Here is a 72,089-nt window from a genome sequence, read left to right as displayed (position 1 = left end):
CAAGCTTTAGCCAAGGACAGGAGACAAGGACTTCTCTCCCTCTGGGTGGCATCAAGCACCCTCAGGCCAACTTCTCATCCCAGGAGAGAGTCAGTGGAAACTCCTCTTTGGATTACACCAGGCCATTCACTTGGGAAGAGATGACCTAATAACATCTGTTTTTACAAGCCACAAGTTAAGGGAGACTGTCAGCCAAGTCTGCAGAGGCTGCTCCATTTGTGCTTAAGTGAACCCTGAGGGTGGGATTAAGCCTACACTCTTAAAACCTGTACCGGAGGGATACCTACCTCGGGAAGACTGGCAAATCAACTTCACCCCTATGTCCCCATCGAGGTTTTAAATTCCTCCTTGTCTTGGTGGACACCTGTGCCTCCTGGGTGGAGTCATGGCCTTATAGAACTGAGAGAGCTCAAAAAGTCTCCAGAGGAGAAATCCCATAATTTGGCCTGCCCTTTGGCTCTGCTTTTGTCTCTCAGATAATTCAGGGAGTAGCTAGAGCTTTGAATGTCACCTACTTTCTTCATTCAGCTTGGTATCCTCAAGCATCAGGAGAGGTAGAAGAGATGAATGGCACTCTCAGATGCGTCTTAGCTAAACTGTGCAAGAGACCAAGGGAGATTGGATTGTTTTGAGTTCCAAGGGAAGATATTAAGCTTAGCCCATTTGAGCTATTATATGGCAGACCATTCCTGACATCAGATATTCCTGTGGACCCAGAGCAACACTTAGTTACACAGTTAGTTTGCCACACAACTGGGCAGAGTTGGAACAGCTCTCTCTGAGTATGCTAGTATGTGCCCAAAGCTGAAGATAATGACTCTAGAGAAGTCTCTCCTATAAGTCCAGGGGATATGGTTATTTTAAGTCCTGGAAGGCTCAGGGAACAGATCCTTGGGGGTGAAATGGAAGGGACCCTATCAAGTTATCCTCTCTACCCCAACAGCAGTGAAACTGGAAGGTCTCCCTACCTGGACTCATCTTTCTAGAATTAAACCTGTCCCTCCCCCAGCTTCTCCTCCAAGTGACACCACATACTTTTTTTATTTTAGATTTTTCAAGGCAGTGGGGTTAAGTGGCTTGCCCAAGGCCACACAGCTAGGTAATTATTAAGTGTCTGAGGCTGGATTTGAACCCAGGTACTCCTGACTCCAAGGCCAGGGCTCTATCCACTGCGCCACCTAGCCACCCCTCAACACCACATATTCTTGTGAACCACTGGAAGACTTGAAGTACCTGTTTAGGAAGAGATCCTGAGGAGCCTTGGAGATAAGTGTCTGTAGATACTTCACACTGTATAACTAAGCATATTCTTATTCTCATCGTAACACATGTTATTACTAATTATCTTTTGTCTTTCTGCTCCTATTTCTCCTGGCTTAGGGTTAAGTCAGATTCTTCTTAACTGGAACTGAAATGCTCTGGTTAAAATTGGAAACTATTGGACAGGTGGGGCTCAAGATTGTTGGATGTTACCATCATCCAGGACAAACACGTTTGGTAACTCCTTTTGCTCTCCCCTTATCCTCAGAAAAGCCTGCATGGCATCTCACTTATCAGAGATCAGTTCCAGATCTCCCTGGTATAATTAATGCCCATCTTCTCTTAAATCTAATAGCCCAAGACCCTTGTTTCTGGGCTGGAGAAGAAATAGGAGATTCTATCTCTTGTGCAAGGGAGGTGCTCCATCTCCTGAGTGAACTTGCATTAGAAAGACTTTTATCCACCCCCAGCACTCACTAAAACATCCTCCAGGCAGTACCCTTCATACCCTTCATACCCTTCATACCCTTCATCCTTACAATGCTACTGAGCATATGCCAGGACCACTCCCAGGTACCTCTAACACAACCCTCCCACAAGTAGTCAGGATAAGGGCTCGACTGAATCAGACAACAGGGTCTCTTTGTGCCCCTGTAGGAACTATCTTCCTTTGTGAGTTGATTGATCTTAAGACCTTACACTCCTTGCAGGTTGTGCTCAGCTTTCACTCTCTCTCCCTACCAGCCTCTAAGTCAGTGTACACTTGGTCATATACTCACTCCTGTTGCTATTTACAATAACAGAAGAAATAGGCATCCCCGTGCCAAACATGGGCTTTGGGAAAATAGCCTTTGGTCTCTCTATCCACGGGAATTGAGCATCTGCTCCCCTGGTATGACCATTTAAAACATGAGGTCATACTTTCTAATCTAACATTTGCCATCTCACAAATTGCTAATGAGACATCCCAGGCCCTCTCTGATATTCAAAAGTCTCTTAACTCTTTAGCCAATGTGCTCTTAATTATTTCCTTGCATCTTCAGGTGTTATTTGTACTCTAGCCAACACATCTTGCGGCATGTATATTAACAATTAATGTATATTAACAATTCCTATAAGTTGGAACTACATACCAAGAAAATACTGTAAGAGGCATCTTGGATGCAAGATCTCCATTCCACCTTGAGCTTTTCTTCTGGATCTTCCTGGAGCTCCTGGTTACTCTCCTTGCGGAGTCCCTTGATTGTTCCACTTTTAATAATTGTTCTAATGCTTCTTTTTGGCCTATGCCTACTAAAACTCCTTGTCAAATTCGTCTCCTCTAGGATTCAAGCAACAGGCCTACAGTTAGCGACCTCAGTCAAACATCAGCCTCTGCAGTTAGTGACCATCTCAGTCTGATCCTGATTGCCTACATCCCTTGGATGCTACTTCAATCAAGTTTCATCTGCAGAATGTTCCCTCTCCAAATGGGCCCCTAATAGGTTAGGTTAGGTAGGGAGACTGCTACCCTTCTCAGCTTTGAAGAAGTTCCAGAAGATGGACCTTCATCCCAATTCCCCAGAAGAATCTGGGTCCCTAATAATTTGAGGGAGGAATAGGATTCAGAGAAACCTGGGCATGAGAGTTGATGAGATCAGTTGGAAATAAACTTGGTAAAACTTTTGTTTGCATTGTAAAGGGAATCTTCCTCTTCCTTCCACACCTGAGGGCCTGACCTTCACTCTAATTTGGATTGCATTGTTTTCTGGTGGGGCAGCCAGGGAGCACGGGCCCTGGAAGACCACCCAAAAGAGACCCCTCCTCAAAAGGCAAAATCTCCAATGAGGGACTTGGGTCACTCCCAGGTCACCATCCCCTCCCATGGGTTCTGGGAGAGAATTTAAGGAGATTGAAGGAGGGACTCATACTCTTTTGCCTTCCAGTCTCCTGCTGAATCCTGGCCAGCTAGCTTGGCCAATTCAATCAACCACAGTCTTCTCTTTAAACTCTTTTTTTTTTAAATGGTTTTTTCTAAGGTTTTTGCAAGGCAAATAGGGTTAAGTGACTTGTCCAAGGCCATACAGCTAGGTAATTATTAAGTGTCAGGCAGGATGCGAACTCAGGTACTCCTGGACTCCAGGGCCAGTGCTCTATCTACTGTGCCACCTAGCCACCTTCTCTTTAAACTCTTTTTAACTTTTCTATTACTTTTCTTAAAATGCTGTAACTTCCTTTAATAAAGCTCTAATTTCTTTCTAAAACCTGCAATCCTGAGTCTGAGTTGTGATTCATTGCGGGGCAGAATTGAACCCAAGAAACAAATCAGCAGCAACACTTCAAAAGGAATAGAGGAATTTAGGGGCAACTAGATATCACAGTAGATAAAGCAATAACCCTGGAGTCAGGAGGACTTGAGTTCAAATTTGACCTTAGACACTTAATAATTTACCTAGCTGTGTGACCTTGGGCAAGTCATTTGACCCTGCTGCTTTAACAAAGAAGTAGGGGAATGTGGAAGAAGTGTGGATTTGGGGGGGGCACTGATGGTTTTGACCTCTTTTTTTTTTTTTGCTAGGCAATGGGGTTAAGTGGCTTGCCCAAGGCCACACAGCTAGGCAATTATTAAGTGTCTGAGACTGGATTTGAACCCAGGTACTCCTGACTCCAGGGCCAGTGCTTTATCCACTACGCCACCTAGCCACCCCTGGCACTGATGGTTTTTAGAGATGTCTATGGCAATACAGTCTGAAACCTCCAAGGAGCAGCTGGTGATTCAAGACTTGTTTTATCCTTCATTCTCAAAGAAGACCATGACCTCAGGGAGGTAATACCATGACATGCCCATGAATTGAATTTGAGTTGGGGTGGGGGGGTATGTGCTAAGCACCAGCCTCACTTTCTCCTCCAGAGCCATCTGGGTCTAGTGACCAGATATGAATCAGGATGCCTGGAGATGGCCCTGGATGGGAATCAGGATTAAGTGCACATGTAAGACCTACTCAATTTGAGCAATCAATGACAAAACAGAAAGTTACCCCAACAGGCAATCAGTTAACCTTTCAAGATTTGATTAAACAGAGGGGCAGCTAGAGCTCTGATCCTGGAGTCGGGAAGACCTGAGTTCAAGTGTGTCCTCAGACACTTACTAGCTTTGTGACCTTGGGCAAGTCACCTCAAAAAAAATTGATTAAACATTAAGTTCTAGGACTAGATTGGAAGTATACACACCCACACATAAAAAAGTACATAAACTTCCCCACAAGATAAGTGCTATTCTCCATAAAGATAAGAAAGTGAAAGTACAACCCAGGGAGATAAAAGACTAGCATAATTTAGGAACCAATCAGGAGACTTCTGTGATCTTCCTCTTCCCGGGCTGTCCTTGAATGATTCCCAAAGGCTTCAGAAGCAAGATGTGGCCTGGGAGGAAAGTCCCACATGTTTTTAGATAAGGACTGAAGGAGGCCTTTACCAGGAAGGGGAGGAATCAGCTGGGACCGGATTCCCACACACCTGGCCCTAGGGGGTGGGAGACTGCTACATCAAAGGATTAAGACAAATTGGCAGGCAGATCTGACCCTACTGTGGGTGGTACCGTCACACTAGGCAGTGCTTCCCTGATCCATCCTGGGCATTGGGATAGCCAGGGATAGTTAAACATTGAACCAAGAGCTTGGTAGTGACTGGGCAAGACGAAGCTACTTGCAAGATGGATTTCTGGAACCTGACACCATCTAGGAAACATAGCTTGTTAATTCTTATCCTCCCAGCCCCATTCCACCCCTCTTCTAGACCCCAGGATGGTGGGGAGACTCCAGGATCCTCTTTCCTTCCCTGAGATTCATGCCAGGCTTGCAGCTACATTCCTAGTATAAAGTTAGCATTGTTCAGAGTTTTCTCACTGACTGGTGGCACACCATGAGTTGCCCAGTCCTAACTTCTTCTCCCTATTTCTCTCCATCTTTCTAGTGCCATGTTTCAAAGATGCTTGTTTAGGACTCTTAGGTCTTATGAATAGAAAGAACCTAAGATGATAAAATGTGGGATATCAGAGATGAAGGGGACCTTGGAACAGAGACTGTTAAACCTAGCAAGGACTTTATAACAAAGACATTAAAATCTTAAATGATTTAAGAGATCTTAAAACAAAGTATGTTAGAGATAGAAGAAACTTTAAGATTCATTAATGCTAGAGAAGGGACCCTGCTACATAGAATGTTAGAGCTAAAAGGGCCTTAAAACATTTATCTTAAAGTTGAAAGAGCCTTTAGAACATAGAACATCAGCTGGAAATGGTGTTCCACATTCATCTTAGAACAGAGAACGTTAGAGCTAGGAGGACTTTTAGAACCAAAAATGTCAGAGCTGGGAGGGGTCTTAGGCCAGAGAATAATAGAATTTGGAGGGTCCTAAGAACAGAGAATGTCAAAGTTAGGAGGGTCCTTAGAACACAAAATGTTAAAATTCAAATGGACCTTAGAGATTATTTTCTAGCCTGACTTTCTTATGTCATCAGACACCTTGAAATGAAGGGTATTCCAGACTTGCTAATTGCTCCCCTTCCCACCCCAGCCCAGCACTGAGTTGCTTGTGGTCCTACTTTTTTGACTTTAGCTAGATGAGGTAATTGGTTAAATCCGGTGTCTGAACTCCTCTTCCCAGTGTTGTTCACAGTAATTAGCAGGTGTGGACAGGGGCCTCTTTACTTCCTGTTCTGGGACCCTTCAGCTGGGTCTCTGAAGCCTCCTAGTTGTAATGTTAAAAAACTCAACACATTTAAAAAGAGACAGTCACAGAGATAGAGAGACAGAGACAGACTGAGACAGAGACTTGGGGGGCAGCTAGGTGGCATAGTGGATAATGCATAGGCCTTGGAGTCAGGAGTACCTGGGTTCAAATCCAGTCTCAGACACTTAATAATTACCTAGATGTGTGGCCTTGGGCCAGCCACTTAACTTCATTTGCCTTGCCAAAAACCTAAAAAAAAAAAGGAAAAAAAAGAGACAGAGACTAGGGAAATAAAACTAAAAAGAGCAATAATCTGCCAGTACTGACTCCCAACCCGTTTCTGACTAGGGAGGCTATATCCCAGACCATGATTTCCATTGTCTAGAATTTTCTGAACAATTTACTGAAGGTTCACTGCAAGTGAAAGGGTGAAAAATTCCATATTTTTCAGATCTGACACCAACAAAGAAGATGTTAAAAAAAAAAAGTCAGAGATGTAGAGGGAACCAGCTCTACACCCACACATAACAGAAACCAAATCAATAGCAAACCAGGAATCAGAGAAAGTATCTGTAGGAGAATATACACTAGACAATATAGAATTAAGGAGCTCTCCCTTTGGGAGTAAGATAACTCAACTAAACCAAGAGAGGGGGTCTTGGGTCTCACACAAGGGGCAATTCCTCCAAGACTGTTATATGACAAATTGGGGATGGGTCTTGCTGGAAAGTGTTGGCTGCTCTCATGTCAGCTTCTTCCCAGACTTCTTCCTTCAACAGCCTGAAGTGAGACTGACATTATCCATTTTCTCTCTTGAAGCTGGAAGCCAAAAACACCCAAAGTGATTGAAGAGCCCAAAGAGGCTGAAGAGACTGGAGCTTTCTTCTCTCCCTCTCTTGTCAACTCAACCCCACCCTATACATATGTGCAAGGAAGGAATCCAGTCAACCTGATTCATGTCTGGCCACTGGACCAGATATGACTGAATCATAGTGTCTGGGACATAGTAAGTATCTAATAAATACTTTTTGGTTTGACTGAACTCCTTATTTCAGTTTCTTCCTATTGGTAGCAAATGCCTCTAGAAATGAGTGGCCCAAGAGTCTCTTCTTGGAAGAGGAAAAGTTAAACATGCAAGACTTATGTGCTCAAAGGAGATTTTTTTTAAAAAAAGATTTTTTTTTTAACCTGGCTAGAAAGAGGAATGGGGGTGGGGGCAGCTAGGTGGTGCAGTGGATAGAGCACCAGCCCTGGAATCAGGAGTACCTGAGTTCAAATCTGGCCTCAGACACTTAATAATTCCCTAGCTGTGTGGCTTTGGGCAAGCCACTTAACCCCATCACCTTGCAAAAAAAACAAAACAAAACCTAAAAGAATGAAAATAAAAAAACAAAGAGGAATGAGAAAACTGGGAGGGGAGGAGGAGAAGAGAAGGGGGGGGAACCTCCAAATATTCCCTCAGACTGTTTCAGTTCTCCAGACTGGGTTAATATGGCAATTCCAAAGATGGTTTTCCTTTTAGTTTAGGAAAAACACCATTTCCAAAGTGTGTTAGAGAATTTCTCTTCTTTCCAATGGTACCAAGATGGTGGTTGATGGGGAACAAGGTATTATCTCCTACCTTGGTTTCCACATTTGTCCTCTCAGATCTTCAGGTGTGATGGAGATGAGAAGATAAGACTGGAATGCTCCCTGATTAACTCAGGTTAGCTAAAAAACAGGAGTGTGCAAGATCTAAACTATAATGTCTAGTGCTAGGAAACTGTGGATCAGAAACAGGATTTGAACCTAAGTCTTCCTGGCTTTAAAGCTAGCAAGTAGCAGTAGCTAGCCCTGACATAGCACTCTAAAGTTTGCAAAGCAACTTTCCACCTTTGATTCTCACAATCCTTTGAGGCTTTACTGATTAATTCAACTTTATATAAAAGTATATAGAGGAAAAAAGACTGGATTTGTGATTTCACCAATATGGGAAACTATCAGAAAAGGCAAGGCTATTGTTATCCCCATTTTACATGGGAGGAAAATGAGGCAAACAGATTTGTCAGGGTCATATCGCAAATATATGAATCAGGTCTTCCTGGGAATTTGTGCCTATCCATTTCTCATTAAATGTGCACATATATGTTCTATAACAAGTAATATTATTAAACTATTTCTATTCTTCAGCATGAGGAAGGAGAGTACTTGATGTCACAAAATTCTGAGAAATAGTGCCATATCCTCATGCACATGGTAAGAAGGGGGGTTGCCTATCTGACTAAAATATAAAGTACTTTTGGGGAAGTATCTTGTGTTATACTAATTTTGTAATCCCTCGACAACTTTGAACAGTGCTAAGAACATAGTAGGTAATTAATGAATTCTTACTGCCTATGAGGTCATGGCAAGGATCACTACCAGGACAGGAGGACCCTTGCAATATGGATTTTATCCAGAGCATATAGCACCATCTAGTGTCACCCTTTATTAGTTAAGAAAAGTTGGTGTTTCCATGGATCCGGTGATTTCTCAGTTGTTTGTTTTCTCTCCACTGGCCCATATTAAAATGGGTAGAGAGGTGGCACAGTAGATAGAGTACCAGTCCTGGAATTAGAAGGATCTGATTTCAAATCTGATCTCTGTCACTTGCCACTTACTTGCTGTGTGACCCTGGGTAAAGTCACTGAACCCTAATTACCTCTCATGCAGGGCCATCTCCAATCGTCCTGATTCATAATCTGGCCACTGGACCAGATGACTCTGGAGGAGAAAGTAAGGCTGGGGACTTAGCATGACCCTCCTCATTCAAATCCAATTCATCTGCTTGTCATGACATTATCTCCCTGATGTCATAGTCTTCCTTGAGAACAAAGGACAGGCATCATCATCACATATTATAATACCTCCATGTTGTCTCATCCTGTGTCCTTTACAAACAAGCTTTGTTATTTTTTTAAAATTTTTTTTATTTTTACTGTATATTCATTTCTGATATTTCCTCCTACCCTTCCCTAACTAGTAGATCATCCTTTATAAGAGTAATTAAGAAGAGAGGGAGTTTGGGGCGGGGTAAGGAAAGCAGTTCAGCTAAAGTAACCAATAAGTCAAACAAATCTGATAATTTGTACAGTAGTCTACATTCATAAACCTCCACCTTTACAATGAAGGGAGACAGGTACACTTTCTCAACACTTTTCCAGGGAAAAGTTTGGTCATTATCATTTATAGTATTCAGTTTGGGGATATTTTGTTCCTTTCAATTATGCTATCATTTATATTCATCAAATATATTATTTTCCTGGTTCTGCTAACTTCACATTACATCAGTTTATATAATCTCTTCTATGTTTATCTAACTTCATTTTCATCATCTCTTGTACAATAATAATGTCCCATTACATTCATGTACTTCAACTTGTTCAGCCATTCCCTAGTTAATTTATACATATTCTTTCATAAATCCTTTACAGAGGACACTCCCAGTGATGGAGGTCTTTCTCTAGATCTTTTAATCTTCCATGGACATCAGTATAATATTTGAATTATGATCTATTACACTCATCCTGTGACTGATCTCTCTTTGATCGTACATGCTCATGATGGTATCCTTTATGCTGTTTTTGGGGTCATTTGCCATTTTGATTCTCCAAAGATCTTGTTATTCAATGATTGACAGTTGTAGAACAACAAGAGAATGTAGGCTGACCTCAGATTTTGTGTGACCTGAGATTACTAAAAGCACTATGCAAAATCCCAAATACAATTTAGCCTGTTCTCTTTATTTTCAGTTCTCAGTCCAAGACATTGACTATCTTGAGTGACAAGACAAATCTGGTGGACAGTGGAAAGAACAATGGATTTAGAGTCAGAATCCTGGATTTACTTGCTGTCAATGTCATTCAATACCTGCTTATTTTCTATAACATGAGGGGATAGAACTGGACAAGATCCCTTTCTGTTCTAAATCTGTGATCAGATGATTATTGAATTAACACTTTGTTATGACAGTCCTCTGGCACAAGGAAATTCCTGTCAAGAGGTTCCCCTAGTGATAGTGATTCTTCCTATGACTGGGCTCAGAGTGTTGGTAGCCAATAGGTAAAGTCCTTGTCTGGGCTCCCAGTTTATATTTAAGACCTGTGGGCCAGCCAAATACATCACCCCTTAATGAATTCAGATGCTGAGAATAACATGTAAAAAACAATGGGAGTCAGTTCAATATAGAGCTTTATTGGCAAGTAATGGGGAAGAGGGGAAAAAGGAAAAGATCAACAGCTCAGATATATATGCATTAAAATAGAGTGCTTCCTTGGAAAGTACAGAGACAAGCCCATACTGTGAAAAGGTGTGTTCCAAAGTGCCCCTTTGAGAATGGGATGCTTATTAAACTGATTTTATTGGCTACCTGGAGCTGGCTGCTTTGCTTGTTAGGATTCAGTGTACAGAGAGGATTTACACAGGTGCAGGGAGAAAATACTGTAACTCTTGTAAAGATATTTTTGAATGCATAACTGCATTAACCTTAAAAATATTATTGCCACATGTATAACCACGATCATATTGCTTGTCTTCTCAATGAAGAGAGTGGAGAAGGAGGGGGAGAACTTGAAAATCAATAATAATGTTGAAAATTGTCCTTACATATAACTGGATAAAAATAAAATACTGAATTTAAAAATGTCCAAAATGTTGTTGTCTGTATTTTTCTGTGAGTAGATTCTAAAAGCTACAGCTTTTCTTAAAGGGAGAGTATCCTGATGAACTCAAGACCTGAAGGCATAATCTTATATGTTGCAGTATTGTCTGTTTAGATAGAAATGTTAATGGATATAGGTTGTCCATCTTATTTTATTTAATAACCTGGATAATAGACATTTTTCATCCACTTGTTTATCCCTGTGTGGATGGTCCAGCCAAATTGTTAAGTGATTAGAGATCACAAAGGTTCAGAAATGTTCTGGAGCTTGATGTAACAAACTAAGATTTTCAAAAGATATGTACTAGGGGTGGCTAGATGGTACAATGGATAGAGCACTGGCCCTGGAGTCAGAAGTACCTGAGTTCAAATCCAGCCTCAGACACTTAATAATTACATAGCTAGCTGTGTGGCCTTGGGTAAGCCACTTAACCCTATCGCCTTGCAAAAACTAAAAAAAAAAACAAACAACCCCAAAAAACAAAAGATATGTACTGAAGATGTAAGAAAGGATAGGTGATGGAGAAAGAGTGCAAAAGGAAAGAATAATTCTATAAGAATTATTGCAATTGGGAGGCTAGGTGGCGTAGTGGATAAAGCACAGGCCCTAGAGTCAAGGGTACCTGGGTTCAAATCCAGTCTCAGACACTTAATAATTACCTAGCTGTGTGGCCTTGGGCAAGCCACTTAACCCCGTTTGCCTTGCAAAAACCTAAAAAAAAAAATTATTGCAATTATTCATATCCACTTGGTTAAATTACCAATGGAGCAGAAACCAGTAGAGATGGCAGAATAGGAGAAATTAGTACAGCCCAGCTCTTTCCTTTACCTATTCTAACAAAGATCTAGAAAGAGTGCCAAATGAAATAGTGATTGGAAAATCTAAGAAAAAAAGCAGTCATTTTTCAAGACCAAGATTCTTGAATAAAGTACCCCTTCTCCTAATACTGAGCATTTTCTTTGGCTATCCCCTGTGCCTGGAATTCTTTTCCACCTCCTGGTTTCCTTGGCATCCTACAAATCCCAACTAAAATTCCATATTTTACAGGAAACCAATCCTGAATTCCAAGCTGAATATTGTAGCCAGTCTACCTGGTAGGAAGGCCCTAAGAAGCCATAATGCTTGGACTCAAACCAAAAGATCTTGAACCTCGTATTTGGGACTTTATAGGAACCCCCCACCTCTAGATTAAGGTGTGGGGGGGAATTATGCCTTACAAATGTTAGAGGAAATAAGTTTGTATATGTGATGAAGTCTATTGTTCATTTGTTATTCAGTAGTCTTCAGTCATGTTCATTTGGGGTATTCTTAGGAAAGATACTGGTGTGCCATTTCCTGCTCCAGATCATTTAACAGATGAGAAAACTGAAGCAAACAGGGCTAAATGATTTGCCCAGGGTCACACTGCTAGCAAGTGTCTGAGACCAAATTTGAACTTAGATCTTCCTGATGCCAGGCTTGGCACTCTTATCTGTTGCTCCACCTAGCTGCCTAAGTGAGGGGACTCCACCCCTACACTCCAGAGAACATCTTTGGGAGGGGATGGAGCCAATGGCAGAGAAACTAAAGACTCTAAATTCCCTTGAGGGTACTAAAGAACCCTGGGGAGGTGTGAAGATGTAAAATACTTAGTCTTTAGACAGTGAAAGCCAGGGGAGTCTATGACCCAGTATTGTTTGTTTGGTTTTTTAATTTATTTTTTTAAGGCAATGGGGTTAAGAGTGCTCTGTCTAAGGTCACATAACTAGGCAATTTTTATTGTGTCTGAACTCAGGTTCTTCTGACTCCAGGTATTCTATCCACTGAGCTACCTAGCTGCCCCTAATCCAGTATTGTCTGTCCAAATATAAATGCTAACGGACAGAGGTTGTCCACCCAATTGTATGTCATAATCTGGTCAGTAGACATTTTTCATCCACTTATTTTTTTCTGTGTGAATGGTCAATCCAGATTCTTGAGTGGTTATAGATCTCAGAGGCTCAGAAATGTTTTGGAGCTTGATGTAACCAGTACAATGTAAGCTGAAAACAGGAGCATTTTGAGGACAACATCATGTGTCATAAGGTCCTCTTGAATTTGAATTTTACATTGGATATCATTGCAGTAGTGAACACCTTTGGGGAACACATATTTGTTTGGGGAGCATATCTCTTTCTTTTATATGTTGTGTGACACCATGTGTTTCTCTTTTTAAATTTTTTAATTGATATTTTATTTTATTTTTCCAATTACCATGTTATGAAAGCTTTTTTTTTTTTTTTTTTTAGTTTTTGCAAGGCAATGGGGTTAAGTGGCTTGCCCAAGGCCACACGGCTAGGTAATTAGTAAGTGTCTGAGACTGGATTTGAACCCAGGTACTCCTGACTCCAAGGCCGGTGTTCTATCCACTGCGCCACCTAGCCGCCCCTATGAAAGCTTTTCAACATTCATTCACTTGCATATTTATGTTACCACCCTTCCTTCCCATCCCCCTTCCCTCTTTGGCAAACAGTCTGATGATGTACATGGAAAAAGGATAAAAATCCCACATGTACAAAAAAATATTTATAGCAGCTCTTTTTGTAGCAGTAAAGAATTGGGAATTGAGGGGATGTCCATCAATTAGAGAATGGCTGAAGAAAACGTGGTATATATATGTGATGGAACACTATTGTTCTATTAGAAATCATGAGGGATATGATTCAGAAAAGCCTGGAAAAACTTGCATGAATTGAAGCTGAGTGAAATAAGAAAAATCAGAAGAACATTATACCTACAACAACATGGGGTGATGATCAATCATGATGGACTTGCTCACTCCTTCAGTGCAATAATCAGGGACAATTTTAGGAGATCTGTGATGAAGAATACTATCTGTATCCAGAGAAGGAGCTGTGGAGTTTAAATGAAGACCAAAGCTTTATTATCTTCAATTTTTAGAAGTTGTATGTATTATGTTATTTTGCTTTCTCTAATGTTTTCTTTCCTCTGGATCTGATTCTTCTTTCACAAAACACATTCAATTTCCATCCTAGATGCAAACGTAAGGCCTATATCAGATTGCCTTCTATTGGGGGAGGAGGAGGGAAGGGAGAGAGTGAGAAAAATATTGTAAAACTCAAAACCTTGCAAAAAAAAAGATTGGTAGAAAAATTGTATATGTACATATAAACATTTAACATGTTTACATATTAGTCATTTTGTGTATGAGGAATTAGAAATAAGGGAATAGAAAGAAAACCAGAGAATAGGAAGTAAAAACATGACAAAGTTTTTAAAACTCAACAGGGTAGCCATTCAGAATCTGTGAGTTTTTTGTTTGTTTCTTTTCTCCCTCTGGATGTGAATGGTGTTTTCCATAGCAGGTCTCCCAGGAACTGAATCCATCATAGTTGATAACTCACAATGTTGTTGTTAAAATGTAAAATGTTCTCTTGCTTCTACTCCCTTTGTTCAGCGTTAGTCTTTTCTTCCCCTACCCTTCTCCAAGGGGGGGGGAGTAAGAGGTGGAGGCTAGAGTTCACTCTGTTCTCCTCAGAGAGAAGAGTTATCAGGCTAGAATTATATCTCTCTGTTCCCTTATTGTTAGTTTAAAAGATGCTAAAGATCACCTGGCAGGAGAAGATATCAGACACTGAGGTCCTTACTCAAGCTAAACGGTCAAGTATTCAAATGTTACTATAGAGAGCACAACTACAATGGGCTGACCACATTGTTAGAATGCCCAAAAGACTATTTTATGGAGAAATCACACAAGGACAAGCATTCACAAGGAGGTCAGAAGATGTGATATAGAGACACACTGAAGGTCTCTCTTAACAAGTTTAGAATTGATTGTTCAGTATAGGAGACACTGGCACAGGACGGCCCAGCCTGGCATGCCCTCATCAGAGAGGGTACTGTGCTCTATAAGCAAGGCAAAACTGAACCAGCTCAAAGGAAACATGAAATATGTAAGCACCCCAAATACAGTAAGCACCCCAAGTGTTTCACATGGACTATTTGTGATAAACCTGTGATAGAGGATTCCCAGCTCATATTGGTCTGATCAGGCACAGTCAGATACATGGTAAATTATCTCTTAACATAGGTGATGTCATTTTGGTCTCTGATAGGAAGCACAAGAACCAACCAGCCAGTTTAAAAGATGTGATTTTTTTTAGGTTCAACTAAATTCTGAGCACTGTTTCATTAAAGGGGAAAAGAGAACTCCCTCCCCCTCCAACCCAAGCTTTATATCCATGGCTTGACTGCCTGCTCCTCTCATGTTGTCTTCTTCCCAGAGTCTTTTCCTTCAAGCAACTTGAAGGTGGGTTGGCCTCCTCTATCTTCTCTCTCAAAGCTGGAAGCTGAGAGAATTCAAAGCAACTGCAGGGCTGAAGAAACTAGCTCCACTCTGTACTCATGCATAACAATGCATTTATCTTCATCAATGAGAAAAGAGTCTCATATCCCTGGTCTATGAGACTGGAGCTACACCTACTTATAATCTGAGGGTCATTGAAAAAGATTCTCAAAAAAAATTTTAAATGATAATCCTTTTTAAAAAAATGAAAAAGATTCTCTCTGATATATCTTTCAAGAAATCTTAAATGATTTTGATGGATGGTTGGAAGACATCTCATCGTATGAAATCCTTTGAGATAGTATTTTATTCTACCTAATCAAATGCTTTTGGAACAAAAAAAACAATGTGATCTTGGCTTCTCTTTATCTTTTAGTCACTTGGGTAATGGTACATATGTGGACTATAGCTTGCCCAAGTCTGTCTTTTCCCTACTAATATCCTTAATTGATTTGCTTTTAATACATATGAAAATAATCTTCATTCCATTTTCATATAGTGAGAAAGTAGCAATACATGAGCTCTCTCAAGGTCTCTCTAACCATATAAGAATACTCTCAGTCTCTCTTTTTTTAACTTAAAGATTTTATTTATTTTGAGTTTTACAATTTTTTCCTCAATCTTACTTCCCTCCCCCCACCCCCACAAAAGGCAATTTGCCAGTCTTTACATTGTTTCCATGGTATACATTGATCCAAATTGAATGTGATGAGAGAGAAATCATATCCTTAAGGAAGAAAGATAAAGTATAAGAGTTAGCAAGATCAGACAATAAGATATCAGTTTTTTTCCTAAATCAAAGGTAATAGTCTTTGATCTCAAAGCCTCTCTTAAGAACTCTAGAATTGCTTTCATAACATGGGAGACTGGCAAAGGATTGCTCAGCATAATGTGACCACATCAAAGAAGGTGCTGTGCTCTAAGGTCCTTACATGGACTCCCTTTGAAGGATTCAAAGGAAATCATAGACAAAAGTTGCATGATGATATGCTGGCATGGAGGTGTTGTGATCTGCATTCTTCATATACATATATATATATATATATATATATATATATACATGTAAATTTTATTTATTTTGTTAAATATTTTCCAATTACACCAAATAAAATTTTTAACATTTATTTTTTAAATTTTATTTACTTAAGGCAATGGGGCTAAGTGACTTGTCCAAGGTCACACAGCTAGGCAATTATTAAGTGTTTGAGGCCATATATAAATTCAGGTCCTCCTGACTCCAGGATCGGTACTCTATCCACTGTGCCACCTAGTTGCCCCAACATTCATTTTTAAAATTTTGCTTTCCAAATTTTCTCCTCCCATACCTCCCATACCTCCCCTCCTCTTTGAGAAGACAATTGGGTTTCAATTATACCCATAAGGTCATATAAAACATGATTCCATATTAGCCATGATACAGAAGAGAATACAAACAAAATAAAAAATAGCAATAAAGAAGTTTAAAAAAATATGCTTCAATCTGCATTCAGAGCTCCTCAGCTCTCTTTCTGAAAGTGGATAACATTTTTCATCTTGAGCCCTCTGGAATTATGTGATCTACATTCTAAAAGAGAACATCCATTTTGCTAAGATTACAGATTCATCAAACTTAAAGTAAGGAAAATCTTCCTAACAATTAGAGCTGCTTCCAAATAGCTGCCTTGGGTTGTAGCAGGTTCCTTTTCCTCCCTCCATCCCCCCACTAGAATTTTTCAAGCAAAAGCTGGAAGACTAGTTGTGCTCTATAATGGTAGAGAAAATTCTTGTTCGGACACAGATCTCAATCTAGAGACAATCTCTACATTTCCTTTCCATTTCTGAGATTACACACCCATGAAATACTAAATGACCAAGAGGAAGACCTCATACATATAGCACAAATACTCTATTAACTGAAAGATAAAAGAGTTAGAAATTGCACAATAGCATAAAGTATTTAATTAATTTCAGCAAACATTAATTAAGCCCATCCTGTGGGCAAATCGAGGAGCTAGGTTGTGGGAATAAATGACAAAAATGAGAAAGTTTCCAGCCATTTCTAAACCATGCTAAGAAAATATTTAAGATTGGCTCTGTTGAATGCCTCCTTTTCAAGAAGCCTTCCCTTGGTAATGGAGTTTCCTTTCCAATCTATGTATTATCATTATCTGGACTGGTAGTTTATCTCACCTGTTGGACTCTGAACACTCAATAGAAAAAGGAGATTCAACTTGAAACCAAAACAGAAATGTAACTAGTAACACACACACACACACACACACACACACACACACACACTCACTCCAAGTATATATACACATGTATAAAGATACACACAGAGAGACACACATAGATTCACAGACACACATGTGTATGTATATGATGATGTCTGTACTTTGTTCTTTTTTTCTAACATTTTTAACTTGCCTTTAAAACTCTTGCTTCACTTCTTTTTTTTTGTTTTTGTTTTTTTATTTTTCTTTAAGGCATTGGGGTTAAGTGACTTGCCCAAGGTCACATAGCTAGTTATTAGGTGTCTGAGGTCACATTTGAACTCAGGTCCTCTTGACTTCAGGGCCAGAGTTCTATCCACTTGCCATCTAGCTGCCCCTGTCCTTTGTTCTTTTTGCTAGGCAATGGGGTTAAGTGGCTTGCCCAAGGCCACACAACTAGGTAATTATTAAGTGTCTGAGGCCAGATTTGAACTCAGGTACTCCTGACTCCAGGGCCGGTGCTCTATCCACTGCACCACCTAGCTGCCCCTGTCCTTTGTTCTTGAAGAAGACCATGACAAGCACATGAATTAGATTTGAGTGAGGTGGGGCCGAGCTAAGTCACCAACCTCACTTTCTCCTCCAGAGCCACCTGGGTCCAGTGACTAGACATGAATTGGATGACTGGAGATTGTCCTGGATGTGAGGCAATCAGATCTAAGTGACTTAGTCAAGGTCACAAAGTAAGTCTCAAGAGTCTGAGGTTGTATTTGAACTCAGGTCCTTCTGACTCCAGGGCTAGTACTCTATCCATTCCATTATCTAACACACACACACACACACACACACACACACACACACACATGTATACTCACTCACTCACTCACTCACTCCAGGAGAGTACTTTTGGTGTCCTCAAGATGGGATATGTTGGAGTCAGTTCCTATTTGCTCTGATGGTTATATTTTTCAGTGTGAGCATTTACACCTCAGAAACTGCAGACCAAGTTTTACTGTTATGTTGATTAGCTAGACTTGAGAAAGTAATGCTGAAAATGTTGCTAATGCAGATTAAATTTTAAAATGTGTAGTGATTTTTTCCTGCAGAACTCTTTGTTAAACATTTTCCTACTCAAAATTTCATACCCCTACCCCAAAAACTGGAAATAATATGGCAAAAACTGGAAAATAATATGGCAAAACTAGGCATAGATTCATATCTCATACCCTATACCAAAATAAGGTCAAAATGGGTACAGGATTTAGACATAAAGAATGATATCAAGGGGCAGCTAGGTGGTGCAATGGATAGAGCACCGGCCCTGGAGTCAGGAGTACCTGAGTCCAAATCTGGCCTCAGACACTTAATAGTTACCTAGCTGTGAGGCCTTGGACAAGCCACTTAACCCCATTTGCCTTGCAAAAAAAAAAAACCTAAAAAAAAAGAATGATATCATAGATAAATTAATAGACACAAAAAAAATACTCTATCTGATCTATGGAAAAGGGATAAATTTATGACCAAACAAGAATTATATAAACTGCAAAATGAATGATTTTGACTATATTAAATGAAAAATGTTTTGCACTAATAAAATCAATGCTGCCAAAATTAGAAGAAAAGCAGAAAGCTGGAAAACCACAGCCAGGAGTTCTGATAAAGATCTCATTTCTAAAATATATAGAGAATTGCATCAAATTTATAAGATCACAAGTCATTCCCCAATTGATAAACAGTCAAAGGATATGAACAGACAGCTTTCAAATTAAGAAATTAAAGCTATATATAATCAGATGGAAAAATGCTCCAAATCACTACTAATTAGAGAAATGCAAATTAAAACAACAATGAGGTATCATGTCACACCTATCTCAGACATTTAAGATTAGCCCTTTTGAGGAAAAAGGGAAGATGATCAGTGTTGGAGAGGTTGTGGGAGAATTGGGTCATTGATACATTGCTGGTAGCGTTGTGAATGGATCCATGCTTTCTGGAGAGCAATATGGAACTATGCCCATAGAGCAATAAAACTGTTTATATTCTCTGACCCAGTAATTTCAATTCTAGAACTATGAAGAAATTGTAAAAAAAAAAAAATGGGAAAAGTCCTACATATTCCAAAATATTCATAGCAGCTCTTTTTGTAGTGGCAAAACATTGGAAATTGAGGAGATGCCCATCAATTAGGGAATGGCTGAACAAGTTATGGTACATGAATACTATGGAATATTATTGTTCTATAAGAAACCATAAGCATAGAATGACTTATGGGGATCTGATGCTGAGCAAAGGGAGTAGAGTCAAGAGAACAATGTACACATCAACAACATTATGAGATGAACAACCTTGATGGAAGCAACTCCTCTTGTCAGTTCAGAGAGCTAGGACAACTGTATTAGGCTGATTATGGACTATATTATCCCCAACCAGAAGAAGAAAAACAAAACAAAATGAAACACATAGAAAAAAAAACAAGCCTTCCGAATCTGATAAATACTTTATAAAAATTATCTCTTATGTATCTCTTTTCTTTAGTCCCAGTTTCTCATGTCAAAATTTACTAATTTGTAAAAATGTTTAACAAAATATGTTTGTAAAATGCTAACCTGACTAATTCCTACTGAGGAGATGGGGATGGGAAGGGAGGGTCGAGAGAAATTTTGCAACTTGGAAATATGCATGTACAAATGGATGAAAATAAAAAAATAATTTTAAAAAATAACCTATGGCAAAGGTACATTTACTTCATTCTAGTTATAACCCTAAAAAAGGAAGACCTTGGTTCAATCTAATTTAACACAATAAATATTTAAGTGAAAAAGGGGGTGTATGACCTTGATGGAGTGCTACAGAATAAAAGAACATACACACACACATACAAACACACACACACACACACACACACACACACACACACACACACACACGTCTTCTTGCTCTCTCTTTTGCCCCAGGTTTGAGGATACTCTAGGGGGTATCCTCTGAAATATTCTTTGTTTTGTTTTGTTTTGTTTTTAATTTTTACTAGGCAATGGTGTTAGGTGGCTTGCCCAAGGCCGCACAGTTAGGTAATTATTAAATGTCTGAGGTCACATTTGAACTCAGGTACTCCTGACTCCAGGGCTGGTGCTCTATCCACTGCACCACCTAGCCGCCCCCTGAAATATTCTTAAAAAAAAAAAAACCAATGAAAACTTCTCTCAATCATTAGGTTTTGAGCCACTATTGCCAAGGGCTGGCTTCCTTTCTTAGTCAGTCCCAATCTCATAGGATTCAACAATGTATTGCTTATGGTCCTATGATTGATTAAGCTCTTTGGAGAAACAATAGAAACTGGAGTTTTCTTCAGAAAAGTATTCTGAGATGTCTGAGGGAAAACCAATATCTGTGAATTGGACTCTAGCTGGGAATTGTCCTAACCAACTAGTAGCCAGACCTGTTCTCTTTTCACCATCTCTAAGGGGCGCTACCTCTCTCCCATTTCTAACTGTCTTCGGGCCACTTATGTCTCTTACATTCTTATGGCAGTGAGGTTGTACAGCGGATAGAGCTCTAGGTCTGGAGTCAGGAAGACCTGAGCTCAAATCTCACCTCAGAGACCTTGGTAGCTAAATGATTCTGGGTAAGTCAATTAAACTCTGCTTGTCCCTGTTTTTTCATCTGTAATATAGGGCTAATAACAGTACCTACCTCCCAGGATTGTTGTGAAGATTGATAAAAGTGCTTAGCATAGAGCCTAGAACATTAGACATTATATAAATGCTTATTTCTTTTATCTACTTTCCACTTTCTCTAGTTCATAGCCTGCCTAAGAAATGTGTCTGTCCAATAGGTACAGTATAGTAACTCATGGGGTCTTATGGCACATTCACCAAGTTCAAAAGGCCCTGACCCATGAATAGGAACTTTATGCTTTTAGATGACCAGGAAATCACATAATCCTAAAATAAACCAAAGTCATGAATTGAGGAATAAATCTTTCACTGAGATAACCAGGTAGCAAACCTGCCACTTTGGAAAATGTCCCATGAGTGCAGAGCACAATGGATTTTTCCCAACCAGGAGACCCATGAAAGGTTCTTTATACTTTTAGGAAATTAGGGAGAAAAAAAGACATATGCAGCAGCAAGACCTGGTCATGAGATCCCAGTGGCCCTTGGCAATTCAGGCAAAGAAAACCACTTTGTTCCTGGCTGTTTTACCCTTCATGTCATGAATCCCAACAGAAGGGGGCAAGGACAGAGAAGTTCAGACAAGAAGCTGAGAGCCAACTTGATATTCATTATTTTTGGTAAGGTTGAGTTCCAATTTTTCTCCCTCCCTTCCTTCCCCCTTCCCTTGACAATGAGTAAAGTGGTATAGGTTATACTTGTAAGAAAATGTTAAATATATTTCCATATTATTTGTGTTATGAAAGAAGAATCAGAACAAAAGAGAAAAAAAACATGAGAGGAAAAAAAAGCATAAAACATAAATTGGAAATAGCATGCTTGGTCTGTTCCTTCTCTGGATGTGAATGGTATTTTCCATCACAAGTCCTTTAAGAGTCATCTTTGATCATCTTACTGCAGAGAAGAGCTCATCTGTCCTAGCTGATCATCACACAGTGTTTGCCGCTAATGTGTATAATGTTCTTTGGTTATGCTCACTTCACTCAGCATCAGTTTATGCAAGCCTGAGCCAACTTAACCCGAGTTCCTTTATAAGATAAAATCTCTGAGTGGGGGGGGCTTAAGGTGTGGTTCAGCTCAACTTCATCCAGAATAAATGTCTTGGAGGGGAGAAGAACTAAGATGGTTTTGGAAAGGTGGGGACTCACCTGAGCTCTCCCCCAAACTCCTCCAAATTCCCTTAAATAAGGACTCTAGAGCAGTAGAATCCACATGTGGAGGAATCAGTTTTCCAGGCCAAGACAACTTAGAAGGTCAACAGGAAAGGTCTGCTGCAGCAGGGGCAGCAGGGGTACTTCTATGCCTCTCAGCCTGTAGACGGTAAGGGCATCAGATAATGAGTTAGAAGTAGATTTACAGGGTGAAGTTTAATCATTTGTTCTCAAAGAAGACCACAACAGCAGGGAGGTGATGCCATGACAAGCACATGAATTGAATGTAAGTGGACGGCCTATGCAAAGTCACCAGCCTTACCTCCTTCTCCAGAACCAATTGAGACCAGTGGCCAGATATGGATCAGGAGGATTGGAGATGGCCTTGGATGGGAGGCAATAAGGGCTAAATGACTTGCCCAGGGTCACAAAGTTAAGAAAAGTCAGGTGTCTTGAGGGTAGATTTGAACTCAGACCCTCCTGACTACAGGACCAGTGCTCTATCCCCCTAGCTGTCCTGAAGTTAGCTAAATGGAAGCAGCTAAAAGGCACAGTGGATGGAGCACTGGTCCTGAAGTCAGGAGAATCTGAGTTCAAATCCAGTCTCAGATACTTAAGAGCTTTGTGTCTTTGGAAAAGTCATTTAACCTTAATTGCCTCAGAAAAAGTCAAAATTCTATATCCAAAACCTCAAAGAAAAATATGAGTTGGGCTCAGGCCACTGAAGAGCTCAAAAATAATTTTAAAATCAGAAAGACAATGAAAGGAAAAATTGGGAAGAGAAATTAGATTGATGCAAGAGAAAAGAGTCAACAGTTTGGTAAAGGAGGCACAAAAAATACTGAATAGTCACCGTCCTTGTTAGTATAGTGGTGAGTATCTCCACCTGTCACACAGGAGACTGGGTTGACTCCCCAACAGGGAGGCGAAAGTGAACTTTTAGGGTGGCTAGTTGGCACAGTGCATATAGCACCGGCCCTGGAATCAGTAGTACTTGAGTTCAAATCCAGAATCAGACACTTAATAATTACCTAGCTGTGTGGCCTTGGGCAAGTCACTTAACCCCATTTGCCTAGCAAAAACCTAAAAAAAAAAATACCGAAGAAAATGATACCTTAAAAAAACAAACAAACAAAAATTCAATCAGAATTCCTTGAAAAGCAGAATTGGTCAAATATGCCAAAATATACACAAAAATTCACTGAAGAAAAAAGTCCTTAAAAAGTACAACTGGTCAAATGGAAAAAGAGATTCAAAAGCTCATTGAAGAAAATAGTTTCATAAAAATTAGAATTGAGCAAGTAGACACTAATGACTTTATAAGACATCAACAAACAATCAAACAAAATCAAAAGAATGAAAAAGAAGAAGAAAATGTGAACTATTTGATTGGAAAAACAATTGACATGGAAAAAAGATCCAGATAATTTTAGGATTATTGATCTATGTGAAAGTCATGAACAAAAAAGAGCTTAGACATCATCTATATTATCATTTTGATAAGAAATTATCATCTTGATAAGAAATTATCAAGGAAAATTGCCCTGATATTCAATAACCTCCTGAAAAAGATCTCAAAATGAAAACTCCCAAGAATATTATGGCCAAATTCCAGGCCTCCCCGATCAAGGAAAAAATACTGCAAGCAGCCAAAAAGAAGCAAATCAAGTATTGTGGAACCACAATTAGGATAACACAAGATTTTGCAGCTTCTATATTAAAGGATTGGAGAGCTTTGAATATGATATTTCAGCGGACAAAAGAACTAGAATTATAACCAAGAATCATCTAACCACCAAAACTGAGCTTAATTCTTCAGGGGGGAAAAAATAGACATTCATTGAAAGGGAGGACTTTCAAGCACTCATGCTGAAAAGATTTTAGCTAAATAGAAAATTTGAGTTTCAAATTCAAGAAGCAAATGAAACGTAAAAAAGGTAAACAGGAAAAAAAAAGAAATTATAAAAGATTAAATAGGGTTAAAATGTTTATATTCCTGCAAGGGAAAATGACACTTAAAATTCCTAAAAGCTTTTTTCATAATTATGGTAATTAGAAGAAATATAAATAGACAGAAAGCAGAAATGTGAGTTGAAGTGTGAAGTGTAATGTAAGATTATCTTAAAAAATGAAATTAATGATTGAGAAAGAAGAATGAGGGGGCAGCTAGGTGGCACAGTGGATAGAGCACCGGCCCTGGAGTCAGGAGTACTTGAGTTCAAATCCAACCTCAGACACTTAATAATTGCCTAGCTATGTGGCCTTGGGCAAGCCACTTAACCCCATTGCCTTGCAAAAAAAAAAAAACAACTAAAAGAAAAAATAGAAAGAAGAATGCTGGGAAAAGGGGAAAGGTAGAAGTAGAATGGGATAAATTATCTGACATTAAAGAGGCCTGAAAGAGATTTTACCATATAGAGGATAATAGGAAAGCACATGAAGGGAGCACATGAACCTTATTCTCAATGGAAGTGGCTCAAAGAGAGAATAATATCACACTCACTTGGGGGTAAAAATATTACTTAGCATAAAAGAAAGTAGGAAGGGAAGAGGTTAAAAGAAAGTAGGAGGGGAGATGATAAAACAGAGGGAAGTTTGGGGGAGGTAATTTCAAAAGCAAAACACTTTTGAAAATGGACAGAGTATAGCGAGAGAAAGAGTAGGATAAACAAGGGGAAAATAGGATCAAGGGAACATTTTTCTCTGATTTTCTGATAAAGACTTCATTTCTTAAGCATAGAAAAATGGAGTCAAATTTATAGAAATAAGAGCCATCCCTCAATTGATAAATGGCCAAAGGCTACTAACAAGCAGTTTTCAGTCAAAGTAATCAAAGCTATCTATAGTCATATATAAAAAAAGAGAGAAATGCAAATTTAAACAACTCTGAGTTACTACTTCACACTTATCAGATTGGCTAATAAGACAGAAGAGGAAAATGAAAAATGTTAGAGGGGATGTAAGACAATTAAAACACTAATGTACTGTTAGTGAAGCTGTATATTGATTCAACACTTTTGGAGAGCAATTTGGTACTATGCCCAAAGGGTTATACTTATTTTTTTAGGTTTTTTTCCCAAGGCAAATGGGGTTAAGTGACTTGCCCAAGGCCACACAGCTAGGTAATTATTAAGTGTCTGAGGCTGGATTTGAACTCAGGTACTACTGACTCCAGGGCCTGTGCTTTATCCACTGCGCCACCTAGCTGCCCCAGGGCTATACTTTTTGACCAAGTAATACTACTTCTAGGTCTATATCCCAAAGAGATAAAAAAACAAAAAGGAAAAGGACATATGTGTAAAATATACATACATATATATATATATATATATATATATACAATACACACACACACACACAGTTGTGGCAAAGAATTGGAGATTGAGGGGATGCCCATCAATTGGGGAATAGCTGAACAAGTTGTTATATATATATATATATATATATATATATATATATATATATATATATATATATATATGATTATGATAGAATAGTATTATGTTTTTAGAAATGATGAGCAGGATGCTCTCAGAAAAACATGGGAAGACTTATATCAACTGATGAAAAGTGAAATGAACCAGGAGAACATTATACCCAGAAATAGAAAGAATGTATAATGATCTACCATGAGTAACTTAGTTATTCTCAGCAATACAGTGATCTAAAACAATTCTGTAGGGCTTATGATTAAAGGTATTATCCATCTCAAGAGAAAGAACTGATAAAACCTGAATGCAGATCAAAGATACTTTTTCTTTACTTTCCTATTTTTCTTGAGACTTATTGTCTTTTTTCTTTCACAGAATAATGTGCTATGCATGACTAAACATGTAATTGGGGAAAATAAAATATTAAATAAGATATTTTTAAAAGAGTAAGTATCTATGCCCAAAGAGCAATCAAACTGAATACCCCTTGTTGCAGCAATACTGCTACACTAGGTCTGTATCCTAAAGAGATCATAAAAAAGTTAAAAAGACCCACATGCACAAAAATATTTATAGCAGCTCTTTTCATGGTGGCAAAGAATTGGAAATTGAGGGGAAGCCTATCAACTGGAGAATAGCTAAACAAACTGTGGTACATGAATGTGATGGAGTACTACTCTGTAAGAAACCATAAATAGATAGACTTCAGAAAAACCTGGAAAGACTTGTGTGAACTGATGCAACATTGTGTGGTGATCAATTATGATGGACTTGCTTCTTTTCAGCATTACAATGATCAAAGACAAATCTAAAGGACTTGAACTGAAAAATGCCATCCATAGCCAGAGAAGGAACAATGCAGTCTGAATGTAGGCCAAAGTATACTATTTTTAATTTTTTAAATTTATTTTCCTCCTTTTGTTCTCAATCTTTTTCCACAAAATGACTAATATGGAAATGTGCTTAACACACTTGTACATGTATTTCTTATATCAGATTACTTGCTGTCAAAGGAGGGGGGGAGGGAAAGGAAGGAGGGAGAAAAAAACCTTTCAGAAAAATGAATGTTGAAAATTCTCTTTGCATGTAGCTGGAAAAATAAATAAATAGATTGAAGAAAAACAAAAGCATAAGTATCTTAAAAGTGGGAATAAAAATCATTACTGAAATTCTGACATTACTAGAATCACCAAGGTAAGTAACTTTGGATATTTACAATTTTCTGTCAAACCAGGTGATACAAGGTCACCAGGAAGCTGAATCAAGGGAGGCACAGTTTGAGTTTTGTCCCACTTCCACTCAATCAAGTCCTGGCTTTGTCCCCTTTAAGGAGAAGTTGGAGCAGGGACTCTAACCTAGAGCTCACACCTCCAATCCGGCCCTCTCCTCCCACCAACTGCTCATCCAACCTTTGATTAAAGATTTCCATTAAAAAGATAATGAGTAACCCATACCACACTATACTACCTAAAGCAGTACATTCTATTTTTTAATAACCCTAATTGATTTTAGATAAAAAGGTCTAAATTTAGCCCAAATTTACACAAGAAATTAGGGGAAAAGTCAACCTTCCCTTGGTACTTCCCTCAGCCTACGTTTTTCTCAATGACTCTCCTTAGACTCTCCCTTCTGTTCCTTTCTCCAATTCTGAGACAGCTTCTCTCTTTTATACAAATTGCTTTGAATATGACCCAGTTTTTTTAACCTAACAGATTTAATTAATTTTAGGAAGTATACAGGCCCTGTTCATACTCTGTCCCCTAACTTCCCTTGTTGAAGCCTATCCACATATGCTAGAATATTATCTGCTGTTTTATGACCCAAATATTACCAGAAAAATAAATTCTGCCTCAATAACAAAGTATTACGTAGAGATAGATATGCTTAAGGTTAGACAGAGAACCCACCTTCTGTCTAGGTATCTGGAATGTTCCTAGTTGTCCTAGATAAAGATAGAGAACAAAGAAATAGTAGTGTCGTGAGAACCTAGAGAGAAGACATCATCAAGGAGGAGAAGGGTAATCAACAGTATTAAAAATTGTTGAAATATCAAAAAAAAAGAATTGAGAGAATGCCATTGTTTTTGGCAATTAAAAGATCATTGGTAAATTGAAGAGAGCAATTTTGTTTAAAATTTGAGGTCTGAAAGCCAGATTATATAGAATTAAGGGAGTAAGAGGAAAGAAAGTGGACACACCTATGAGAGAAATGGGATGATAGCTTTGGGTAGATCAATTGAATTTGGGGGGGAAGATAAGGAAGACATGGACATGTCCTTACCTAGTTGGTTCATTGGAGCCAAATGGGGTAATTTTGACTACATCTTTTCACTTATATAAAGCTTAAATTTGTCTATAAACCTCTACCCATTACTTCTTGGTTCTGGAACCAAGTAGAAAAAAATCTGTGCCTTCTTCTTTGATGAGGAGTTGACATTTATAGATAGTTTTAAGGTTTGTAAAATGTTTTATATATATAAGCAGGTAGCACTCATGTTTCCCCCAAATTTCCTCCTTTCCAAGCTAAATAAATATCCCTAAGTTCTTTCAATTGAATATATTGTAAGGAGACATGGGGTGATGACAGAGTGAGTGTTAATGAGTGGCATTCTCTGTTGAACTTGTAAGATGTTGTCCCTTTGAGGCATCTGATGGGTACTTCATCATTTGTTGGGAGGACAAGAGATAACTTTTAAGTGGGTTTCAGGGATTGGAGATGTCCTTAGTATAAGTGACTAGGATATTTGAAATGACTTTTGTTGGAGGAATTTTGGTAGCCTATGAAAAAGACAAACTGTTCTTGTCCTTTATCAATTAATCCTTTTCCACCTTTTTCCTATTCAGAGGAAAAATCAATAGATTGAATCCATGTTCTAGAGTGGTGGTAGTGGTGGTGGGGAAGTCAATACACAAAATATTCTAACTATTTCTCTATCTGTGATGATGACTGAAGCTATAGGCAGAAGTCAAGTCAGTTAGATTTGTTTCCCTAGAGATTTCTCACTTCTCTCTCCTAAGAATGGACATTCTCAGTTCAAGAGATGGCAATAGCTGGAAGAACTTTCAAAAATACAAGACTGAGGGGTGGTTAGGTGGTGCAGTGGATAGAGCACTGGCCCTGGAATCAGAAGTACCTGAGTTCAAATCTGACCTCAGACACTTAATAATTACCTAGCTGTGAGGCCTTGGGCAAGCCATTTAACTCCATTTGCCTTGCAAAAAATTCTAAAAAAAAAAATACAAGACTGGAGAAGACCTATGCTTGCTCAAGGGCCAACAAGAAATAGCATTCTATGGGAATGAATCAACTCACATTTCAGTACCCTTGCTAATTGCCAAAATTCTACCATGAAAATATTTGCAGTAGATATATAATATCTAATGCAGAGGATGGAAAATAAGATGAATCAAGGACACCCTAAGACCTCCACATTAAAGCAATATGAGCTCTGATTGTCAGTGACTAAAATACAAAAGTGGGAATAATTGAGACTGGTGAGAAATATATTAGAAAACTTAGAATAAAGAATAAGAGAGGTTTAATAATTATAGATTATCTAGAAGGTTCATACATTTTATCATGAATACTTTCTTAGAGAAAGCTTGGGTGGGCACCTTGCATGGTGAATGCTGAATAACTTCACATAAAAACAAAAGTGATCATATTTTTAGAGAGGAAATCACTCATTATTGCTATAGGTCACTTTGTTAAATCAACTTGTTAGAGCAAAAATCATTGTTCGTACAAAGCTAAAAGAAAGAATAAAAATTGAGATAAAAGATATGGGGTACAATGGAAATAAGTGAGTTCTGAAATATTCACAGTGCTTGATACATAGTAGGCCCTTAATGCTTGTTAATAGATAATCAACCAAATTATTGTTATTAAAAACAGGATATGGTGGGGGCAGCTAGGTGGCGTAGTGGATAAAACACCGGCCTTGGAGTCAGGAGTACCTGGGTTCAAATCCGGTCTCAGACACTTAATAATTACTTAGCTGTGTGGCCTTGGGCAAGCCACTTAACCCCATTTGCCTTACAAAAAAAAAAAAACCCTAAAAAAAATGGGATATGGATGGAAGAATGATTATAGACACAGACTCCTATAATTTCATAAATATATTTAACAGATATAAATCAAATGCCATAAAAAAGAGATTATAAAAAAAGAGTACAGAACATTGTAGTCAGCAAACACTCGACTGACTTGCCAAGAAGAGAGAAAGGTCAGCCAAGGGCAAGGCTGAATGAGACTATAAAGTTTTTTGTAAAATTTTACTGAGAAGGATGAGAGAAGATTATGAACAGTCTCGTCTCATAAAACTAAGAGAAGCAACAGCAGGTAAAACCAGTTTAAAGAAAACTTGGCTAGAGACTCAATGAAGTCATCATTCCGGAAGCAATGAAGAATGAAAATGGAAGGATGATGACATACAAATGAAAGATGTGGTGATACTATGGTATATGGACAGAGTTGTCAGAGGACCTGGATTCAAATACTGCCTCTGACATTACCTGTGTGACAACTAGTGTCTGACTGAGGTTGGATTTGAACTCAGGTCTTCCTGTCTTCAGGGTTGGTGCTCTAGGCATTATGATATCACCTAGTTGCATTCCTAGTGTCTTCATCTGTAAAATGAGGTGGTTGGACTAGTCTCTGGGGTCCCTTCCAGCTATAATCTTTGGGAGAGGAGAAGATCTGCAAAAATTTTTGCAACAAACTTTTACCACCAAGACCAGGCAGAAGCATCAGTTTCAGATGTCCTCATAAAATTTTTTTTTTAAAAGGCACAAATGAGAACAAAAATGTAAAAAGTATCAGGAAAAGACCAACTATAGAGAGGAGAAATCCATGATGAGGAAACTGAGAGAAGCTGTGCATAGAGAGCTGAGCTTGGAGTCAGGAAAATGGAAGTTTAAATGTTGGCCAAGGGCTGCTTAACATCTGCCTCAGTTTCCTCAACTGTAAAATGCAAATAGCATATGCCTTTTAGAGTTGCTGTGGACATCAAATAAGAAATACCAGTACAGTGCCTAACACATTTTTTAAAATTAATTTTTCCCCTTCCTATCAGAAGGAAGGGAAAATACTAAAGGTATGGGGAAATATTTGATTTTATTATTACAAAAAAAAATTAGTGAGAAAACATCAAATGTAAATCTCTATCTTACATTCTCATCTATGTTAAATTTTTATGAGACTCATCCTCACATATGTGGAGAACATTCTCAATGAGGGGACTGTTCAGGAACAGGCAGGCTTTCACCCATAGCAATTCATAGTACATTTTTACCATTACACAATTGGCTAAGAGATGTAGCATGAACAAGGTCTTACTGTCCTTTTTGTCTGCTGAATATAAAACATTTGATTCAGTAGAGCAAAGCACTGTCTTGAAACCTTTCTTCCAAAAAGAAATCTCTTTTTCAAACATCAAAATTATTCAGGATTCTTTAAAAGAATCTTTAAAAGAGAATTGGCTTGCCTTGTTCCATGGCCAAAGAATAAGATAGGAAAGCAAAGATATCTCCCAAAGGGGGTTTTCTTGCCACTGACCTAGAGAAGATTCAGCACAGAGTTCAAGGAGTAGAGGGTTCCTCATAAATGAAATATGACAGATGTTCCTATGTGGCATTGGTAAGAGCAGGTTGCATCAAGCCCTAGAACACTGAGTTTTGGTTACTCAGAATTACCATCTATACAGGAAAAACCAAGTGGATATAGGATGCATATTGTCTGAATTATTAGTGTAGGATATGATGTGTAGGATATGAACCTTGCTAATTATTTTTTTTAGATTTTTTATAAGGCAAACAGGGTTAAGTGGCTTGCCCAAGGCCACATAGCTAGGTAGTTATTAAGTGTCTGAGGCCGGATTTGAACTCAGACACTCCTGACTCCAGGGCCCATGCTTTATCCCCCACGCCACCTAGCCGCCCCTTGAACCTTGCTAATTATTACATATTAGACAGATAGTACAACTAGAAATTGAGTTGGACCCAGAATTTAACAGGAAGTAAGTAGGCTGGATTGGTATAAAGAAATTCCAAAGCTCCTTAAATGATCCAAACTTCTTTTAGGAATAAAGGTCCATCTTTTTGATACCAGTAATTTTCCATTGTTATTTTTCTATGAGTCATGGAAGACTACAGTTGCTAAAGAATTATAAATAGGAAGCCAGGGAGTTGGAGATTTAGGATGGAGAGCATTCTACTCAGGTGATTGTAAGAGTCTAGATATGAGATGATGCATTGGATCTGTACTGGGCTAGTTGAGAAAAGGGGACACACAAAGAGATATCACAAAAGTAAGATTGACAGGCTTTCACATGATAGGATATGGGAGATGAGAGAGTAAAGAACCCAGGATAACCCCTGGATTATAGGCCTGGGAGGTAGTAATAAAGAAATTTTACAAAGGATAAGGGTTTAGAGGAAGGATAATGATTTCCCTTTTGGATATTCTAAGTTTAAAATTTCTAAAGGACATTCAGCTTGACATGTCCAATAGGCAGTTGGAGATGCAAGACTAGAGTTCAGCAGAGAGGTTAGGATTGGATATATAGATCTAGTGAGAATCATTAATATAGAAATCTATGGGAGCTTAAAGAGACCAGCATGGAGACCTGTGAGACATGAGCACAATATGGATAAAGATCCAGCAAAGAGGAAGGAATCAGATAGGAGGAAAATCAGGAGAGGAGAAAGTCTAGAGAGAAAAGAATAGTAGGAGAATATGGTGATTAACAGTAACAAAGGCTATAGAGAGATCAAGAAGAATGAGGACTAGGGGGTGGTTAGGTGGTGCAGTGGATAAAGCATGGGCCCTGGAGTCAGGAGTGTCTGAGTTCAAATCCAACCTCAGACACTTAATAATTACCTAGTTGTGTGGCCTTGGGCAAGCTGCTTAACCCCATTGCCTTGCAAAGCAACCTAAAAAAAAAAACAGGAAGAAGAATGAGGGCTGAGAAAAGGCCATTGGATTTGCTACAGAAGCCAAACTGTAGAGAGTTAGGAAGAGAGCAAGAAGAGAGGAAATGGAGCTCCTATGTAGCCCCTGGACTCAGATGGCTCTGGAGAAAGTAAAACTGATGAATTTGCAAAAGACATCCCTCCCTGCCCCACCCCAATCAAATTCCCTTGCATGTTATTGCATCGCCTCCCTGATGTCTTCTGCTAGAATGAGGGATGAACAAGAATTAACTGATTTGATCTGCAAGACATACAAATAAGAATTGGAGTATAGGATGACATCAAGATGCACAATCTGAAAATAAAATGGGTTGTCATTATTTAATAAATTTTTAGGAGGGATAACTGTTGGATAGTCCCAGTGTTCTACTGGAATTCTCATGTCAAGAAATAACCAGAAATCCCCCAGCATATGTGGTTTATGGACAAGAATATGGGCAAGAAAGACACAGGATGCAATGACACCTCACAAACCTCTTTTGGGGGAGGGCAGCTGAGCCCCGGCCCCACTCCTGGCCAGGACCGTGTGAAGGAAGCTCAGACACCGGCCTTCCTCCACCACTTTGGCAGTGTCCCTGTTGCAGATAACTTTTTATTCACTGAATATTATGTTTTTTCATGGACCAAAATTTTTTTTTGTACTGTCCCCTTAAAGATGTCACCCAGTTTTAATAAAAGCATCTTCTGAAGAAAAAAAAAAGAATGACACAGGATGGACGGCCTTGATGAGTTGCAGTGGAGCGGATGTCCGTGTCATTAAGATCACAGACACATTTGAATAAATTTTAGATGTGCGTGTTAGGATCCAATTCTGCCATCCCACACCCTGGACCGAGACAATGTGAGCTCAGAGACTTGCGGACCCTATCATGATTGCCCTCTTTTGTATCTCTAGGTCCTACCCCAGGGTAAATTTAATGTTACTTGCCATTCCCTCAAGGAGCCTAGTAGGGTCAGAATTTCTGTGAAGTCTTTACATTCCCTTTACATTCCACGTCCTAAGTCCTCCCACCCAGAGATTTTTTATCTTGTAAAGGAATCAATTTTAGGCTGGATCACAGTTTCTAATGACCTTCCCTTGGGCTTCATGTCAGGAAGGGCGCCTTGCTATCTCACACTACCCTTCCCTGCCCTTTCCAAAGGGCTCCCTGGGTTGGGACTGTGCTCTGCCCTAATGGGACTGTAAGCTCAATTCAAAGGTTTTCTTTCTCAGCTCGTGAGGAAATGAGTCTTCCAGCCTATGGCTGCCCTTCCCAAACAAGGCACCTGTCCAAGGTAAGGGTCTTGGAAGACCATGCTTAGCCCTCATGGGTGAGCTTAATCGACCATGCGCATTTATTGTGGAATAGACAGAGAACACGTGCTTTACAAAAGGTTTGGGTCAATTCATGTTAGATCAGTCCAAAACGCATTGATCAAGTGCTTGCTGTGTACCAGGCGCTGGAGAATGAAGGCGAAGTTAGCAAGTTCCTGCCCTCGAGGAGTTGCCAGTCAACGGGGAAGGCCTCAGGGTGTACATCCGTAAGTAAAGGTCAAAGGTACACAGGAAGCCGGGAGGCAGGGTCAAGCCCGGCCGCGGACGGTCCCGGGCCGGCTTCCGTAGGTAGGGTAATGAGGGGGGAGGGGAACGCGGCTCCCGCAGACACGCCCCCAGCCTCGTGGCCCGGAAGACTCGAAAACTACGAGGCGCGCCGCTTCTCTCATTTATTTAAAAAGCGTTAGGGCGGAGGTGAGCCAAAGGAGGGCTCGGTTAGGCGGCGCGCCTGGCCAACCTCTTCCCGCACTACTCGTGCGGGATGGTCACGACCTTCCCCTACGGGTCGGCAGAGGGGCCTTTCGGCTAAGAGCGAAGTCGCGAGGGCGTACGGTCACGTGCTCCTAACAGGAAAAAAAAACTTCGACAGTCCCGTTGAAGCGAAGGGGAAAGAGAAAGGGGGCGTGGCTCCCGAAGTTCGCCCTTCCCATTGGTCGCGAGCGTCTCCTCTTTTACTGGCTCCCTCGCGCGTCGCCGAGCGGGGCCGGAAGCGCCGACCGGAAGAGTGCGTGCCCATCGGGCAGGCCCGGAAGCGGTGGGGCGGGGCGGTCCTTCCGCGCGCGCGCGCGCCCCGGAGCTCGGGTTTCCTCTCCCCAGTCCCGCCTTCCGTCGGCGTCGGCGTCGACAGTGGCGGCGCGGTGCACTGTGGGATAGGGAGCGATCGCCGTGCGAGGCAGCAAGATGGACGCGGGATTCTTCCGCGTAAGTCGGAGGTGCCGGGGACTGGGCCGAGCCGGGCCGGGCCGGGAGGGGAAGGTCGGCGGAGCTTGGCCGGGATGGCCCCGGGCCGGGGCCCAGAGCGCGGGCGAGGCGAGGCGAGGCGGCGGGGGCCGGGCGGAGCGGAGGCGGGCCTGCGGCGTCCCGCCAGCCGCGCCAGGGGCCCGGGCCGCCCCTGCGCACTGCCCGCTCCCCCTCCCCGGCTCGGCCCCGGCACGGCCCCGGGCGGCGGCGGGGGGGGGGGGAAATGGCGTCGGGGGCGCGCGCCCCGGCCCTGCCCCCCTCGCCGGCCGGGCGCGGGAGCGGGCGCGGGAGCAGGCCGCGGGCCCCGGGGCGGCAGCGTGCTCGGGGGGCGCCGGCCGCGGCTCCCGCCTTCCCCGGGCTGCGCCTCTCCGGGCCGGGGAGGAAGCGGGCAGACCCCGCAGGCGGCCACGCTCGACGGAGTGCGGGTCCCCGGAGGCCGCGGCGGCCGGGCGCTGCGCGGAGTCTGCGAGGGGTCCCGGGAGGCCTCGGGGCGGATGGGCCCGTCCAAGGTCACCGGGGTGCGGTGCCCCGGGGCTCCGTCCGAGCCGCGCCCGCAGGGGCGGGAAGACGTCCGGAGTGGCGTGACCTGACAGCTCCCGGCCTGCCTGCCTCAGTTTCTTCATCAAGAAAATGCCCACCTCAGAGCCAGGGAAACGGCCCTTGGAAAAAAGCGTAGAGAGTCTAGAAAAGCTCGTTCCCGGCTATATTTCTCATAGTCCCCTGAAGGCACAATTTTGAGTTCTTCTTAAAGAAACCAACCAGTTGAACCGCATCATAGATTGGCTTTGCTGAATTTGCCCGTAGCTTGACTTAAATCAGTAGCGTAGAGTTCACAGAAAGTTTCTGGAAGTCTTTTTCTAAACTTTACAGTATTTTAAATAGCTTTTCCTTCTGAAATGGACTTAAATGATATCCAAAATACATTGGATTAAACATTAATCCGAAATGCTAGATTTCGACAATTTTGCCACTTCGTGGTGTGCCTTTATATTTTAAAGAAATGTGGCGAATAAGTTGTAATAGTTGGAGAAATCAGAGTGACTTTTGTGCTCTAACTTATGGGAAATTCAACAAATGATGAGAAATGTTCAGCAGTCAGTGGTATCAAGCTAATAGTTTGAGAGTAAGCAGAAAAACAAATTAACTTTTACTTTTGGTTTTTTAAAAGTAGTCCAGCAGGAAAAAAAAGGCAAAATGTTTGATGCTAAAGTTAAAAATGCTGTTTGTTTCAGGTATTGGTGAGAGCCTGGAAAAGGTGGAGTAGTAACCTATTACTTTATACTATTCCCCCAACTACAAAAGCTAGCTCTGCATGTGAACCCTAAACTGTTAAATTATTTAAGTCCTTTGAAGCACTTTGACAAATATTACATGTGTCACAGTAATTAACTGATATCTGAATATTTTTATTAAAGTTGTTTGTGTATTATTTGGTTTTATATATATATACGGCAGTCTTCTGTGTCATCATCTAGAACTGCATGTTAGGTTTGAATTTCAGTTTTTTAGTTTTACTCTAAGGAAATAATAGTCTGCTTCATGAAGGTCAGGTGTCTGCTCTGAACTTTATCTTCTAACCTGTTAATGTCTGATCATAGTGGACTAAATGATTGGTGCATACAGCAGAGATTGATGCTCAGTTAGGGATACATTTGTTCCATTTTCCAAGCAATTAGCTGAAAATGAGAATATTAATTATGCTATAGTACTTTTCAGAAGTCCAGTGTTTGGGATTGTAGAACTTGATTCTAGTTATAGATTTTTAAAATAATTTTTTTCCTTGTTAATGAGTGAAAGATTAAAAGCAAGAAACAGAATAGTTTTTAGTTCTGGGTTTTTAAAATTACTCTTTGTACTTCCCATTGGAATGTCCTGTGTGTTTTATAGTTTGCCAATGCTATCCCATAGTCACTTGGCAAGCATAGTAATGGAATCTTCAGAAGATGAAACCATGCAAGGGTACATTGTGCACCTGCAAATATCTGTTTATGCACTGACCCTTGGAGTAGAAAGACTGAGCCAAACATTTATCGTTAGGGTGGTAATCCCATTTTTGTATTCTAGTTAAGATGTGTTCTTTTCTTACAGGGAACAAGTGCAGAACAGGACAATCGTTTCAGCAATAAACAGAAGAAGCTACTGAAGCAGTTGAAGTTTGCAGAATGTCTAGAAAAAAAGGTAGGCTTGTTGATCAATTCCTTGACCTGTATATGTAGTTCATAGGAAAGCAGTATAAAATGAATACTGAGGAAAGAATGCATATAGAAACTAACTACATCTGCCAACTGTCCTTGATACAAACTAGTAATAACTCATATTTTATAGATGAGGAAAAGCATTCCATGGCTATTAAATTTTGGTGCCAGCACTATTAGGAACATAGAATTTAGGGTGGGAAGAACTTTAGATAATATCTAGGCCTGAGATTTTTCACCTTTTGTATCATAGACACCTTTGATAGTCTGGAAGAGCTTGTGCACCTCTTCTCAGAATCATGTTTTTAATTCATTGAAGAAAATACTAAATTTTAATTGGATTTTAGTGAAAATGATAGGTCATCCAAGTTTACATTCTCCCCTCCACCTAAAATCTTTCCATAGACTTCAAATAAGGACTTTTCCAAACTTGTCTAATGCTCATTTTGTAGATAAGAAAATCGAGGATGAAAGAAGTAATTTATTTAAAGTCACAGATACGGTCCTTGTAAGTCACCTAGCCAAAGTTTCAGATTCAGGTAGTGCACATTTCACAACACTGTCACCTCAGTTGTCACTGACATAGCATCATATCCTTCCTAAAGAAGCAAAAGGTCATTCCAAACCAGATCGCCCCTCTTGTGTGAGGTATCTTTGTGAATGGTCATCTTAATACTTGTTGGCTTTCCTCAACAGGTAGACATGGGCAAAGTAAATTTGGAGGTGATAAAACCTTGGATTACAAAACGAGTAACAGAAATTCTTGGATTTGAGGATGATGTAGTAATTGAATTCATATTCAACCAGCTGGAAGTGAAGGTAATGATAATAGAAGTGGCTGTTGTTTATGAATGTGTATAATTTTGTGAAATCTATGGAAACTGTGAATTTCTCTATGGCATACAAGTGATACGATTAAGGCTTTGTTACAATGTTTGTTGTGAAAAGAAATTCACTTTGTAAACAGCTGTTAAGGCTGGAAGTTTAGTGAAGGTGCATAGTTTTGAAAAATACACAGGTGAAAAAAATCAAACTTACTGTTTGTAATTTTGCTGTTACATGTTAAGTTACTTTGACAGCAATTTTCTAATGATGATGTGATTTATGATTTAAAAGGCCTGAACCAAAATGGAAGTTATTCCTTGCGTCTGAAGTATAGCACCATCACCTTATTAGGTCACAGCAGAGTGAGTGTCCCAATGTCGCTCTGACCCAACTCCCTTGATGATGCAGTGTGTGCTGGAGGTGAGTTGTGTAAAGTGGCCGAACAACAAAAACAAAGCACAGAGGAAAGAGCAATTGGGTAAAGCTTTACACTGCTCTTTGAGGTTATTCTAATGTAGACAGAGTTTGATGTGAAGCATGAGGGGCAATTCTGCATTGGTTGGATGCTGTTTTTAATTGAAAAAAATTGAGAGCCATATCTGTGGGTCTCTTGTATAGCTGCATGTCAGCTAGGCCTTGATAGATTAAATCCTGGTTTATGTTTTCATTGATGTTAGAGTATAAGTTTAGCTTCAGACTGAAATAAATTGGCAGCATTGCTAGATTCTCTCCCCCCCCCCCCAGTGCAATTTGTTCTCTATATACATCCAAGCTAATCTAAGATGGTGATTTTTTTTTAATTGTTAAAGATAGTTTGCCACTAATGCCACTGCAACCTAAGGGACAGTAAGATGTACCATATGTTCTGTTGGCAAACATATTTTCATGTGAATGTACTTTAAAATAATTCTTTTTCCAAAGAGTTCACCCTTGTGCTTTGACAGAACAGTTGGCATTCAACTGATGAGGTATTTGTTTTTTAAATAATTCAGAAGTTATGTTTTGTTATAAATATTTCATTTGTAAAATACTTCCTTTTAGAAGCTTATACACTTTACATAGGGAAAAATCCAAGAACTTGGGAAAACATTGTATTAAAAAGTAGTTGATTAGAAATAAATTTTATTTGACAAAAATGCTTTGCTGATTTTTATACTAGTGCATTAAAGCCTAAAATACCTGGGGTAATTCCCTTTTTACTGAGCATGAGATTAACGTTTAGAACTTTTTAAAAAAAACAATCTTTTCTTTTTTTGTGGTTGTGTACTCATTATTGCTTGTTCGTCTTTTGCAATTTAGATAAATGATATAACATTAAACTCAAGGTGGTTGAGTTGCAGTAGGGAGTCGGAAGCAAGCCAAGGGAACATCTTTCTCTACAGGGGACTTGGCGATTCCAAACCCCCCCCAAGGTTCCAAGAAGAAACTGAAGACACCTGGGATCTGTACTTGCTTTGTGCTATTGAGCTGTGCTTGTTATACGGACCTTGTTGCTTGACCAACACATTGAGCGTTTAAGAGCCCTCTTGACCTCTTAGCCCTTTGTGGACAGTACAGAATGGGATCAAGACATTATTACAATAGTTTTCTTGTATAGTAGAAGTCAGACTTTCAGTCTAGTCTTGGAGAGACAGTAAGAAAATGCATGCATATTTGTTAACTTTCATAAGAGAACATAAGGTACTTTGCAGAAAGCCACTTATCAGTTAGAAAAGTGTACTGTTTCTGCACATTTTCCAGATTACATTAAAGTACATTTTTCCAAGCAAAGGGAACCAAGAAAATATTTTCTCTAGGAATTAATGAAAGAAATTGTAGCAGTTGGTTGTTGATGATGGTTGTATTAATAAATTCAAGGCCCAAGAACAGCTACACAGTCCAAAAAAATCCACAAAGGATTAACAGGCTGCTCTGAAGTTTTTGGTAAAGAGAGCAAGAGAGAAATTGGTTATGTGTGCTAGAGTTTTATAATACTGGAAGATCAGTAGGGAAAATTTATTTTAAAATAGTTTTGAGTGGATATGTATCTTAGCCCCTATTGTAGATTTGTTTTTAAACTAGTTTTAGTAAGTTTTAAGGGTTTTTCCAAGTAACCTGTTTTTCTTCCTGTCGTATCTCTTTCCAGAATCCAGATTCCAAAATGATGCAGATTAATCTGACTGGGTTCTTGAATGGAAAAAATGCTAGAGAATTTATGGGAGAGTTGTGGCCCCTGTTGTTAAGCGCACAGGAAAACATTGCTGGAATCCCTTCTGCTTTCTTGGAATTGAAGAAGGAAGAAATAAAGCAAAGACAGGTGACCACTCCGGATTTTTATAATATTACTGGCTGATCTTGTCGAGATCAGTAGATTCTTTGTGTCTGAAATCCTGTTTGTGAACATTCAGTTTTGGTCAGTAGTTCCCAACCTGTTTAAATTTGTCTGACCCTCACATGATAGTCATAACAGCAATATCCCTTGGTTGAAAACCTACATGATGCAAAAGCTACTCTGAAATCAGTCACACTGTTCATTAGATTGCTTTTCTATAATATATTTTAAAAATATTGCTGTATCTTTGTGTGAGAACAGTTCAGTTTACAGAAGGTATATTTGTTACTACACCATTTCTTGAATGAACCCCTTGTAATAACTGTCATCCATACTTGGGGTTTTTCCCCTTTAGTATATGATGTGAACATAGTTGAGTCATTTTAGATTATAGTAGTATTGTAATCAGCAGTGAGTACATGCTTTATATATTAACTGTATTTTAGTAAAGCATTAATTGGCAGCACCTCATGTTCTTATGGAGGGAATGATAGGAATAGTTCAATGCATTCAGACCTGGTTAACTGTCTAGAGCCAAAGAGCAGTTATCAAGTCAGTACCAACTCAGGGCATTCTGAAGTGGCTTACCCTCAGGATCTTTGTGGTCTAAGGTGTTGGTTGTAGTAGGCCAGCTTCTGGTGACTTCATCTGTAATTGGTGTCAGAATCCCCAGAAAGATCTTAAATGTACCTCTGATAGTTGAGTTTGAATACATTTTTAAAATTCACCTTTACAAGTACAGGGTAGGGGTGGAAAATGAGGCTAGGTAGTTCATTTAAACAATCTGGAAATCTTAATAAAACTCTGAATTTTCATTTTGATTGAATCATATAGTGTGATATGGATAGAACTAGGAACAATGAGTGGATGTTAGAGAGGAAGTAGATTTAAGCTTGCTAAAGGGGGGAAATAATAACAGAATAGGCTTACTCTGAGGCAGCTAGATGGCGCAGTGGAAAGAGCTCGGCACTGGAGTCAGGAGTACCTGAGTTCAAATTTGGTCTCAGATACTTAATAATTACCTAGCTCTGTGGCCTTGGGCAAGTCACTTAACTCCATTGCAGAAACCTTAAAAATAAATAAATATAGGCTTACTCAGAAGATGTTTCCTTTCACTAAAATCTCTAAGCAAAAGTAGGATATCACTGCTGTAGGAGCAATGAAGTATATCAGTGGGTAGAGCACAAGACTTGGATTCAGGGAAACCTTACAAAGATTTGAATCCAATTTTTGGACACAGGTGACAACTCTGTACAAATCCCTTGATCTCTCTTACAGGGTGGTTGTGAAGTTCCAGTGAGGTAACATGTGAAATCTTTGGCAAACTTAAAGTGCTATATAAATGCTGGTTCTTAGCAGAGGGGATCCTTGTTTAGGTACTGATCAGAGGAGCTCCTTCTGTAGATGAAAGAAGTGACTGAAGCCAGGTGTTAGTGCCAGTCTGCCACTCAGTACAGGCTGAACCATGACAGGTCATGGAAAAAGTTCCAAATAGTATTAGTTATTACCTTCTGTTTGAAGATCAGATTAGGTGATGAATTTAAAATCATTTTTAAATGGAATAATACTGTGTAAATCTGTGTTATGGTCTAGAAAATTTTCTGGTTCCCTACATGTCATGGAGTCCTAGATCTTGAGCTGGAAAGACTTTAGAGGTTGTCTAGTCCCACTCGTTCTTTGAAGATGTGGGCACTAGGACTCCAGAAAGGGGTCACACAGCTCACCTGAGTTAGTATTCCTGACTCCCAAATTTAGTGTTATATCCCAATAAACTTCAGAATCACAAAAATCATGGGCTATGGATATGGATGTCTCTGTAGGGACCATGTAGTCCAGCATGCTCATTAATGATCACGTAAAATCTTTTGCCTAAACCAACTTTGAAGAATAGAGCTACGATTCTCTAGCTCATTTCAAAAGTGAAGGAGTAGTCTGTACATTTCATTTGTCTTATAAGCTTTAAGCTTTCATCAAACCCATTGTAACCATTCAGGGTAATATAAAGCTAATAAGTCAAATTTCTAAAATTGTTTAGGTTTATAAAAGGCCTTTCTCATAACTCTGTGAGATAGAGTGCAAATTTTTTTTTGCTGTTTTTACATACCAACTAGAAAATTATAGAGCAAATGTAAAATTAAAAGATCAATTGCTTTTATAAATAAGAAATAGAATAATAGGCATAGGAATATTTTTACTTTTTAGGTATGGTGTTAAGTGATTGTAAAATTAGGTGCTTGTTAATCAAAATGTTCAAATCTGAATGTAACCTGAATTGTTTAAAAGATTGAACAAGAAAAACTGGCATCTATGAAGAAACAAGATGAAGACAAAGATAAGAGGGATAAAGAAGAAAAGGAGAGCAGCAGAGAAAAAAGGGAGCGATCCAGAAGCCCTAGAAGGTACTTGTAATTTGAGGACTGTCCTTATTCTATTTGTTATAAGCAATGTTAGTCAATTTGGTTTGTTTGTGATTTTCTAATAAGATATTCTGTCCTAATCTCTTTGCCTTACAAAATTTAAATTCTGTTTTGAAAAACGTAAATTCCTTCTTCATTGTTTAAAAAAAACAACAGTTTTCTGATTCATTCTTCTCTGTCTCATTGTTTTGTCATTCTCTTTTCATCAGAAACCTATTCCCATTATCTTTAGGATTCTTTTATGTCACATATCCTATATTTTTGTACTGAAATCAAACTTTAGCTACTTATAGTTCTTTTCAAATTGATTTCTTGGCAGGGTCACATTTTTATTCAGGTCTGTGTTTCTACTGTATTGAAAAAGATGAGAATATGTGTAGACTTTTCCTTCTGAGGGTTCTCATTTCCTTCCTGACCCTTTGTAGTTGATAAAAGTAAGAAGGTAGATGCTAAGTACCTAATCCCTTTCATTTAAGATTTAATACTGAAACCTATTTATAGTGAAGAAAAGCTTCCCAATAAGCAGCTGCTAATTTAAAGGCACCAGATCAGCATTGACTTCACAAATAAAGTACCCTTTTCTTCCTTCGGAGTGAATGAAAAAAGCCTCCCTAATGAGAACTGTCTTTAAAATCAAGACTTTATCGCTCTAAAATTGAGATCGTTCATTATTTATCTTCATTTTGGTGATAAATTTTGATCCTAGAACTTGTTAGCACTCATTAGGAATACAGTTACTCAGTAAACATTGTCTAATATGCACCAGACACAGCTGAATTCTGAGGGTACAAAAAAAGTAGAGCTAATACCTGCTCTCAAGGAAGTTGTAGTCAAATGATTGTGGGTTACTCAAACTTCACTTTTTCCCCTGAAATTTAATTATTTGAGGTTTTCTTTATGAAAGGTTTTTGTCTCCTGAAAAATAATGTGGAGTAAATATCTACATTCCCCTATAGCAGACATGTTCAATAATTAAATTTCTTGTTCCTTTTTGGTATTCTTGCATCCCTCAACCTGTTGGGAAGAAACAGAATGTAATTTCTGTGATATTCCTTAATTAAGAGCAGTTGGCACACTTTTATTAAACAAAAAATTCTTTCATTGTCCATTTTTGAACAAAGAAATAACCTGAAATAAAAACTGCTTTCATCCTAGACGCAAATCCAGATCTCCTTCCCCTAGAAGACGAGCCTCTCCTGTCAGGCGGGAGAGAAAGCGAAGCCATTCTCGATCTCCTCGTCACCGAACCAAAAGCCGAAGCCCCTCACCTGTTCTAGAAAAGAAAGAAGAGATCCCAGAACTTCCAGAACCTTCAGTGAAGGCCAAGGAACCTTCAATACAAGAGGCAACCTCTACTAGGCAAGTACTTTAGAAAGCTTCAGTTGGATTTTTATGAAGTTCCATTGTATGTGCCTATTGGTCACATTATCACAGGAAGCAGTTGATGAATTGTAAAGCTAGGAAGGAATTTCAGTTGTACAAATCCTTTCTTGGAGGACTTTTTTGGTTTTTGCAAGGCAATGGAGTTAAGTAACTTACCTGAGATCACACATGTAGGTAATTGTTAAATGTCTGAGTCCTGATTTGAACTCAGGCCCTCCTGATTCCAGGGCCAGTGGTCTATTCACTGCACCATCTGGCTGACCCTCTTGGAGGACTTTAACGCATTGTTTTACGTATTTTAAGTTGAAAAAATATTGAAGCATCTTGTTTCTATGCAGTGATATTCTGAAAGCTCCCAAACCTGAACCTATACCAGAACCGAAGGAACCTTCACCAGAAAAAAATTCAAAAAAGGAAAAGGAAAAGGAGAAAACCCGTCCGAGGTCTCGATCACGATCCAAATCGAGGTCACGAACACGTTCCCGGTCCCCTTCTCATACTCGGCCTAGACGACGCCATAGAACACGATCAAGGTGAATGAATATTCATGAGCTCAATCATCTGTTAAATTTTCAAATTAAAACTATAATAACTTATGTCCACCCTAGAGGTTGAAATAATTGGCTTTGAGAATTAAGGCTATTTTTCTAAAGGAAATGTAACATAATTTTAAAGTGCTACTTATAACCTCCATAGGTCATATTCACCTAGAAGACGACCAAGTCCAAGAAGGCGACCGTCTCCTCGCAGGAGAACCCCACCAAGACGAATGCCTCCTCCTCCAAGGCACAGAAGAAGTCGATCTCCTGTGAGACGGTGAGTGACTTCGTTGGGAAATACTTGAGGGACTTCAGCAGTTTTAGAGAATTTGTTCAGTTTACATGGGATCAGCCAGTTAGCTTATAAAGTTATTTTGTTAAATCATATTCTTAACGTGAGGGCCAGAGGCTGTACACTTAAGACAGAGGAGTGTATCTCAAGCAAATTGTAAACTGCTGATCTTCAGAAAGGATGTGGTGGCCCAAGTTAGCAAGTAGGCATCTGAATTTCATGAGTTGACCCGACTATTTTCTGAGCTGTTTTACTAGGATCAGAAATAACAAAGTACGTTCAGTGAAAGCTGTTTTCAATTATCACGTACAACTGTAATTCTCTTGTTTCTGACAAGTAGCTGTTTGCAAGACTGACCAGATATTTTAAAAGAATAAAAAGTAATATTGATAATACTTGAATCATCATGAAATTACAAGAAAGGAGAGAGATTAGATTTCTTCATTTCAGCAATTTGGAAATGTTAGCGAGAGTAATATAGAGTTGTATGACTGACCTCAGCTGCTCTACTAGTAATTGAGTTCCTCTGGGTAGAGTTCTAGACTTGCAGAACTTGGGGTCCTGGCCTGCTCAGTTGACAAGTTTCTTCACTTCTTTGGGCCTCAATTTCCTCATCTGAAAAATAGGGAATAAGAAGGCCTGTAGCAGTACCTCACTGGGGAGATTTTAAATCTCAAATGAAAATATGCTTGTAAACAACTTTGCAAAACTAAAACATCACTGTGTGAATTGAGCTGTCATTATTACAGTTTTAATAAGGAAGCTAGGTGACGCAGTGATGGCTCATCTACCTGAATTCAAATTTGGCCTCAGACACTAGCTGTATCATCCTGGGTAAGTTATTTAACCCTGTTTACCTTCGTTTCTGTATCTGTAAAAGGAGCTGGAGAAGGAAGTGGCCACCCTTCAGCATCTCTGCCAAGAAAATCCAAATTGGGGTCACAAGGAATCAAATACAACAGAGATGCTTAAAACAATATTACAGTTTAATTGCTTGTTGAAAGGGCAGTTCTGATACATGCCAGACTACCCTGAAAACTAAAACTGATGCCTTTTTCTGTTTTCTTAGTGTCAGTTTTTTATAGTAAAGATGAATTACAACTTAAAAAAAAACCCTTAGCACTTAATCATGTCAAACCTTGTTATTTGTAGATATAGCCAATTAATGGTTTTAGTTATGCACAGGTTTTAAGGAGAGTGAGGAAGGTTTTAAGAACACCCAAAGTTCAAAAATATTCTCTTCTGGGTTGAATTGGTAAAATAATTGGCTTTATAATTATTACCAGCTTTTCATAGCTGATAAGACTATTTACCCTAGAAAGGAACCTGAAAGTTTTCCTAGGCCAGTGTCCTTATTTTATAGAAAAAGACTTGAGGCCTAGGGATGTGAAATGAATTTTGCCGTTGTGTGATTTCAGTCATGTTTGGCCCCATTTGGGATTTTCTTGGCAATGATACTTACTGGTTTGCCATTTCCTTCTCCAGTTTCTTTTATAGATGTGAAAACTGAGGCAAAGAGACACAACTAGTATGTATCTGAGGCTGCATTTGAACTCAAAAGAGATTGGTTTTTCTAACTCCAGGACTGGCCCTCTATCCACTGTACCACCTAGCTGCCCCTATCTGATGTCAGAACAGTTTGGTAACAGCTAGAAATAGATCCAGGCCCCCAGCCCAGACCAGGGTGTTTCATATACTCTGGACCAGCACTCTTTCCAGTACGCCATTGATCAATGTAGCTGTGCATTTCTGCAATGCATAAACACCATTGAAGAATTTTCTAAAATTCCTTATCAGGTGAGAGAGATAGCTTGGGGTTTTCTAATTGGAGAATCCATGGAAACAGCTACTTCTCATTTTAGAGTTTTGCAAACAGCGTGTTTCTTTGTTGTGCTTTCTGAGCCAATTTTCAAAATAGTTTGCACGTTGTGTAAGATTCCCTTTCAACCAATATTTCCCTTACACTTAAGGTAGGGTTTCTTTTTTTCAGGTTCTCAAGAATTCTGCCGTCAAAGGTGGATTCTGCAGGTACACATAATTGCAACAGAACTTAACAGATTTTGTCACAGAATTCAAGAGGGCCCCTGGCTTAGAAGTTTATGTAGCTAAAAGGAATTTTCAATTATTTTTCCTAGATGAGATAAATCGATCAGATTGTTTTAACTGTCCTAACTTTCAGAGACCATCAACATTTCAATACCACTCATGCACACCTGTTTTTTAAATGCAACCTTAAAGGTTCAGGAAAATCAAATGTTCTTCATATGGACAACTTTGCTTTTAAATCATGTCTGCCAATCCCAAAACACTGACATTCCAAGGGACACAGAAATGTTACATCGTAGTGGATTCTATGAGTCTCATAATTTTTAATTAAGTAAAAACTGTTGTCTTTGTCAGAAGATTCTTTTTCCTGTTAATACTCTAAGAAATAGCTGTTTCCTGACTTAAGTTATGTAGAGTTTGCTTTAATTAAAAATATTCTTCATGTGCTTGGCTACATAAACTCAAAAATTGGAAAATTAAAAATTGCCTATTTTTGCAAAATATACTTTGAAGAGCTGGTACTTTAATCATTGTGGTTAAAAATTGGTGAATGTCCCTTGATCCACAGAAGGCGGCGCTCTTCAGCATCTCTCTCTGGCAGTAGTTCCTCATCATCTTCATCCCGGTCCCGATCACCTCCAAAGAAGCCACCCAAAAGAATTTCCAGTCCCCCTAGAAAAACTCGTAGACTTTCTCCATCTTCAAGCCCTCCACGGCGAAGGCATCGGCCGTCTCCGCCAGCAAGCCCACCACCAAAAACCCGTCGGTCACCTACACCCCAGCAATCAAATCGTACGAGAAAAAGTCGTGGCTCTGTTTCTCCAGGGAGAACCTCAGGTAAAGGTAAAACCAGACTCTTGCACGCATTCTTTTTCTCTGTTTACCAAGAATTGTTTGTTGCTAGTGGAGGACGCTTGGGTGGAATGTGTTTGTTGACTAATGCTCATCATTTTTGTTTGAAATAACCTTTCTCTTCTTTTAGCATTTTAAAAAAATTGAAGTTAAGGCTGCAGTTTTAGTTCTGAGGCATTCTAGTATAAATAGGTAGGGAAGTAATGTTACCAAGAGAGGTGTATTTGAACTTTGATTTTTCGAAGTTCAGATCATAAAGCTTGCATTTGGGAGGGGAAGCAATTCAATTGCTGCTGGATCAACTACCATTTCTTGAGAAGCTCTTTTTTGATATTCTTAACTTTTGAGGATTTTGTTTTTACTTTTATTCTGTCTTGAACATACCAGTCCCTAGAGGAAGAACATGGTGTACTCTGAAAGGTTTTTTAAAATTTCCCTTTAAATGTAGACTAGTCGTTTCGTAGTTCATTGCGATTTTAGTTTTAAGGAATTTATATTTGATCATGCCATGTAAGCTTGGAATATAGGTTAGGTGGATGTTTGAAATTCCTTCTATTATATTAGTATGCTGTCTGAAAGACCCTTTCAGGCTGTCAGGTGTGTCTAATACTGAAATTTAGTTAGAAAAGTGATTGGTAGGCAAGGAATCCTTTAAGACCCCTTCAACAACTGGAATTTACATATCAATATAATCTTGCCTGCATTTATGTTGGAATCATTTTAAAAACTGATAATATTGGTAGATCTCCCTCTGATGATCAAATATCCACCTTGTGACTCTACTTCCTTAAATGGAGACCCCCGTTGCTACAGCATGCAGAAGGTAATCATTGTAATATTGTTATAGTTCACATGAAGTAACTATTTGGTGTATATTTTATTTGTATGCAAATTAGGGGAAGAAAGAGGTGGAGGTGGCAGATAATTCTTTGAAAAAGAGTGGTACCTAAAAAGAACAAACCTTATTCTGTGTAAATTTATCTCTGTTGTAGTAGCTTTTTGAATGTACTCTGAAACTAATGTTTGGGTGGATTTTTTTTTTTATCAATGGAACATTTTTTTGGTACAGTTTTCTTTTTAGCTGTTGGTTTATGAATTGCAGCAGTAACCAAACAATAAGGGAAAACATTCATACACTGAAGGGAGACCTGCATGGGAGATGGTGTTTGAAGCATTCTGGTGGTGTGACTATCTGTCCAAAGACTACATAATTTTTAGAGGCAAAGTGGGCTGGTCTTTTACTAAGTCATCAACATAGGAAGGGTGTGATACTTAATGGGATGTAGAACTCATCAGTTGTTAATGGATGTTACCAAAAATGGTTTGACCCTAAATAGATGGAGAGATATATGCCAAAAACAAGTTGTCTGGATAGAATCTCAGAAGGATATTGATGAGGGCAGGTATAGGTAGGTGTTCCACTGGATAGAGCACCAGAGTCAGGAGGAATTGAGTTCAAATCTGGCCTCAAAACATTTAAAATCATCTACCTGTATGACCTTGGGCAAGTCACTTAACCCCATTGCCTTCAGTAAATAAAAAAAAATTTTTAATCCTCTTTCATAGGATTTTATTTGAGGTAGCAATCAATCTTAACTAGTCCTCCAGGGATTGATTTATGGCTCTTTTGACAATGGTAAATTGCCCTGGTAAGAGATTAAGTGAAGGAGGGTGAAAAAAAAAACCACTTTTATTTACTCCTCAGAATTCAGCAGGGGTAGGCGGGAGGAGGGAAGATAGGGTATTTTGGGAAAATTATAGGTTAACTATCCTCTTGGGACACTATGCACATTCTGTCAGAGTAAGTTTCTTTCTGTTCAGATTGTTTCTGTGGTATAAGGAACAAGAAAAATAAAAGAGAAAAGGTACTGTTGGTGATGCCACCCATGCTTTGGTTTGTTTAAAATACATGCCTCAACAGGTTCTTTGTTGTCCTGTTTCCTTCAGTGCCTTTCAAGGCAACGATAGATGTATTACATCAAGTCCTCCTAAAATAAGGACTTAATGGGATTATGTAATACACAACATTTTTCTGTTGTCTGTATTGTTTTTACACGTTAAATTCATATATTCTGTCAGAAAAATACTTGCCTCTTCATGATCGTAATTATTTCTGGTGAACAACTAATAATAAAAAAAAATAGCAATGATACTGTGACTCAACTCAAAACACTGAATGAGGAAGTAACATTGAGTTAGAAAATTTGGTAATACAAATATATGTAAATGTATTTGTAACTGGCAGCATGGTGTGAGACAGGAAAATCTGGGTCCAAGCTTTTCCTGTCTCACACCATGCTGCCAGTGGCACCTGGCACATTGTCTGTGATCCTGGGCAAGATACTTCTCTTGCACATCACCCAGGCAGCTCACTGAGCCTTGAATGGAGAGCAGTGTTCATCAGGAGCTCTCTTTCCCACTGAAATAGGTCCAATAAAAATTGGTTAACTAAACTTAAATTTCTAGTTAATAAACTTCAATTTCCAGTTTTTTCATAGGATACAAAAGATAGACTTTCCTGATTTTCTCTCAATTTCAAAAAATTCCAAAGAAAGGAAAGGTTTTTTCCTATGTCTAACAGAAGGAATTAGAATAATTAAAACTGATTATAAATCAACAAGCATTTATTAAGTCCCTACACTGGTGCCAGGCACTGTGCCAAGCCCAGAGGTGCTTGGCACATTCCTCTCAAGCTGCTTCAATTCAGAGGAGACAAACTCCAAATAACTTGATGCATAAGAAGTGTGTACAGAGGAAGTGGCAGGTGATCTCCAGGGAAAGAACTATAGGGGTAAGAGAAGAGACTGGGAAAAGCTGCCAACATTAGGTTGAATTTGAAGATTATCAAGGAAGGGAGAGTATTCTAGGCTCTGGGAGCACTGGCAGAGCTGTGGAGGCAGGAGATGCAACATCTAAGGTACAGTAAGTAGGCCAGGTAGCCAAGAATGGAGGGAGATAGGAATGTCTTTATATTGAATCTAGGAACCCTGCTTTTTCTGAATGGGGAGTCGGATGACACAGACTTTGACTTTGGTGAGGTCACTTGAACTGGATGGGGGAGTGACTTGAGGCAAGGAGATAAAGCAGAAGTCTATGAGGACTTACCTCAGGGTAGCAGTTTCAGAGGAGAAAAGGAAATTAAAGAGAAATGTGAAGGTAGAAATGAGAAAATTTGGCCATAGATTGGATATGCAGGATGAACTGAGATTGAAGAATCAGAATTAACACAGGTGATACAGGCCTAGCTGCTTTGAAGAATGGTGCTGCGCATCAGCAATAGAAAGGAAGAAAGTAGTGGATTTGGATGTACTCATTTTGAGGTACACAGTTCATCCTGTAGGATTTAGCTCAGATAAGACACTGGGGCTGGATATGTAGATTTGGGAATAATGCATTAGAGATGATAACTTACCAATTATTAGCAAATCCGTTTTTAGAGGTTTGACTTTCTTTAAAATTGCTATTATTAAATATATATTTATTAAATAGCCCCAAAGTTTATCATATATAGCTATGGGTAGTCTGATCTATAAATCCTTAATGTTGACTGATTAGAGAAGTTGAGGGAACTTCTCTTTTTTCTTAGTTGTCACCTGCTCCTCTGTTGTTCCTCCAGTAGTTACTGTGAGAAGATGGCAGAACTGAGGCTCTTATCTCTCAGATCCCTGCCCCCATTCTTAAAAGTAGGGGATATTCTCCATGAAAATGAATTTGTGACTTGAAACCTGGTCTTTTTTAATTCTGTTGAGTATACTTCCCAAAAAGTGCATGTCTTTGGTTCTCATGGAACAGATGGAAGGAATGTGGAGTCCGTGGAAGTTGAGGATATTGTTGAATAAGGTGATGCTTGTTCCCTACAAGATTACAGAACTGGTTCTCAAAATGTGTGATTCTTGAGTTGGCTGAGGTCCTTTTTAGACCAGTATAGATGCACACAAGAATTCACCTGCCTGCTTAGTTGTTTTAAAATGTATATGAAATGAAACAGTGACAGGTGATAAGAATAAATGCAAGAGCATGACACAGTAACATCAAAATGATGTTAGGAAAGCTAGAGCTGAGGTTGGAAAAGGGGGGTGGTGGAGTAAAGAGAGGATACTCAGACTGCCAATCGCTTGAGTGATGACAATCAGCTTGTTTCTTATCTTGTGTTTTCACTGTGCTGAGAATTTGGCCAACAGAGTGAACAGAACTGAAGTGGCTTGTGGGAATTAGTTTCTGAGATAAGTAAGAAGATAGAGTACTTAGCACTTTGCTTGGACTATTCTATGTTACCAGAAGAAGAATGAGTGTGAATGCTTGAGAAATTGTCAACATTTGAAAGATCTTGGACCTGTGAGATTGACTTGTGTTCCTAACAAAATTTTAAAACTTAAAGAAATGGCAAGTAAAATTGTAAAAAAGGAGGTTAGTGATAGAAAATGCTTCATCTAGAATAGGCTATCCCAGATTAACCTTATTTTACTAAATTGGTAGATGAGAATGGTAGGGATGCACAGCTATTTTTGTATTAAACCATTTCTTACTCTTCTCTTTAATTTTTTTTTGTCTTATTCTTTTCTTACTGGAAAGTTGGGTGATGTAGCCTAAGTGATAGTAAAATCAAATGGATTCAGACAAACTGAACCAGAGTGTAGTTGTTTGATATCAGTTTGGAAGAAGGAGGTCTCCAAAGAGTGTCCTTGGGGGGCAGCTAGGTGGCTCAGTGGATAGAGCACCGGCCCTGGAGTCAGGAGTACCTGAGTTCAAATCCGGCCTTAGACACTCAATAATTACCTAGCTGTGTGGCCTTGGGCAAGTCACTTAACCCCATTGCCTTGCAAAAACTTTTTAAAAAGCGTCCTTGGAGATCTATACTTGTGGATATTTCAATTAATAATTTGTATAAAGGCATAAATGGCCTTTTCAAATTTACATAGGCTACAATTCTAATGTGTAATAGTGTTTGGATTCAGAAAGTTGTTTGACAAGATAGAACATTGAACAAATCCAGTAAGATAGGGAAATACTGGGTTCAAAAAGTCAGCCTCACAAATTCAAAATGAGAGTTGCCATCTTTAGTTAGCAGCTTGTATAAAGATGTGAGTATGGTTTTTGATAGACTCTGGGAGTTGGAGCAGCTAGGTGGCGCAGTGGATAGAGCACTGGCCCTAGAGTCAGGAGTACATGAGTTCAAATCGGACCTCAGATGCTTAATAATTATCTAGCTATGTGGCCTTGGGCAAGCCACTTAACCCCATTTGCCTTGAAAAAACCTAAAAAAAAAATGTCAGAGTCAGCATCAGATTATGGCAAAGCTAAGAAATCTAATGAGAATTTGGAGTACATCAAAAGGTCCCACTGTCTTGTGTCATGGTCAGACCATCTGGAATACATATTGTGTCTCATTTTTGTTCCTACATATCTGAGAGTGTCCAGAAGAAGGCAATTGATATTTGAAAGGACCCCAAAAGGTCTGTACTATTTAAGGATTGATTGTAGAAACTGAGATTTTTGAACAGGAGGAGAATCACAGAATTGGGTGGAAACTTAGTGGGATAGCCACTGTACAAAAGGTCTTTTACCTTGGAGAAGGAGGGTGGGCCTGGTTCTGTATAATATAGGAGGTAAGAACTAGGAAGTTGCAAAGAAATCTTTGGAGATATAGAAGGAAAAATCTAAGTATCCATCAGCAGAATAAGCTGCCTCAGGAGGTGGTATGGAGAGCAAGGAAGCAATGTTGAAGTAAAACTAATAATAACTGCTCATTTGGGGAAGTATTTTTTGAAATTGTGGTTTCTTTTTGCCCTTTCAGTATGAGAATGACAGCTTTACCCAGACTTCTTTTGTTTTAGCTCAGGTAGAATTCACCTTAAGCTAATTGAATTATAGGGTTTAGAACCCAAGAGTCCAACCCTTTACTTTTCTGCCAATTGCTTGAGCCTCAGAAAGATTAATTGACTGCAGAAGAATGATCCTCTGGAGAGTTTTTCCTGATTTCTTGCTTAAGTCTTGGGTGTTTTAAAGTCATCTTCTTTGTCCTAATCCTAAACTACTAGTTGATGATGATAGATCATTGTTCTTCAGACAATTCTATTTTTATTAATTTTCCATCAGTTCTTTTTGACTTAACCATCTTTGTTACTTGTCCTCTGAAAACACAGAACATGCTCCTAATGAGTCCTTCCACATCTTTTAAGTTTTAGAACCCCAAAATGACACCGTCCTATGGTCATTTTAATGGGATGATGGTTCACTTTCTAATTTAGTCTCCAGTCAGTCAGTCCATAGACTTAAAGCACTGACAACCCATTTTAGGCTTTTCACCAGAGAGACACTTGAGTATTTTGTTCCTGTTTTTAGGGAGGGCTTCCAGAGCTCTCAGTTGTACCCACAACCCTTTAAGACCACTAAGAAGCTAACACTTCCCATTAACCTATTGGAAGAACAGATCTGTAGAAAAGAATACGTGCTTCTCTGTTAGCCTGACCAGATCCCATCCTGTCTGAATTTCTTTAACCTATTGCTCTGTGTGTTTCAGGCAACCGGATGGAACTTATATCTGAATAGTAATTTTTTACAAAGTATATTATAAACTTCTAGGACCTTCAGCTAATTAACATCTATAAAGGACTTATTTAGATCTTGTCTAGTCATTTGACTGAAGGAAACTTGAGACCCCACCTCATACAGGTGCAGAATAAAAAAGCCATGATTCATAGCTGAGTTCACTGAACAGCACAGAGATTCTGTGCTTTCTTCACACTGTTGTATATATGTAGCCTCTAGGTTGCCTCTATTGTGTTGTCTAGTGCTGTTCAGCACCTTTTCATGAGAACACCATTTGCTTTGTTTCCCCTCTTCTCTAGCAACAAAACATAAAGGTACCGAGAAAAGAGAGTCACCTTCACCAGCACCAAAACCTCGGAAAGTAGAATTATCTGAATCGGGTAAGTTTTGTTCACATTGTATTTTAACCTCCTCAGGGATGATAAGTGACCCTCAACAGTGGACTGTAGGATTGCAGGTTTGAAGGTGGAAGACTGCCCCCACAAAGTCTGCATGACCTACATAAGTCATGCCCAAATCTGTAAGATTGGGGGGGGTCATAATTATGTTGACTTCAGGCCAAGGTGATTGGAGTTGTCACATGAGAAGTTTGGATGTAAGATATATGATAAACATGAAGCACTAGGTATGTAAGAGGAGCTATGGGAGATGCTCATAACTAAGTTCTGTTTAACGAGGACATGAAATCCTATGTTATCTCAAAGTCCTGGCAAATCTTAGTGACCTCAGTGAGGGAAGCCCACCTCACCTTAGATGCATATATTTTTTTTTTGGTATCTCTCAAGGGTTAAATACTTCTAAACACACACGTATCTTTCAGAAGAAGACAAAGGTGGCAAAATGGCAGCGGCTGATTCCGTGCAACAGAGGCGGCAGTACCGGAGACAAAACCAGCAGTCTTCTTCTGGTATAGACACTAGGGGTTCTCTTAATTGGGTTATAAAGGGAGGGCTCCTGAAGAGATATCTCCCTCCTTTGGAGCAGGACTTCCTTCAAGACAGACTGCTCAGCACAGTTCTTTACTATATGAGGCTTTAAGAAATGACATAGGCTATCGTTATTGGGTAGCTTCAACATTGGGTGGCATGTTTGTTCAGTTGAGTTGATCTGAAAGGAGAAAGCAGATTTCTAAATTCAGTTTTACTATTAGCTCATGGTATGTTTTAGGGTTAGGGCAAATCCCTCAATTTGCCACTTCTCACATATAGTTTTAGAAAAGTAACTTCTTAAACATTAGGCCTTTTGAAAGTCTATGGGCCATGAAAGAGACTATTTAGAAATTGAAAGTGATGTTTTCAAAATAGACATTTTAAAATGCCTGTTGTTTGCATAATACTAAGCTATGCTTCAGGGAGATCCAAAAATAAGAAAGATGACAGTTCTTAACCTCAGATTCACAGGTTTTGAGGATTTTCTTTACAAATGTGCAAATGACTATCAAAAATAGATGAAACAAATATATAACAGATACAAAGGGTCATACTATATACATTTAAGCTGTTAAAATGCTGATGCTTATTGGAATATCATTGTGCATTTTTGTAGTTTTTATTAGGAGGCTATATTGTAATGGCTTTGTGTTTCAGTGATGAAGAAAATCTGAACTTGTATCTGCTTACAGGTCACAGAGCTTTTAAGAAATACCATCTGTTTATAGAGGCTATAATGGGATAGGGTAGGACTGCTGTGATATGAGAGCAGAGGCCAGTACAGGGTAACTATTTTAAAGATAGATGATAATTTATCAGTTTTAGATTATCATGGATAACAGAATTAGTTTATTCACATACTGCTGTAACTCAACTCTAGTTCCACTTTCCCCAAACTGCCTTTCTTCAAGATTAAAATATTACAATTGAATTCCCAGAAGCAAAGAGAACCTGAGATTATTTAGATTTAGAGTTGCTTATTAGAACAATCAATCGGGGCGGCTAGGTGGCGTAGTGGATAAAGCACCGGCCTTGGAGTCAGGAGTACCTGGGTTCAAATCCAGTCTCAGACACTTAATAATTACCTAGCTGTGTGGCCTTGGGCAAGCCACTTAACCCCATTTGCCCTGCAAAAAGCTTTAAAAAAAAAATCACCTCCCAGATAAATCTGTAGCGTTTTTTAATTCATAGATAATGCTGTTGAAATAATATTTTTTTTCTACTTTTGTATTTGGTTTCAAAATCAGTGAACATTTCTTGATCATCTACATATTTCAAAGGGAATGTTCATACTAGGTGTTACTATGGTTAATTGTGCTATTGGGTTTAATTCTAGCAGCTTGTCCATGTTGTCACCCTGCTTTCAAGAGAAGATGGGAATTGTATTTTTAAACAGCTCATTCATCTGGTGGGTTGGATAAGAATCAAATGCCAGCCTGGCTACAGTTGGCCATTGCACAGGAGTGTAAAATGTTAACTCAATTTTCCATGGCCAATTGTGTGATTGTAGACTCTGGCTCCTCCTCCTCTTCAGAAGACGAGCGACCGAAGAGATCAAACGTGAAAAATGGAGAAGTGGGAAGGCGTCGGCGACATTCGGCCTCCCGGAGTGCCTCCCCATCACCACGGAAACGCCAGAAAGAGTCCTCTCCTCGGTAAGGTTTCCCCCCCAAGTCTTAGGTGCCATGCTACAAATGACTGTCAAGAGTTACTTTACTTTCTAGACCAAGCCCTTCTCAAAGAATAATGTTGCTTAATACTTCTGGCAGGGAATCTTTGATTGGTTGTATATCAAGATTTGAGTTTAATTTGTTAATTGTTAATGTGTGGCATGAAATGAATGTGAACTGTATGCGCATGCTTTGTCATGTATGCATGGCTCTAAGAAACTTGCAGGATAGCATACAGCCCAAGCAGTTCTTTTTGGCAGGTTTCAGTTTTGTCTCCTTCAGTGTCACATATTGCATCAAAGTAAATGTGGTTCAATAAGTTTTTGACATTTGTTTTTCTCTGCTGCTGTCAGGATGCAGATGGGAAAGAGATGGCAATCGCCAATGATTAAAAGGTTGGTTAGAAATTACTTTGTAAATTAGGGTTAAGTGTCAAAGCTTTTGTGATTTAGTTACCTCCCTTCCAGGTAACTTTCCTGCAGTCTGAATCAGGGCTGGTGACAATATGGAGACACTCCTTGATTTTTCTCAGAACCTCATTTAAGGGATTGAGAAAACTCAAAACAGATTGCTGACTTAAAGCTATATTCAAATCATGGTTTTGGTTTCTTCTCATCTTAGTTTTGGATATTATTTACAGTATTACATCAGGAGCAAATATTTACAGCTGCTCCACAAAAGATTTTTTTAGAGGATTCAGAACATCAAAGCTGGACAGGGCTTTGATTGCAATCATCTAGAAGAATCCTCACTATACTATTATACTAGTAAGGTAACTTTACTAGGGTCCACTGCACATTCATGATAGTTTGTACTTAAACTTGGATTTTTTCCTATCACAAATTCAATTTTTTTTTTCCATACACCACAGTTCTTCTTTTGAGAAAGGAGGCTCCTGAAGGAAAATAAGTTTAAACTGATACTTGAGACAAGTTGTGACATAGTAATATTATATTATCTTGTGTGACAACTTAAGTTCTTCATGCTCTATGATAAATGTTTGTGTATATAATAAAAATGCACATATATCTACACAAACCTGACCTCTTTCCTCAAAAACTCTTAACCTCAAAAAATTTATAAAAACATATATATACATAATATAATAGAATGTATTTTAATTGTTTATGATAGTAATGAACATTTAAAATAATATCCATTTACTAAGTACTTCCCTGGGCTCCTAATTCAGCCAGTTTTTGGATTTATATGGGATTAAACTAACCCTGGAGAAAAAATGTGAACCTAAAATAAATGAAAGTTTTGGGCTCAGACCTCACAAAACCTGTTAGAATTTAATTGAACCTATTTCTTCTATTCAGACAAAAATTGTTTAATATTTTCAAGTGCCCACGGGTGCTCTACTACCAGACCATTTCAGTGGTGATATTTTGAAGTGTTTGGTCTTATCCAAACCATGAGTTTGGATATCACAGTCCCAACCAAGGATGGATGAGTTCAAATATGCCCCTGCTCAGCCATGCATTGACTCAATCAAGGCTTCATTTGGAAAAATCATAATCTTTAAAAATACAGTGTTTAACGCTAGATAAAAGATATTTGACTTCACTTTGCCAGAATTAACCCATTATTCTGGCCTTCCTCTGGGGAATCCCAGCTGTAATATAAATTCTGTGACTCTGACCCAACCCTACTGAAATCCTTGACTTGGCAGTCATGTTTGACAACTGTGAGTTTGAAGGCAGAATTTGTTTGGTGTTCTTTTCTTTCCAGGAAAAGGATATTTTTGTTAAAAATTAAAAAGCATTGAAAATGTCAGAATTTTGTAGTTTAAGCTTACCTATTATTTTGAGCTGAACTCCAAGTGAAAAGACATTAATATTGTGATTTTAAAATTTGTTTCCTTTATTGGAGGAAATATTAGGTGTAGGTGGATAGATGGTAGAGGTTAAAATAAATAGCTATTAAAGGTTTGAAACATTCTGGAAGTGGAGTGAATAGTTAAGACAATAAGCTTGGGGCGGCTAGGTGGTGCAGTGGATAGAGCACCAGCCCTGGAGTTCAGGAGTACCTGAATTCAAATCCAGCCTCAGACACTTAATAATTACCTAGCTGTGTGGCCTTGGGCAGGCCACTTAACCCCATTGCCTTGCAAAAAAAGAAAAAAGACAAGCTAAAAAATAAAATGACCAACTCTGCCTCAACTCTTCATCATACCTTTGACCTAGGTAATTACTGTCCTGCCCCCTTGAGAATGTTATTAAAACTGGTTCCCTTTTGAAGCCCAGTTAACTTAGGAGGTCATAAAACAAGAGAATTTTTAAATTGTCAGACCTTAAAGTGTATCCTCCTTGTTTTTCAGATGAAAAAACTGAATTTCGGGGTGGCTAGGTGGCGCAATGGATAGAGCACCGGCCCTGGAGTCAGGAGTAGCTGAGTTCAAATCCGGCCTCAGACACTTAATAATTACCTAGCTGTGAGGCCTTGGGCAAGCCACTTAACCCCATTTGCCTTGCCAAAAAAAAACCTAAAAAGAAAAAACTGAATTTCCTGGTCTTTTAATGATTGCTTTGGGGTCACATGATAAAGAAATAGTGTCTAGATTTGAACTCAAAACTCATCAAATCTATTTTGAGTTCTTAAGAGACTTTTGGCTGTTTATTTACCATGTATTATCTTCCCTTAAACAAGTATGAATCTTTGTCCTAGTCCCTGTGTGATCCAAATCTTCCTTCCTGGACATTAAGATTGTCATCCTGAGTTTTGCAATTCCCATCATTGTGAGTTTGTCCCATTCAAGAATCAGAAGCTCCACTGACTGCATCTCCCTCTGCAGGAAGAGTAACTCTTGTTGATCATTGTGTGTTTTGGTAGTGTTGATGCTGCTGTAATTGTGGTCTCTGCTTTCCTTTTCATATCCCCTAAATCCTAAAACTCCATTGCTTTCTCTACTCAGAATAAGGTTCAAGAGTATTGAAACAAATGCCCCTGTAATGGTATCCAACAAAGCAGCCTGCATGGTATCTGAGAAATGTGGCCCCTGAAAAGTACTGTGTAACTTCTTTTGTAGTTAGGGTAGTTAGTGTACTTGTATACATGGTACCTGGCTGTCCTCAAGACCAGAAAGACTCGTTCAAGTTAAACTTAAGTTCTTAGAAAAACTGATTAAAAACATGGTCAAGTCATTTAACTTCTGTTCCAAGCAAGTCTCTTAAGACTGAAAGTTCCAGAGTATTATTTTTATAGGTAATTTTCCTTAGAGTTCCCTTTATCAATGAAATCTTGGATCCAATCCAAAACATTTTAACTTTACAGAGCATTATAAATATTATTTGATTTTTTTTTCTTTATTCCTTGAGGCAAGGTAGTGTGCATTTTGGTAGTGAGAAAACAAGAGATTATGACTTACAGATCACAACCATTTAGTAATTGGTGATAGTGGGGTTTTTTTTTTTGTAAGACAATGGGGTTAAGTAACTTTTTCAAGGTCACAGAGCTAGGTAATTATTAAGTAACTGAGGCGGATTTGAACCCAGGTCCTCCTGACTCCCAACGTGGGTGCTCTATCCACTAAGCCACTTAGTTGCCCCAGTAATACATACTGGGTTTTAAGCCTAATTGTCCAAACCAAGTGGTCTTAAACTTCTCAAGCAGTATTTCTCAAGCAATTATCTGTTTTTACAGTGGTTTTTTATGAAGTTAATCATAGTGCTTTAGAATACTTTGGTATTTTTCTTCTTCAAGAGACTTATCAAATTAAGTTCGTTTTATTTACACATACACAGACACAACTTACACCAAGATATTGACAAGTTCAAAAGAAAGGGTTCTTAGCAATGTGATTTTCCAGCCACTGGTGCCTCTTTAACAAACCTTGATTTAGTCTGATTCCCTTCCCTTGCCAAGTAAAGAAAATGAGACCCAAAGCCATGAAAGTTGTTCAGCTACTTAATGGTTAAGCTGGGGCTAGGACCCAGCTCAAACTCCATTCCTGATATTCTGGAATAACATGAGGCGTTTCCTGATTCTGATTTCTCTTATTTGACAAATTATCATTATTATTATTAGATTCTAGCACTACAAAAGGCACACTTAATAATGCCCTTTCTTTTGGTTTAGTAGTAGGCGGAGAAGAAGTCCATCACCACCACCGGCCAGACGACGGCGATCCCCTTCTCCTGCCCCTCCACCCCGGCGGCGGAGGTCTCCCACACCACCACCACCACCACCACGGCGCAGGTACCTCAGAGAGGTTTTGGGGGGTAAATGGCAGGGAATCAGAGATCTGTTGCTGACACATGGCAATCTAGTATACAGCAAACTGAGAGACTTGTGAGAAAGGTATACAGGGATTTGAATGCAAATTTTATATTCCAACACAATCCTCATATGGTGCTTTAAATATTAGTTTCAGGATAGGGTTTTTAGCCTTTTGCATCTAGGAAGATGAAAGGAGAGAAAAGTGTATTAATAATTGTTTATCTAGAATTCAACTTGGAAAGTTCTGAGTAGAGGATGGGGGCAGAGATCTTCCTTCATTCTACTTGCATCTTGGGGTTATGATCCAAAAAACATTGGCCTGAATTTCAAGAACCTGAGTTCTCTAGGTTTAGCTTTGCCATCAACTAAATGTAGTAACATTTTCTGTGGGCCTCTTCTTTCCAAAGACGGGGGTTCAATCAAATGATCTCTAACATTTCCTTTTACCTCTTTAAGTTAATATCACTTTTATGTTAAACATAATATTCTGCAAATTTTATATCTTAAAATTCCTGTATAATAAGAATAAATTGTTAATCATTACTAAGAAATGAGTCCCAGGATTCCAAAGTACCATCTGGAGCATAATAAAAAGATTAAATGATGTTCATTATAATTTGTATTGAGTTTGTGAGAGTATCAGACTTGTTGACTTCAGAGGTAATTTCTAGCTTTATAATCCTATCCTCTCCTAGATGAATTTTTTTGAAAATTTGCAGTTTCAAGGTTACTTGAGCTAACTGTAGCTCACTATTCTGAGTCAGAATTTTTTAGAAAATGAATCCTTAGATACATGTTGACTGAAATGACTCCTTTAGAGAATTCTTCCAGTGGTAGATATAGACTGTTACTTAACCTTTCTATGTAACTTTCCTTTGTGATTTATTTCCTTGCTGTTGTTACTCTTCATCTTAGTGTCCATATGTTTGTTCTAGGACTCCCTCTCCTCCCCCACGTCGACGCTCACCTTCTCCAAGAAGATATTCTCCTCCAATACAGAGAAGATACTCTCCTTCCCCGCCTCCGAAGAGAAGAACAGCTTCTCCACCACCGCCTCCCAAGCGAAGAGCATCGCCTTCCCCTCCCCCAAAGCGACGGGTCTCCCATTCACCACCTCCGAAGCCAAGAAGTTCCCCTGTTACAAAGAGACGTTCCCCTTCCTTATCATCTAAGCATAGGAAAGGGTCCCCCCCTAGCCGATCCACCCGAGAAACCCGGTCTCCTGTACCAAACAAACGGCATTCACCTTCACCACGGCCTCGAGTTCCTCATACCTCTGCAAGTCCTCCCCCACTCCGAAGAGGAGCTTCATCTTCACCCCAAAGAAGGCAGTCCCCATCACCAAGCACTAGACCTATCAGGAGAGTTTCCAGAACCCCGGAACCCAGAAAAGCAAAAAAGTGGGTGCTTTTAGAATTGTTGAATTTTGCACTTTATTCATTGGTCAACAGATTCTACTATAGGGTTTTTTTGCCCTATCCTGAAATGCAAATGTCTTTGAAAGGTCCTTTTTATCTGCAGTGTAGATTCTACACCTTCTCCAGCATCCTTGATAAGTTTTTTGAGTACATAGCTGCCAATTTGTTTTTTGGTTAAAAAGTTATTCATTCTGTGGAAAGCTTTCTGCCAGTTATTTAAGGTGAGCTTATTTCTCCCCTCTAGCTCCATGTAGAAGTCAAGAGTCTGTATTACACTAAAGGAACATGGTGGAGTGAAAAGAAAGGCCAGAAATGAATTCCAGATCTCTCTCTCTCTCTCTCTCTCTTTCATATGATCCTTTTGAGTTTGTAAGTAATTTTGGTATTTTAGGGTCTTTTTTTGCATATCTCTTTGAAATTAAGAGACAAGATTTTAGCCTTCAAAGGTTCCATAGTAGAAGAGTCTGGGGGTCACCATGTCTGGAGAGGCCTTACTTGTGATGGAAGGACCAACCTAGTCTAGTGAAATACAGAAAGATTTCAGCAACTGAACCCTAACAACCATTTTTTCAAGCTATAGCAACTTACAGAAGTTTACTTCAGGTCCAGTTAAAGGTAATAGTCTTTGGTCTGTGTTCAAACTCCATAATTCTTTCTCAGGATACAGGTGGCATTCTCCGATGAATGGCTTTCTAAGAATGTCAGAAAACAATAGAAATACAAACCATTTAACACAAACTTGATGGAGTTTTCACAGTCTCTTTTTAGTCTTCAAAAAGATTATGTCCTTATATTATTATTACTATATGTGGGACTTGTTTGATGCCCCTTGGTAAGTTAATGAAATCCTTCCAAAATCTCAATGGTGAGGATGCTGAGTTGTTCCCCTTCACTGAAAAACACTGGGAGAAACAAGAAATTTATCAGTCAGGGAATAATAAAGTTCTTTGAATTTGCTTTTCTCCATTCCTGAGGAGGAATTTTGAGATATGAATTAGGTTACCATTAGTTTGATGTAGGAAGCTTTTATGACCAAATACTAGGTTTGAGTAAGGTTTTGTGATTATTACTGTAGCACCTTTCCACCTGAGAGTACAAATTCCTTTTTTTGGACTCCAAATGATTGGCATTGTCTTTGCCTTCCTCCGAGGTAGTCATATTACCTCCCTGTGTGTTGTGGGGCTTTTTTCTATGGTAAAAATGACCTGGTGTATGTAATGTGAAGGAACAATTTAAGAAACTGGTAAGTTGTATACTTAGTATTATAAAGTTTTTTTTAACTTGCTTTCCCATTCAATGGGGAATCAAATCGGGCAATGAAATTTGATTAGGATACTTTATGTGAATCGGCACAGTATATTTGTCACAAAGAAAATTTGGGGGATTAATTTTTTTTCTCTGGTTTTCAGGGCTGCCTCACCAAGTCCCCAGTCTGTAAGAAGGGTCTCATCCTCCAGATCTGCTTCCAGATCTCCTGAGCCAGCAGCTAAGAAACACCAAGCACCTCCATCCCCCACCCAATCTCAGTCCCCATCCACAAACTGGTCGCCAGCAGCACCTGTCAAGAAGGCTAAAAGCCCCACGCCAAGCCCATCCCCTGCCAGGGTAGGAGTCTCTTCTTGTTGAATCATTTAGCAGTGACTTGACTGAGTGTCTGTTATGCATAGTGCTTAGTGCAGGAGGGTGATAGGAAAATAAATCATGCTGTCCATGCCCACTGCTAGAAGGTGATAAGACTTCAATTTCTTCAAGCTATGGAACAGTTATTAAAGGCCTCTTTGTGCAAGGTATCATGCTTGGTACTAAGGATACAGATGGAGTAGAAGGCAGACATACACAAGCACATGTGCACACACACAGCTGATAGATACAAAAGGGAAAATGAAAAGTTTGAGGGAGAGGAAGAGGTTTCTGTAATCTGGGGGAGATTTATGCTTGAGTTGAGGGGTAAGCAATTTCAGGTTATAAAATAAAGTCAGTTTGTAAGAGAGCTGTATAAGTGAAATCATTGGATATAAGTGGTATAAGTGAAAACTGGAAAGCAAGGTACTATTGGGAAACAAGGTCACTCAGTGACTTCTGCAAGGCAGTGAACAGTTCAGACTTGTTTCTTGGGCCACACAAGAGTCAATACAAAGTTTCAAGGCTGGGCGACTAGGAAAGTGGAAGAGAGGTAGGGGCAGGTGGGAAAGGGCTGTAGGGAAGAAAATAGAATGCTTAGAAGTAGAATCCAGAGTGGGAGAGGTGGGAAAATTATGTTCAACCCTACCTCTGCCCTTAGCCAGCTAGGTGACCACAGGGTGGTTGCTTCACCTCTCATTCCCTCCTCCTAATCTACATCTTGGGGAGAAGTTCTCAGAATAACCCTTGTACCTTGGTTACACAGGTCTAGTCCCCCAAAACACTTGCACTAAATATAGACATAAAGATTATATGAATAGGAAATGTCGTTATCTTCATTTTTCATGCTTGATCTTTTAAATTATTGGTATTTTCACTCTTAAATTTCACAGAGAATGATTTCTAGAATACTTCAGTGTTTTATTTTGTTGGGAATATTTCACTATTACTTACCTAGACTGAATATTAGTAGTCAGATTCTGTCAGTGAGCATTTATAGTAAACCTTTAGTTTTTTCATAAACTAAATACTTTTTTGTGATAATTTGTTCATTGGAGTGTTTTTGGTTACAGGCCCATAATTAGATATTTGAGTCATGTATGTGTTATGATATAGAGACAAGAAAAGGGAATAATCTAATATTGTGGTGTTCCCTTAATAGTATTTTCTTTAATAGAGGAGGGCTCACTTCTATTTTTCTCCAGAAATGGTAATGGTGCATTTTACACTAGAAAAGATGAGAATAGTAATGGTAGCATTATAAAACAATATCTCAGAAGTTAGAGAAGTAAGAAAATAGTTGTGAATTAAATAATCCCATCTTGTGAATGAAATTGATTTGAAATCAATGTGAAGTCAGTCAAATGTGATTGACTATGGATTTTATTTCTTCATAGACTTCCCGTGAGAGAAGTTTTTGTTCCTCCAAACCCAAATTTTGCATATGGATTCTTTTTAAGTAATAAAGCTCCAGGGGCGGCTAGGTGGCGCAGTGGATAAAGCACTGGCCCTGGAGTCAGGAGTGTACCTGGGTTCAAATCCAGTCTCAGACAGTTAATATTTACCTAGCTGTGTGGCCTTGGGCAAGCCACTTAACCCCATTTGCCTTGCAAAAAACCCCACAAAAACTCAAATAAATAAATAAATAGATAGATAGATAAATGGATAAATGAATGAATGAATGAATGAATGAATAAAGTGAAATAATAAAGCTCCAAACTAGTTTTTACTTTTCATTGCCATCTTGTGAAGTTTTGTTTTACAAAATGTGCCATGAAATTTTAGATGCACTAACTTTTTTAAGGACAGATACTAGGAAAATGATTTTTTTTTCAAGGTTCAACTTTGAAAGAATGGTGATAGTTTAAGTAGAGATGAGTCAGGTAGAGGTTTTTTTCCATTTGGTCAGAGGCAGAAGAGGAGCTCAATCTTAGATCTAAAGTTGGCTTTGAACAGCCTTGTTATCTGGTGATTTTCCATAGACAGTTGGAAATATAGGCCTGTTGGGATTCAAATAAATCGAGGCTGGCGATACTTTCATTTGGAAGTTGACTGTAATAGGGATCATGGTGGAAGTTACAGGAATAGAAGAAATTACTAGCATAGATGTAGAGGGGCAGCAAGAACAGAGCTTTGTGAAGATTGCTCAGGATGCAGAAGAATGAAGACCTGGTGTATAGAGAGGGTAGAGCATACTAAAGAACACAAAAGAAGGTGATGAATCAGTCAGGAAGGGATAGATGGAAGACACATGTGAAGACAAATGTAGGCAGTTCCTTATGGTGCCACTGAGCCAGATTTGTATGTGGAGTAACAAGAACACTAATAAAATGCTGTTGAACAAATTATGTCCCCGTGACCGCAGGGAAGACCATCTCTGCACCTAATGGGGTTAGACTAAATGATTTTCAAAGTCTGAGCTCCAGTTCTTGTGAACTCAGGAACCAAACATTTTGAATGAAATTGAGCCTAGCTTTCCCTCTGAAACCTGTTGTGGGGGGGGTTTATTGTGGACAGTGGTTTCTATATTTTCCTGTCAGATCTTACTTATCTTCAGGTGATGAGTGATTCTTGTTATTTCTGAGGCCTCCATAAGTCAACTTGGGAGCTTTAGAGATTAGGCTTGTATTTCCAGCATCCATCCTGATATTGAAATCACTGATGTTAATTGGTATGATTGCTTTTTTTTCATGATTTTGTAGAATTCAGACCAGGAGGGTGGTGGGAAGAAAAAGAAGAAGAAGAAGGACAAGAAACACAAAAAGGACAAGAAGCACAAAAAACACAAAAAACATAAGAAGGAGAAAGCAGCTGCTGCTGCTGCTGCCGCTGTAGCATCCACCACCACATCAGCCCAAGAAGAGCCTGAAGCAGAGACAGAGCCCAAAAAGGTAACATGGGTCCTGTGGCTAGACCTGGCAGCTACTCTGCAACCTTTCCCTCATCCCACTCCTCCAGAATCATTGGATCCCTTTTCCTTTCAGGGCACTAAGGTTTGTAAACACAGCTAAAGGGAAGCACAGAAGAGCTAGAGGAGACCTTAGAATTCCTCTAGTTTCCCATTTAGACTATGAGGAATTATTTTAAAACCTAGTTAGCCCCCCAGGGCATAGAGATCACTGGCGGTATCAATAGGTTTCCATACTTCTAGGCCAGACGCTCTTTCTGCTGCTATTTTTGGTCTGAAGCTGCAAGAAGCTAGTGAACCAGGGGGCAGAACTTGGATCTCCAGGCTCAGCTCTAACAGATAAGCAACAAGTTGGAACCAGTTCAGCAGATTGTGATGAGAGGAAAACGTTTTCTAAAAGTTAATCTGGTACTTATGTATAAAAGATATTAGTGAGGGGCGGCTAGGTGGCGTAGTGGATAAAGCACTGGCCTTGGAGTCAGGAGTACCTGGGTTCAAATCCAGTCTCAGACACTTAATAATTACCTAGCTGTGTGGCCTTGGGCAAGCCACTTAACCCCATCTGCCTTGCAAAAAAAAATTAAAAACTAAAAGTTATTAGTGTTGAAAGTAGAATTTGTTTCCAACAGATAGTCGGTGAATGTCTTGGCTATTCTAGCCACCATTCCAACTTGAAGAGTGAGTGGGCCTGAGAGTTTGGAAAACCGTTCTTCATTTGGTGGTGGTTTGATATACTCTTCCCCATTAATAAAATAATGGAACCCTCTTACCTTGTTAGGAAAACCAAGCCACAGAAGAGTTGTTTTCTGTCTTAAATTAGCAAAAGTCAATTTTTTGACAGTGACAAAAAGTCTCGTACATTCTTTCTGTTTGATTCACATTCCACTCAGGACCTTCCATTACTGGAATCTGATTATCTGAGGTGCATTGAAGTGCATTGCACTCAACTGTTGTCTTTGTGTTGAGGCAAAGACAGGAGTGAATGATTTTTAGAGGAATAAAATTGTATATATTTTTTATTTTGAGATGCATTATGATTTAACTAGGTTGAAATGAAGCTGAATTAAGCATTTGTCCGCTGAATGCAGCCTGGCATAAAGGAACTTTACTTTCCATGAGAATTATTGCCTAAGACCCAGGTCTTACACTCCCTCTGCCACATGGCCAGGGACAGGGTCCTATCCAATGTGAGGGGCCTTCAAACTTCAGGGGAAGGGCAGGGCACAAACCTTAGAAAGTCTTTGTAAACCTCTAGAGCACTTATAGCAACTAGGAAAACGAAGTGTGGACCTTTTTTCTGTCTGCAGGAGACTGAGAGTGAAGCTGAAGACAACTTGGATGACCTAGAGAAACACCTTCGGGAAAAGGCGTTGAGGTCAATGAGAAAGGCGCAAGTGTCCCCACAGTCCTAGATGGGACATTCGTTATAATGTACATTTGATTGGGTTTGTACTCAGATTCCATTTCACAATTGCTAAAATGTGTTTGAGCTTTAGGCTATAACATTTGTTGTCATATTGCTAGGTTGAGGTTCACCATGTAAAAAAAGGGCATGGATTTACATTACAAAAGGTGTCCACAGTGTACTAGTGACATTCATTGACAGCCAACATAACTTCATTTAGAGTGAAACATTTTTAAAGGGAAAAAATTTTTTAAAGGGGTTTAAGTACGGCTGACAACCATCTGGTTCCTTTAAATCCTCTCAGCCCTGGCCGTACACAGAGATTCTTTTAAGTTCTTGTTCAATTCTTGGCCCCCATTTAAGTTATGAGGCTTTGACCTTGAAGCTGCCCAGAAGAGAGACCACTGTTCACCAGAAGTCGACACAAAGCATTTTTAACGCCACATTCTTTCCTGTTGCTGTCGTCTCTGCTGAAGTGAATCAAGATTAGAGCTCTTAGGATGGTCCCGAAAACGAACGCATGCTGTTCGCCAGGACACTGTGGGCTTATACTGATGTAACTAGTTGATTTGGAACACTGGAATTCCATTTTTTCCTGTCTTGTTCCCCCCACCCCAGTCCCCCATTTGCTTGTAAGGACAGTTATGCCCCAGAAAGGTTCCTTCAGTTACATAAAATTCTGTTTGTGAAATGACATCATTGCCCCATTCATAATTCTTGTCTTGTTAGGGTTCTTCCAGTTGGTAGACTGAACTTTCAGAGCTCTTGATTTTGAGAAGTGGAAGGATCTCAATTTTGGATATTGTCATGTTTTCACCGTTTTATTTTATTTTGGTTTTTTGTTGTTTTTTTTTGTCTTTTTGTTTGTTTTTTAAAATAAAGCTATATAAAGCTTGTGGATTAAACAGAATAAATTTCTAAATTTAAAAGCATGTTTGCTCTGTTTTCTTATTGAAGTAAAGTTGGTTAGGAAGGTCCCTTAGAGATCATTATGAGCCCCACCTCCTCAAAGCAGTGGGACCTGTTTATAGAAACAAAAACTCAGTCCTAGAAAATGTACCTTTGTTTCTGCCCCTTGTAGCCCTCTCCAGAGGATGGGGAAGGAAATGCAGAGCCACTGAGCTGTACTTTGTTGGTCAGCTCTTAATTTAACAAATCCTTCCAAATGAGTTTTACCCATGTACCAGCTGTCTCTTGAAGTTGACAGCCTGAAAAGTAACAGCAAGTTCCATGGGAGTTGTTCTTTACAAAGAGGGCATTCTCAGTTTTAGCCCCACCTTCAGTCAGTCAGCAGGATCACCCATTCCTAAGGCAAGGGCTATACCCCTGGAAGGGGGTAAAAGGGGGAAGAAAGTAGGAAAGATTTCATGTGGTGGAATGTTACTCAAGCAGAAGAAAAGGATTCCAAAATGATTCCAAGTGTCAGGTAAGGTGGGAATTTGGACAGCCTAGAGGTGGGGGGGGTGGAGCTCTAGAATATACTTGGAAAGCTAGGTTGGGACCTGGTCAGGAAGAGGAAGCTGATCATCAAAATTCATCTTTGCTCCTGTAATTAATCCTATTTGTGCCTCTGTGCCCAAAGGTCTCCTCTTGGGGACCCCACAAAGTTGGGAGTTAAGTTTTCATGGGCATGTCATACCTGTTACATTCCATGAGCAATGAGAGATGGGTGCTGTACTTTGAACCAGAATTCAAGAGCCCTCCACTTTATAAAAGAAGCTCAGATCCCAGGCTCCTCTCCCTCATGAGGCTTCCTGCAACACTTGGGAAAGCATTTTATAAAAACAAAGAACTTGATGAGCATCCCCAAGAATCCATGAAATGTTGACTTCACTGACTTTTAACCAAAAATGTCCCCTAACATTGCTCACACTGGGACCAGATGGCAAGAGTTATTGTTTGATGCTGGTGAAAACCTACCTAACGCACAACACACAGCTGGCTTACTTCCTAGGCCATGGGCTGTTTTGTATGGACCTGTCTTTTTTGCCTGATAACTCTCACTCCAAGGGCTTTGTCTTTGGAAGGCTTGTACTTGACTTATTTTGAACTCACAAGAAGTCTTCCTGAGGGGCTCTTGGTTCATATGAGCTGCAGTCTGGCTTAGGCCAAGACTGGGATAGTGGTGTCTCACACACTGCTTGAACCAGGTTGAAATATTGTTGGGAAATATATATAGGAAACAGCACAGACTCGTGATTCTAAGTCACCCTGTACTCTGTAGGAATACTTATGTATAGTTTAGTGCTCCCAAATATGTGTGAGACCAATACTCTTGATATATATAAAGTACGTCATCTGCTTTTCTCAAGTTCTTTGTGTACAAAACATAAGTTTTGTCTGTTTTTAGCACTTCACTGGGGCTTTAAAAAATGATGTTCTTTGTCCTGATGGAATGCCATTGATGAGGAGTCATTGACCATGGACTTAGTATTCATCTATATGCCCACTCAGCAGGGAAAGAAGTGTGTCATGGCAGCATTTGGTCCAAGTGCCATCTTGACCAAATAAGCCATTAGTTGCTAGACCTCTGACCTGAGAACATATGTTGAAGTATAAAACATCAGAGGATAAATAATTTCTCAACAAGAGGGAATAGGTGGTAGAGATCAGGGCTATTGTAAAAGAGAAGCATAACATAGAAGGGTTGGTTCCTAGGATCCTGAAACAATTCAAGTTGGAGAGGACCTTAGAGACCAAGTAATCCACCTTCATTGGGGTACTGAGGCAGTAAATAGAAGAATTAGAACCAGCCCCCAAAACTAAGTTCTCAACAGTGGTGTCAAACTCAAATGGAAACATCCCAGTAGCCATGGATTAACTTGGAAAACCATAAAATTACTTTATTAAATATTTTCCAGTTATTAATTACTAATCCAGTTTGAGGGCTGCACTTAGGAGTTTTGTGCCCATAAGTCATTTAGAATTGGATATTCTCAGTATCAAGTAACACCACCAACTCCAAACCCACCCTGTGCTGTAACATGCAATGTCTAAAAAGGATCTCAGATTTTTAATAGACTCCATTATAGCTGAAGATAGACAAGAGTGAGTGTCAACTAAGAAAGTTAATGTGTGTCTTAGGCCACTTGGAAGGTATGGGTCAGGACTAGACATGATAGTCATGCTGTCATGAGACCTCTGAAGTGATGGATAGAGGACATCCAGGATACTGCCAACATGGGTGAGTGGGTGGATGGATGGATGGATAACAGACAGACAAGCAGACCAATGATACTATGGGGTGATGTCTTCCTGTCCTGCATAAATTGGATTTAAGTAAGGCAGGGTAGCACAAAGTCAAAAGTGGCACCCTCTCCTCCAGACTCATTAAAGGACAACTGTATACAGTGGGTATCTGACCGACTCGAAGCACTTCACAGTGCCTGCTTCAACCCCTTCTTAGCCATTGGATTAAATTTAAATTCACCTATTACCCCAGGAGAAGTTTCCACATGCTTGGAGTAAACATTCCTCCTAACTCACCAGTGGGTTTGAGGCCCACTGGTTACCCTCAATCTGAATTAGCTCATCTGCCAAGATGGTTTTACCAGGCTGTGGCTGCTGTGCATTCTACAACTTCTTGGAACCACAGGTGAAAATTGGGTCAAATGCGAATGAGCTGCCCTAAAAAGGACTCAGGAAAAACCCTAATGCCAGAGATGTGAGTCCTCTTGAACACCCCCTATACCTCACATAGGTAGATATCTAGCTAGATGGATGAATAGTTGGATAAGATAGATAATGAATGGATAGGATAGGCATGATAGATTGAATATATGTATATATGTATAAATATATATTGTCATGAGATAATGCCATATAAGGATCAATTGAAAGCAACA

At 39.3% G+C, this 72,089-nt stretch overlaps 1 protein-coding gene across 10 annotated transcripts; it reads left to right on the top strand.

The window, feature by feature from the left end:
- The first annotated feature begins 34,472 nt into the window (after window positions 1-34,472).
- On the top strand, window positions 34,473-69,638 carry SRRM1 (serine and arginine repetitive matrix 1). 10 transcript variants are annotated; one of them, XM_074218103.1, is made up of 18 exons: window positions 34,473-34,625; window positions 36,753-36,842; window positions 37,556-37,678; window positions 39,810-39,980; window positions 42,279-42,394; window positions 43,568-43,771; window positions 44,134-44,328; window positions 44,492-44,611; window positions 47,241-47,509; window positions 54,373-54,453; window positions 54,894-54,980; window positions 56,513-56,657; window positions 57,026-57,067; window positions 60,753-60,872; window positions 61,829-62,293; window positions 63,721-63,916; window positions 66,634-66,822; window positions 68,147-69,638. In XM_074218103.1, the coding sequence occupies exons 1-18, from the start codon at window positions 34,605-34,607 to the stop codon at window positions 68,249-68,251; spliced, it is 2,739 nt and encodes a 912-aa protein (XP_074074204.1). In that variant the 5' UTR covers window positions 34,473-34,604; the 3' UTR covers window positions 68,252-69,638. The 10 variants fall into 10 exon arrangements, with proteins under 10 accessions (XP_074074204.1, XP_074074203.1, XP_074074205.1 ...); XM_074218102.1 differs by having other exon boundaries at window positions 47,241-47,515; window positions 54,897-54,980; XM_074218104.1 differs by having other exon boundaries at window positions 47,241-47,515; window positions 56,537-56,657.
- The last annotated feature ends 2,451 nt before the right edge of the window (window positions 69,639-72,089 follow it).

This window comes from Macrotis lagotis, chromosome 1 (assembly GCF_037893015.1).
Source record: "Macrotis lagotis isolate mMagLag1 chromosome 1, bilby.v1.9.chrom.fasta, whole genome shotgun sequence".
NCBI lineage: Eukaryota > Metazoa > Chordata > Mammalia > Peramelemorphia > Peramelidae > Macrotis > Macrotis lagotis.
Note: the sequence above shows the minus strand (reverse complement) of the source record. Positions and strands in the feature narration are given on the sequence as shown.

Excerpts from the sequence above, each read along its gene's own strand:
- SRRM1 (XM_074218100.1), top strand. The coding sequence starts at position 34,605 with ATGGACGCGGGATTCTTCCGC. Across the intron at positions 37,679-39,809 it reads TCAACCAGCTGGAAGTGAAG|AATCCAGATTCCAAAATGAT; the intron begins GTAATGATAATA and ends ATCTCTTTCCAG. Across the intron at positions 56,658-57,025 it reads CAGAAAGAGTCCTCTCCTCG|GATGCAGATGGGAAAGAGAT; the intron begins GTAAGGTTTCCC and ends TGCTGCTGTCAG.